Raw genomic sequence first — 68,313 nt, 5'->3', positions numbered from 1 at the left:
GCCTCCATTGTGTCCGGGAAACGTGGCCGTCGGCAGGACGCAGGTCAGAATGAAGCCACGGGGACTTCGGGCCCCCTCTCCCAACTATCTACTGGTAATGTAAGGCCATTGAAAACAAAGTGGAGGACTTAAGGGCAAGACTGCTTTCAAAGGGAGCTGAGGGAATGCTCTGTGTTCTGTTTCACAGAGACATGGCTCACACCCAGCTACCCAGACTCAGCGGCCAGCCTGAAAGGGTTTCTCATCACCGCATGCGTACCCTGGAAATCTGGGAAAAGGGAGAGGAGGGGGCGTCTGCATATGTCAAATCTGCGTGGGTGTTCCGACGTGGCAGGTCCTGTCCAACTGCTCCTCCACACCCGAACATCTGGCGGTGAAGTGCCGTTCACTTTACAGACCAGCGAGAATTCACCTCGTTATCCTGACCGCGGCTCTACCATCCCCCCAGGCAGACGTCGTCTGGCCACTGGAGGAGCTGCCGCGTGGTCAAACACACACCAGACGTCTTACCGAGGCGTACCACCATTGCTGGGGTTAATAAGGGCGAACCTCAAGAAATCACTCCCCAACTTCCACCAACATGTCTGCCAAAACACGTCTCCGGCTGCACCAGAGGACCTAACACCCTCGACCACTGATATACACCACCATCAAGAATGCCTATCGTTCTATCCCTCGCCCTCACTTCGGTAAGTCGACCATACGCGGTGCTGCTTCATCCTGCCTACAAGCAGCAATTAAAGAGAGCACCCCCAGAAGTGAGGACAGCACAGAGCTGGTCGGGGGGGGCAGAAGAACAATCCAGGACTGTTTGGACTCTGTAGACTGGGCAATGTCAAGGACTCGGCAACGGACTTGAACGAATATGCCACAGTCGTTACAGACTTCATAAAGAATGTGTGGAGGACTGCATCCCTACCAAAAACCCTTCCGAGTGTTTCCCAATCAGAAACCTTGGATGAACTTTGAGATCCGCACTCTCCTGAAGTCCAGACACAGGGCATTCACATCCAACGATACAGTGGCCTACATGAAGACCAGATACGACCTTGGTAAGGCCATCAAAAAGGCCAAAAGGGACTTCTGCTCCAAACTGGAGGACGAGACAGATGTTCGGCAGCTGTGGCAGGGTCTGAATGCAATCACCTCCTACAAGGCAAAACCAGGAGGCAGCTCGAATGCCGGTGTAACATCACTCCCTGACGAGCTCAATGCGTTTTACGCACGCTTTGACAGGGAGAATACTGATGTGCCTTCCCGATCCCCCATTCGCTGTGATGGCATTTCAGTCTCAGTCACAGAGGCCGATGTCAGGAAATCCTTCAGAGGGGTGAACCCCCGAAAAGCACCTGGACCTGATGGTATACCCGGCCGTGTTCTAAAAACCTGTGCGGACCAACTGGCGGGAGTTTTTACGGACATTTTCAACCTCTCACTTCTGAGGTCTGAGGTCCCCACCTGCTTTAAAAGGGCATCAATTATACCGGTGCCCAAGAAGAGTAAGGTGACGTGCCTCAATGACTATCGACCAGTGGCACTAACGCCGGTGGTGATGAAGTGCTTTGAGAGGTTGATCATGGAGCAAATCAACTCCTACATCGACAAAAACCTGGACCCACTGCAGTTCGCGTACCGCCACAACAGATCAACGGTGGATGCGATCTCGCTGGCCCTCCACTCCGCACTGGACCACTTGGACAACAAAAACTCATATGTCAGGCTGTTATTCATTGATTACAGCTCGGCATTTAACACAATCATCCCCTCCAAACTGGTTACCAAACTCGCAGAACTGGGTCTCTGCGCATCCCTCTGCAACTGGATCCTCGACTTCCTCGTCCACAGACCACAGTCTGTTCGTATTGGTGGAAATGTGTCAGCCTCAATAACAATCAGCACGGGAGCACCTCAAGGCTGCGTGCTCAGCCCCCTGCTGTACTCACTCTATACCCATGACTGCGTAGCGAACCACAGTGCGAACTCCATCATCAAGTTCGCTGACGACACCACTATTGTGGGGCGTATCACTGATGGGGATGAGTCAGAGTACAGAAGAGAGATCGAGCAACTGTCCATATGGTGCCAGCGCAATAACCTGGCCCTCAACACCAGCAAAACCAAGGAACTGATTGTGGACTTTGGAAGGAGTAGGAGGGGGACCCACAGCCCATTTATATCAACGGGTCGATGGTTGAAAGGGTCAAGAACTTCAAATTCCTGGGGGTGCACATCTCTGAAGATCTTTTCCTGGTCCGAGAACACTAACGCAATTATCAAAAAAGCTCATCAGCGCCTCTACTTCCTGAGAAGATTACGGAGAGTCGGATTGTCAAGGAAGACTCTCTCTAACTTCTACAGGTGCACAGTCGAGAGCATGCTGACCGGTTGCATCGTGGCTTGGTTCGGAAATTGAGCGCCCTGGAGAGGAAAAGACTACAAAAAGTAGTAAACACTGCCCAGTCCATCATCGACTCTGACCTTCCTTCCATCGAGGGGATTTATCGCAGTCGCTGCCTCAAAAAGGCTGGCAGTATCATCAAAGACCCACACATCCTGGCCACACACTCATCTCCCTGCTACCTTCAGGTAGAAGGTACAGGAGCCTGAAGACTGCAACAACCAGGTTCAGGAATAGCTACTTCCCCTCAGCCATCAGGCTATTAAAACCTGGCTCGGACAAAACTCTGATTATTAGCAACCACTTTCTGTTATTGCACTACCAGTTATTTCTTCATGTGTGTATATATTTATATCATGGTATATGGACACATTTATCTGTTTTGTAGTAAATGCCTACTATTTTCTGTGTGCTTTAAGCAAAGCAAGAATTTCATGTCCTCTACAGGGACACATGACAATAAACTCACTTGAACACTTGAGTATTGATGTGGATAGAGAACTGGCTGGCAAACAGGAAGCAAAGAGTAGGAGGTAAACGGGTCCTTTCACAATAGCGGGCAGTGACTAGTGGGGTACCGCAAGGCTCAGTGCTGGGACCCCAGCTATTTACAATATATATTAGTGATCTGGATGAGGGAATTGAAGGCAATATCTCCAAGTTTGCGGATGACACTAAGCTGGGGGGCAGTGTTAGCTGTGAGGAGGATGCTAGGAGACTGCAAGGTGACTTGATAGGCTGGGTGAGTGGGCAAATGCATGGCAGATGCAGTATAATGTGGATAAATGTGAGGTTATCCACTTTGGTTGGCAAAAACAGGAAAGCAGACTATTATCTAAATGGTGACCGAATAGGAAAAGGGGAGATGCAGCGGACCTGGGTGTCATGGTACACCAGTCATTGAAAGTAGGCATGCAGGTGCAGCAGGCAGTGAAGAAAGCGAATGGTATGTAGCCTTTCATAGCAAAATGATTTGAGTATAGGAGCAGGGAGGTTTCTACTGCAGTTGTACAGGGTCTTGGTGAGACCCACACATGGAGTATTGCGTACAGTTTTGGTCTCCAAATCTGAGGAAGGACATTATTGCCATAGAGGGAGTGCAGAGAAGGTTCACCAGACTGATTCCTGGGATGTCAGGACTGTCTTATGAAGAAAGACTGGATAGACTTGGTTTCTACTCCCTAGAAGTTAGGAGATTGAGAGGGGATCTTATAGAAACTTACAAAATTCTTAAGGGGTTGGACAGGCTAGATGCAGGAAGATTGTTCCCGATGTTGGGGAAGTCCAGGACAAGTGGTCACAGCTTAAGGATAAGGGGGAATCCTTTAAAACCGAGATGAGAAAAACTTTTTACACACAGAGAGTGGTGAATCTCTGGAACTCTCTGCCACAGAGGGTAGTTGAGGCCAGTTCATTGGCTTATATTTAAGAGGGAGTTAGATGTGGCCCTTGTGGCTAAAGGGATCAGAGCGTATGGAGAGAAGGCAGGTACGGGATACTGACTTGGATGATCAGCCATGATCATATTGAATGGCGGTGCAGGCTCGAAGGGCCGAATGGCCTACTCCTGCACCTAATTTCTATGTTTCTATAAGAGTGCGGAAGAGGGTCAGAGGGGTAGGGGAGTGGTGGAAGAGGCAGAGATGGGTAGCGGAGGGGTGGGGGGGAGAGAGGGGTGGATGTTGCCGTGGGAGGGGAGTTGGGGAAAGAGGGGGTAGAGTGTGGAGGGAGGGAGAACGGGGGGTGGAGGAGAGAGGGGGGGGGGTAGGAGGAGGAGGGGGAGGAGAGGGAGAGGGGTGAGGAGAGGGAGATGGAGGGGGGAGGAGAGAGGGGTGGGGGGAGGGACTGAGGAGAGAGGAATGGGGAGGGGGGAGGAGAGAGGTGTGGGGGGAGGGGGGGAGGGGAGGAGATTGGGTAGGGGCGGGTGGGAGAGGAGTGGGAGGGAGGGGGAGAGGGGTGGGGGGAGAGAGGGGAAAGAGTTGGGAGGGAGAGTGGGAGGGGGAGGTAGGGAGGGAGAGAAGTGGAAGTGGGAGGGAGGGGGCGAGGGGTAGGGGAGTGGTGAAGAGGGTCAGAGGGTAGGAGGAAGGGGTGGTGGGAGAGTGGGGAGGGAGGGGGGAGTGGGAGGGGTGGGGAGGGAGAGGGCTGGGATAAGGGGGGAGAGAAGTGGAAGTGGGGAGGGAGGGGTAGGGGGAATGGTGCAGGGGGAAAGAGGGAAGGGGGTGGGGGAGAGAGGAATGGGGGTGGGTGGAGGAGGGGGATGAGAGGGAGAGGGGTGAGGAGAGGGAAACATAGAAACATAGGAATTAGGTGCAGGAGTAGGCCATTCGGCCCTTCGAGCCTGCACCGCCAGAGAGAGGGGAGGGGGAGAGAGGTGTGGGGGTGGGGGGAGAGAGGGGAGGAGGGAGATGTGGTAGGGGAGAGGGGGAAGAGTGTGGAAGGAGGGGGAAGAGTGGGGAGGGAGAAGGGGGGTGGGGGAGAGGGATGGGGGTGGGAGGGGGGAGGGGAGGAGAGGGAGATGGAGAGGGGGAGGAGAGACGGGGGGGGGAGGGGAGGAGAGGGATGGGGAGGGGGAGAGAGGTGTGGGGGAGGGATGGGGGGAGGGAGATGGGGTAGGGAGGGAGGGGGAAGATTGTGGAGGGACGGGGGGGTGGGGGGAGAGAGGGGAAAGAGTGGGGAGGGAGTGTGGGAGGGGGAGGGGGGGAGAGAAGTGGTAGAATGGGGAGGGAGGGGTAGGGGGAGTGGTGGAAGAGGGACAGAGGGGTAGGGGGAAGGGTGCGGGGGGAGAGAGGGAAGGGGGTGGGGTAGAGAGGGAAGGGGTGGGGAGGGAGGGATGGGGGTGGGAGGAGGAGGGGAGGAGAGGGAGAGGGTGAGGAGAGGGAGATGGAGAGGGGGAGGAGAGAGAAGGGTGGGGGAGGGAAGGAGAGAGGGATGGGGTAGAGAGGTGTGGGGGAGAGGGGAGGGAGATGGGCGGGGGTAGAGGGGAAGAGTGTGGATGGAGGGGGGTAGAGTGGGGAAGGAGGTGGGGGAGAGAGGGAAGGGGGTGGGGACGGAAGGGCGGTGGGGGGAGGGGGACAGAAGGAAGGGGGTGGGGAGGGAAGGGGGGAGAGGGAAGAGGGGTGGGGGAGAGAGCGGTGGGGGTGGGAGGAGGAGGGGAGGAGAGGGGTGAGGAGAGGGAGATGGAGAGGGGAGGAGAGAGGGGTGGGGGAGGGGGAGGAGAGATGGATGGATGGGGGAGCGGGAGGAGAGAGGGATGGGGGGGAGAGGTGTGGGGGAGGGGGGAGGGAGGCAAGGAGGGAGATGGGGTGGGTGGTAGAGGGGGAAGAATGCGGATGTAGGGGGAAGAGTGGGGAGGGGAAAGGGGTGAGGGAGGAAGGGGGTTGGGGGGGAGAGGGAAGGGGGTGGGGGAGAGAAGGGGGCAGAGGCAAGGGGAGTGGGGGGAGAGAGGGATGGGGGGTGGGAGGAGGAGGGCGAGGAGTTGGAGAGGGGTGAGGAGAGGGAGATGGGGAGGGGAGAGAGGGATGGGGAGGGGGAGAGAGAGATGGGGATGGGGAGAGAGGTGTGGGGGAGGGGGAAGGAGGCGAGGTGATGGGGTAGGTGGTCGAGGGGGAAGAGTGGGGAGGGGAAGGGGTGGGGGAGAGAGGGAAAGGGGTGGGGGAGAGAGGTATGGGGGAGGAGAGCGTGGGATGGGGAGGGGGGAAAGGGATGGGGTAGGGGAGGGAGGGGTAAGAGTGTTTACACTCCCATAAATACCTTTTCCACTACTTTAATTCCTTTTCCCCCCCTTAACCGGGTACTAATAACAGATGCGGCTTCAAATCCTCTCAGTGTTATTTGGAAGTATTTTCAGCCAATATACTACACACAGTTCCCAGTACTGTTTCGAAGCCTTCAAACCTATCCAAAGTTCTTATATTACTCACGCAGGCGGGGACTCCAACACCGCTAGGCTTCTTCCTACAACCAGCTAAGTACCTGGGCTTCAGCACGTCTTCCGCTTCGTGCTGGTTTTCGATGCCGATTTAAAAAATTGCCTTGACCAATCACAAGACAACAATGCAAAGACCATGCAACATAGATACCAGTGCTATTATAACATACCGTTCCCCAACCAATCCTGATCATGCATTTACAGCAAAGCTCAGCACTTTCTGCAAAATCCTCATACATATTTACAATTGAGGGGACATCTGGACATCAGTACTTGGCTTCCTCCCAGGACCCAGACATTCTGGAGCCATAAATCTCATGGTCTTTGCAACCTTTGCAAAAACATGCAGGTTTTGTAAAAGCAGAATTCCTCCATTTTGTCACACACTAAAATGGCCAATATTATCATTGTTCCCACTAGATGTGATACATAATAAAATAACAAAATAACTGTGAGCAGGTTTTGGCAATGTGGCATCTCAAGCTTGCTCTGTCATTCAGTAAATTCATAGCTGACACGCAGATATGCATAACTCATGCAGAATAGCATCTGCTCATGTCCAACATTGTTGTAGCAGTGGAGTTCTTTATATGTAGCACTCTTCTGTTCCTTTGAAGTGTTCATGGATGGTATCTGCGCCCATTGTAAATTGCTATATGTTTACAAATAGTATCTTGCTGTTCGATGAAGGTAGCAATGAGCTCCCTAGTGGTGCTGGTTTCTGACGGGCACAGTGACGGATGCACCACACATCCTTGTCTTCCATGCAGCTGGTAAGCTCCTCTTTTGTCTCTGCACATGCGTCTTCCATCAACATCTTCAGCATTGTCTTGATTGGCCATCCCGGGTCATGTGGGCTGTTCCCACACCACAACCTTGCTTGCTGGCATTTCTTGGGTGGCAGTGACAGTGACCAACGAGCCTCATCCTTCTCGACCTGATCTTCTCGGTCAGAGGTGGGCATTGGTGATGTGGTAGACATCCGAGACATCCATATTATTGAGGGCTTTTCATGCGAGCACTTTCCGGACCTTGATGTCATTCTCCGAGCTCATCATCGTCGCTCCCAGGTACTTGAAGTCCTCCACTTTCTTGAGAGATGCATCGCCACTGGTCTTGAGGGGTTCATGGTTACCAACGTTGAATGCCATGTACTCCATCTTCTTGGCATGTGCCATGTCTTCTTCCCTAGTGACATGTGCTTCTGTGTCACCCATCAATGAACTGAGCCAATCAGTGCTGTGTGACAGGTTCGTCACTGGTCCTTTCAACGTTAAGATCATGCGCCATGCAGCCCTCTCCAGGGGCATGAGAATAAACTCCTCCAAATCCCTTGATATCTTCTGCCTCTTGGACTGACAGACCTGACAAAGAACAAACTATCAGCTTGTTCATGAAAATATCCCAATTGTAGTTATCCAAGTCTCTTCAGGCTGTAGGTTGTTTGTATGCAGATTTTGAATCTTGCAGGAAACATCTTGAGCCATCTCCTCCCAGGATCTTCTAGTGATGACTTTGGTAGTTTCCTGTTCATGGCATTTCCAACAACATATATTTTAAACTGTTCATTGTCGTATTTAATTTTAGTGACTATCTATTAGGGATCTTGAATAATCTACTGCTCAATGAAGTACAATCCCAATGGAAGCCATGGGCACGGTAAATAAGGACCTGAAACGAGCAGTTCAGAAGCCTTCTGAAAATTTGATTCCAAAGAGAAACTGATGGCCATGATGGCATTCTTAAACTGCACTATTTCTATTGTATTCCTTTACCAGTTTTAGCCATTTGGCTCAAAGTCAATGTCAAACCAATAGTAATGTAGCAGAAGAATCGAGTGAGGGGTTTAAAATGAGATGCAAAACAATTAATCATTGCTGTGTTTTCCATGAATAAATACTGCTCATATATTTTTTAATTGTTATAATCAATGTTTAAATTAATTAATTTTATAATTCTCGGGTGAATTATCCAGTACAAAAATAGGTCATCTTGTGTCATAAGATAGTTCTCCAAATAACTTGATGAAAATCAAAAAGCGGATGAAGGGAATTCTGAAAAAGTCTTGAAACAGTTTTGCAGTTCAGGCAGTATAGATGAAAAAATAAACCAAATTAAAATTTCAGATTGTAGATGAAGGGTCTTCAGCTGAAACATGAGCTCTCTTTTTCCACTGATGCTATCAAACCTGTTCTCATATTTTCTGCTTTTATTTCTGAGAAACCATTTTGTCCCATTTGGCTCCTCCAAAATGTCTCAATAAATTTCAACATTCACTCATTACTTTTCATAAACCATTACAACCTTAACATTGTTTAAGCAGGATATTCCATCACTAAATATCCTTCTACATTTAAAAAAATGTAATATTTTCCTTTCAATTATTTCTTAATATGCCTTCTTGATACTGATTCACAGGGCAATACTATTTGACTAGTTACATTATTAAATGCGTCAGATTCACAAAAATCTATAAAACCTCACCCTTGTGGAAACCACCCCAGCATTTCATTTCCCTTAATAACTAGCTTTTTATCTTCATACCAATATTCCCTAAGACTGTACTATAAGTATTCAAAATTGTATAATAGCGTTCAATCCATCAAGTGTGACATTAATATCATTTAAAGATCTATTTTATTTTCAAACTTTAATCCAAAAAATGTCTTACATAGTTCTTTGTTCTGTTTTAAAATTATATGAAACACATCTTGTTCAGTTTCTTCGCTTTTCATGCCATCTGAAAATGAATCAAAGGTTAAAATGTAATTAATTTTATAATCATATTTTGAAATGTTTACACAAATGGACTCCTTGGCGCTTGGTGAGGGGTATTCCAGCACCCTTCTAATTTTTAACAGTTGGATTTTATATAATACTAGACTAAGTGGCACCCGTTAGGTCCCATGTTCACACGGGAGGGCTGGTCCCCCGACGCAATATTCCACCTCTCCACCAATTCCAATATTGGTGGCCAGTGGGGGGGCTTTCTGGAGTGCTGGTATGGGTTCTTGGGGTGGCAGCTCAGTCCCTCAAGCCCGATCTGCTGGCAGCTAACTCACGGCTGGTGGGCTGGCAGTTGACTCATGACTATTCTTTGAAATTCCATTTCAAGCACGGTGCAAGGCCACCAAATTCAAATCCATTTTCCTACCATTTCAAGCAGGGCTCAGAGAGACGTGACCCTTGGCTTCATCCATCTTGTAGAGAGTGAGTGAGGCACACCACTTCCAGCAGGGGCATCAGAGAGAATGGTGATTTTTTTAAACTTCAAGCCAAAACACCCAAGCCACCATTTGCAGTAAATAGTGCCTTTCAACTTTAAACCAAAGCTCCCAAGCCACCATTTGCAGTAAATAGTGCATTTCAACCAAGCCAAAGCACCCAAGCCACCATTTGCAGTAAGTAGTGCCTTTCAACCTCATTCGACCATTTGCAGTAAGTAGTGCCTTTCAACTTCAAGCCAAAGCACCCAAGCCACCATTTGCAGTAAGAAGTGCCGTTCAACTTCAAGCCAAATCACCCACCACCATTTGCAGTAAGTAGTGCCTTTCAACTTCAAGCCAAAGCACCCAAGCCACAATTTGCAGTAAGTAATGCCTTTCAACTTCAAGCCAAAGCACCCAAACAACCATTTGAAGGCACTGCCTTTTTACTTCAAACAAATCATATTTTCATTTTCAAACCACATTAAGGGTACTCACAGTTGTGTAGACGTTTGTTCAGTGTTATTCAGAGCTCAGAGAGACGTGACCCTTGGCTTCATTCATCTTGCAGAGACTGTGGGGCACATCACTTCCTGGATTTATAGTCCCTCCCCCTCCCTCCAGCAGGGGCAGCAGAGAGAATGGTGATTTTTTTAAACTTCAAGCCAAAGCTCCCAAGCCACTATTTGCAGTAAGTAGTGCCTTTTGAACTTTAAACCAAAGCTCCAAAGCCACCATTTGCAGCAAGTAGTGCCTTTCAACCTCAAGCCAAAGCACCCAAGCCACCATTTGCAGTAAGTAGTGCTTTTCAACTTTAAGAAAAGCACCCAAGCCACCATTTGCAGTAATTAGTGACTTCCAACTTAATACCACCATTTGCAGTAAGTAGTGCCTTTCAACCTCAAGCCAAAGCACCCAAGCCACCATTTGCAGTAAGAAATGCCTTTCAACTTCAAGCCAAATCACCCGCCACCATTTGCAGTAAGTAGTGCCTTTCAACTTCAAGCCAAAGCACCCACGCCACCATTTGCAGTAAGTAGTGCCTTTCAACTTCAAGCCAAAGCACCCACGCCACCATTTGCAGTAAGTAGTGCCTTTCAAATTCAAGCAAAGCACCCAAGCCACCATTTGCAGTAAGTAGTACCTTTCAACTTCAAGCCAAAGCACCCAAGCCACCATTTGCAGCAAGTAGTGCCTTTCAAGTTCAAGCCAAAGCACCCAGGCCACCATGTGCAGCAAGTAGTGCCTTTCAACTTCAAGCAAAACACCCAAGCCACCATTTGTAGTAAGTAGTGCCTTTCAACTTCAAGCCAAAGCTCCCAAGCCACCATTTGCAGTAAGTAGTGCATTTCAACCTCATTCGACCATTTGCAGTAAGTAGTGCCTTTCAACTTCAAGCCAAAGCTCCCAAGCCACCATTGGCAGTAAATAGTGCCTTTCAACTTCAAGCCAAAGCACCCAAGCCACCATTTGCAGTAAGAAGTGCCTTTCAACTTCAAGCCAAATCACCCACCACCATTTGCAGTAAGTAGTGCCTTTCAACTTCAAGCCAAAGCACCCAAGCCACAATTTGCAGTAAGTAATGCCTTTCAACTTCAAGCCAAAGCACCCAAACAACCATTTGCAGGCAGTGCCTTTTTACTTCAAACAAATCATATTTTCATTTTCAAACCACATTAAGGGTACTCACAGTTGTGTAGACGTTTGTTCAGTGTTATTCAGAGCTCAGAGAGACGTGACCCTTGGCTTCATTCATCTTGCAGAGACTGTGGGGCACACCACTTCCTGGATTTATAGTCCCTCCCCCTCCCTCCAGCAGGGGCAGCAGAGAGAATGGTGATTTTTTTAAACTTCAAGCCAAAGCTCCCAAGCCACTATTTGCAGTAAGTAGTGCCTTTTGAACTTTAAACCAAAGCTCCAAAGCCACCATTTGCAGTAAATAGTGCATTTCAACTTCAAGCAAAGCACCCAAGGCATCATTTGCAGTAAGTAGTGCTTTTCAACTTCAAGAAAAGCACCCAAGCCACCATTTGCAGCAAGTAGTGACTTTCAACTTAATAGCACCATTTGCAGTAAGTAGTGCCTTTCAACCTCAAGCCAAAGCACCCAAGCCACCATTTACAGTAAGAAGTGCCTTTCAACTTCAAGCCAAATCACCCGCCACCATTTGCAGTAAGTAGTGCCTTTCAACTTCAAGCCAAAGCACCCACGCCACCATTTGCAGTAAGTAGTGCCTTTCAAATTCAAGCAAAACACCCAAGCCACCATTTGTAGTAAGTAGTGCCTTTCAACTTCAAGCCAAAGCTCCCAAGCCACCATTTGCAGTAAGTAGTGCCTTTCAACTTTAAACCAAAGCTCCCAAGGCACCATTTGCAGGCAGTGCCTTTTTACTTCAAACAAACCATATTTTCATTTTCAAACCACATTAAGGGTACTCACAGTTGTGTAGACATTTGTTCATGGTCATTCAGAGCTCAGAGAGACGTGACTCTTGGGTTCATCCATCTTGCAGAGAGTGAGTGAGCCACACCACTTCCTGGTTTAATAGTCCCTCCCCCTCCCTCCAGAAGGTGCAGCAGAGAGAATGGTGATTTTTTTTAAACTTCAAGCCAAAGCTCCCAAGCCACCATTTGCAGTAAGTAGTGCCTTTTGAACTTTAAACCAAAGCTCCCAAGCCACCATTTGCAGTAAGTAGTGCCTTTCAACTTCAAGCCAAAGCTCCCAAGCCACCATTGGCAGTAAATAGTGCCTTTCAACTTCAAGCCAAAGCACCTAAGCCACCATTTGCAGTAAGGAGTGCCTTTCAACTTCAAGCCAAATCACCCAAGCCATCATTTGCAATAAGTAGTGCCTTTCAACTTCAAGCCATAGCTCCCAAGCCACCATTTGCAGTAAGTAGTGACTTTCAACTTCAAACCAAAGCTCCTACGCCACCATTTGCAGTAAGTAGTGCCTTTCAACTTCAAGCCAAATTACCCGCCACCATGTGCAGTAAGTAGTGCCTTTCAACCAGGCAAAACACCCAAGCCACCATTTGCAGTAAGTAGTGCCTTTCAACTTCAAGCCAAAGCTCCCAAGCCACCATTTGCAGTATGTAGTGCCTTTCAACTTCAAGCCAAAGCTCCCAAGCCACCATTTGCAGTAAGTAGTGCATTTCAACTTTAAACCAAAGTTCCCAAGCCACCATTTGCAGGCAGTGCCTTTTTACTTCAAACAAACGATATTTTCATTTTCAGACCACATTAAGGGTACTCACAGTTGTGTAGACATTTGTTCAGTGTCATTCAGAGCTCAGAGAGACGTGACCCTTGGCTTCATCCATCTTGCAGAGAGTGAGTGAGGCACACCACTTCCTGGTTTTATAGTCCCTCCCCCTCCATCCAGCAGGTGCAGCAGAGAGAATGGTGATGTTTAAACTTCAAGCCAAAGCTCCCATGCCACCATTTGTAGTAAGTAGTACCTTTTGAACTTTATACCAAAGCTCCCAAGCCACCATTTGCAGTAAATAGAGCATTTCAACTTCAAGCCAAAGCACCCAATCCACCATTTGCAGTAAGTAGTGCCTTTCAACTTCATGCCACCATTTGCAGTACGTAGTGCCTTTCAACTTCAAGCCAAAGCATCCAAACAACCATTTACAGGCAGTGCCTTTTTACTTCAAACAAACCATATTTTCATTTTCAAACCACATTAAGGGTACTCACAGTTGTTTAGACATTTGTTCAGTGTAAGTAGTGCCTTTCAACCTCAGCCAAAGCACCCAAGCCACTATTTGCAGTAAGAAGTGCCTTTCAACTTCATGCCACCATTTGCAGTACGTAGTGCCTTTCAACTTCAAGCCAAAGCACCCAAGCCACCATTTGCAGTAAGAAGTGCCTTTCAACTTCAAGCCAAATCGCCCAAGCCATCATTTGCAGTAAGTAGTGCCTTTCAACTTCAAGCCAAAACACCCAAGCCACCATTTGCAGTAGGTAGTGCCTTTCAACTTCAAGCCAAAGCACCCAAGCCACCATTTGCAGTAAGTAATGCCTTTCAACTTCATGCCACCATTTGCCGTTAGTGCCTTTCAACTTCAAGCCAAAGGACCCAAGTCACCATTTGCAGTAAGTAGTGCCTTTCAACTTCAAGCCAAAGCACTCAAGCCACCATTTGCAGTAAGTAGTGCCTTTCAACTTCATGCCACCATTTGCAGTACGTAGTGCCTTTCAACTTCAAGCCAAAGCATCCAAACAACCATTTGCAGGCAGCCTTTTTACTTCAAAGAAACCATATTTTCATTTTTAAACCACATTAAGGGTACTCGCAGTTGTGTAGACATTTGTTCAGTGTAAGTAGTGCCTTTCAACCTCAAGCCAAAGCACCCAAGCCACCATTTGCAGTAAGAAGTGCCTTTCAACTTCAAGCCAAAGCACCCAAGCCACCATTTGCAGTAAGTAGTGCCTTTCAATTTCAAGCCAAAGCACCCAAGCCACCATTTGCAGTAAGTAGTGCCTTTCAATTTCAGGCAAAGCACCCAAGCCACCATTTGCAGTAAGTAATGACTTTCAACCTCAAGCCAAAGCACCCAAGCCACCATTGGCAGTAAGTAGTGCCTTTCAACTTCAAGTCAAAGCACCCAAGCCACCATTGGCAGTAAGTAGTGCCTTTCAACTTCAAGTCAAAGCACCCAAGCCAACATTTGCAGTAATGCCTTTCAACTTCAAGCCAAAGCATCCAAGTCACCATTTGCAGTAAGTAATGCCTTTCAACTTCAAGCCAAAGCACCCAAACAACCATTTGCAGACAGTTTACTTCAAACAAACCATATTTTCATTTTCAAACCACATTAAGGGTACTCACAGTTGTGTAGACATTTGTTCAGTGTCATTCAGAGCTCAGAGACGTGACCCTTGGCTTCATCCATCTTGCAGAAAGTGAGTGAGTGAGGCACACCACTTCCTGGTTTTATAATCCCTCCCCCTCCCTCCAGCAGGGGCAGCAGAGAGAATGGTGAATCTTTTAAAAACATTAATATCTCTCTGATTTGTCATCGATGGTAAAAACCCTCCGCACCCGTAAGGCGGAGGGGGGCTCTGAGCGAGGTGGCCAAAAATGACGGCCGTAGGTGGCGGCATTCTGTCGGAAATCGCAGCACAGTGGGCCAAAAGCGGTCAAGATCAGAGATTTAGTAATATACTAGACCAAGTGCAGACCCGTTGGGTCTGTTCCCCCAACGTGCGGTTGTGGGGGGGGGAGGCGGCATGCAGCGTCACACACACTAACTATCTCCCCCCCCCCGCACTCACGCTAATTACCCCCCTTGATATTATATTAATATTATTAATTTGCTCCTTTTACCCCATAACCACCCTATCCACTGACGCATAGCCCCCAACTTGCAGTCACATCTAGGAAGGATGGGGGGGGGCGGGGTTAGAGAGTGAGGGCAGAGAGAGAAGTGGCAGAGACAGAGAGAGAGGCAGAGACACAGAGAGGGGCAAGATGGATGGAGGGTGGAGAGAAGAGGGAGGGTGGGTGAGGGGGGAAAGGTGGGGGAGGAGTGGAGGAGAGAGAGAGGGTGAGGGGGAGAGAGAGGGGCTGCTGAGAGGAGGGTGAGGGGGAGAGGTAGGGAGGGGGAGGGAAGAGGGTAGGGGGTGTGGAGGGGAGGGGGTTTAGGGGAGGGAGGGAGGGTGGGGGAGGGGAGAGAGAGAGAGAGAGAGAGAGAGAGAGGGGGGGGAGAGAGGGAGAGGGTGTGCTGAGAGGGGGGTGAGGTGAGGGGAGGGGGAGAGGTGGGGAGCAGGGGAGGGAGGGTGGATGGAAGGGGGTAGGGGTGTGTGGAGGGGAGGGGGGTTTAGGGGAGGGACGGTGGGGGAGGGGATGGAGGGAGAAAAAGAGGGGAGAGAGAGAGAGGGGGGGAGAGGAGAGGGGGGGAGAGAGAGGGGGGGAGAGGAGGGGGGGGGGGGAGGGGGGGGAGAGGGAGGGAGAGAGAGCGAGAGAGAGGGGGGGGGGGGGGGGGGGAGAGGGAGGGGGAGAGGAGGGGGAGAGGGAGAGAGAGGGGGGGGAGGGGAGGGGGGGGATGGGGAGAGAGAGAAAGGGAGAGAGACGGGGGAGAGAGAAAGAGAGAGGGATAGGGAGAGAGGTGGGGAGAGAGAGGAGGCGAGAGAGGGTGCCTTTTTACTCAACCCAAACCCCCCAAACAACCATTTGCAGGCAGTGCTTTTTTCCCCTCAAACTAACCATATTTACTAGAATGTTGCCTGGGTGTCAACAACTAAGTTACAGAGATAGGTTGAATAAGTTAGGCCTTTATTCTCTGGAGCGCAGAAGGTTAAGGGGGGACTTGATAGAGGTCTTTAAAATGATGAGAGGGATAGACAGAGTTGATGTGATCAAGCTTTTCCCTTTGAGAATAGGGAAGATTTAAACAAGAGGACATGACTTCAGAATTAAGGGACAGAAGTTTAGGGGTAACATGAGGGGGAACTTCTTTACTCAGAGAGTGGTAGCGGTGTGGAATGAGCTTCCAGTGGAAGTGGTGGCGGCAGGTTCGTTGGTATCATTTAAGAATAAATTGGATAGGCATATGGATGAGAAGGGAATGGAGGGTTACGGTATGAGTGCAGGCAGGTGGGACTAAGGGAAAAAAATTGTTCGGCGCGGACTTGTAGGGCCGAGATGGCCTGTTTCCGTGCTGTAATTGTTATATGATTATATGTTATATGGTTATATTTTCATTTTTAGACCACATTATGGGTACTCACAGCTGTGTAGACATTTGTTCATTGTCATTCAGAGCTCTGATTGAGGCACACCACTTGCAGAGACTGATTGAGGCACACCACTTGCAGAGACTGATTGAGGCACACCACTTCCTGGTTTTATAGTCCCTCCCCCTCCCTCCAGCAGGGGCAGCAGAGAGAATGGGGAATTTTGTAAAAACATTAATATCTCTGTCAAATTTAATCGATGGGAAAAATCCTCGGCACACATGCGGCGCAGGGGGGCTGTGAGCGAGGTGGCCAAACATGACTGCCGTAGATGGCGGCGTTCTCTCGGAAATCGCAGCACAGAAGGCCAAAAGCGGTTAAGAACAGAGATTTAGTAATATAGATATAGATTTTAAACTGTGGTTGGCAGGGTTGTATCCCGTTTTGAACTAAAGTGCGACCTCTATCAACTGCCACTGGATCTTGGACTTTCTGACAGAGAGACCGCAATCAGTCCGTGTTGGCAAGAACTTCAGGCTCGATCATGCTGAGCACCGGCTCTCATCAAGGCTGTGTGCTCAGCCAGCTGTTGTTCACACTGCTCACACATGACTGTGCTGCCAGATACAGGGACAATAAGATCATAAAATTCGCGGATGACACAACAGTGGTGGGACTCATCAGCGGAGATGACGAATCAATGTACAGGGAGGAATTAAAACAACTAGTGGACTGGTGCGGCAACAACAATCTAGCATTAAATGTCGACAAAACAAAGGAGATGGTTGTCGACTTCAGGAGAGCGCAGCCAAAACACCCACCCCTCAACATCAGTGGCACCACAGTGAAGAGAGTGGAGAGTATTAAGTTCCTCGGAGTGCAAATTACAGACAGTCTCACCTGGTCCAGGAACAACACTGGGATTGTCAAACGGGCCCATCAGCGACTGCACTTCCTGAGGAAACTCAAACAGGCCTCACTCCCCACCAACATCCTCAGGACTTTCTACAGGAGCACAGTGGAGTCTGTACTCACGTGCTGCATAAACACGTGGTACTCCAACTGCAACTGCTCAGACAGGAAGGCTCTGCAGAGAGTAGTGAGGGGAGCAGAGAGGATCATTGGCGTCTCCCTACCCTCGGTACAAGAACTGTTCCAGAGCCGCTGTCTGAAAAAAGCTCTGAGAATAGCTAAGGACAAACTGCACCCCCTCCACACACATCTGGATCTCCTGCCATCAGGCAAGAGATACCGTAGCATCAAAGCCCGGACCACAAGACTGCTAAACAGCTTCCTGCCACAGGCTGTGAGGCTGCTAAACAGTCACTCTGTACTCACAGTCACCTGATTCTGCGGCCTTGCACTGACATTTTAATAACTCTGGCACTGGCCACTCAAATCAGCTGCCCTGGACATTTTAATGATTGGTTTTACTGTATTTTAATGTTGCTGTTTTACCTGCTTTTAACTATTTATACTGTTTCATCAGGGACTGGATTGTTTTTATTGTTAGTATGTGTGAAATGTTTTAAGTTTCATGTGCGATGCTCCGGTATTCCCTGGGAAACGTCTTCTCATTTTGCACTGTACAACTGCTGCTTTGCAAGATGACAATAAAGGTTGATTAATTGATTGCCATCTCCATATAATTTGCCAAAACCACTGTATCATTATTTGTGGCACAGTGATCAGTTGTGCGAATAATTTTATATTTCATAAAGATAACCTCTACTCAATTGATTGCAACACTCATCTCCTTCCTATTCTCAATAAGATAGGAGTTGTGTTCCCTCCAATGGAATTCCCCAACAGTAGAATTCTGCAACCTGTATCTCCCTACCCAAGGGCACAGTACAAAAAACATAAATTATGTTTAAGTGATTCACATCAGAAATAATATTGTATATGTATATCATGATTTAGCTTCTTTGAAGAAAATGAGTTATGGATGGAGCCTTAACAGGACAATTCTTTCATTAAGTATTTCTATATTAATCCCTTTACAAATGAAGCAAAGAACAAAAAAAAATGGGGTTTCCTGGATTGTTGGTAGGATCTGGAGGGGGTAGCAGTGTACAGGACAGAGCCTGAGAACCATCTGTACTTCTGCACATAAAAATAGTGTTGTGCACTGATCCTAGATGCTGCAGTGAAAAAACAATACAATTTCACAATTTCCAATTCCCATTTCTCTATATCAGGAACCAAACAAAAGAATTATTGAATACATTTTCTAAGATTCATTCCCTCCATTTGGTGCTCTCCACTTACCTGAAAAGTAGCTGTTTCAATTTACAAAGAACCGCACTTCAAACCCAATGCCTATAAACTAATGTGTGGTGTTAAAACCACAAGTGCTACTGAAGTCCTATTATTATTTTTCTTCTGCTTATTGCACAGCACTACACCAAAAATGTAGTGCCGGGAACCAAAGCTGTGTCCAGAGTTGGTGATGAGGTGAGAGCAGAGAGAGTAGGGTGATGGTGTAAACTTCTATAACAGATCTGATCAGGGATTCTGTAGGGAAGGTTCGTCAGCTAGTGATCAGTGAATGGTACCTTAAGGGCCTGTCCTACTTTCACGACATAATTCACGACCTCTGCCAAGTTTTCCCTTGACTCATACTCGCAGCATGGTTGTTACAAGGTTGTAGGAAGTCGTGATGCTAGTCGTAGGTACTCGTGGCATACAGTAGGTCGGGCGTTTTTCTAGCCTGATGAAAAATGTCCATGAGTAAAAAAGGTTGTGAATTAGGTCGTGAAAATGGGACAGGCCCTTTACTGGTAAAAGGATAGTAGTGGAGATCAGAGTCATCAGTGAGGTTGTGCGGGATATCAACGGGCAAAAACAAGTAATAGGACTTCAGTGAAGTCCCAGTCGAAAAGCATTAATCAACAGTGGGTGTTCCAGAGACAAGGTAGACACATTTTCATCCACATCACTCTAAAGAGACGGAAATTGACATGATGGTAATTGAGGCAGGCCCGAGTCTGGAGTCATATCATATTGTATCATATATTTAAGTATGACTCATTCGAGGAAATGTCTGGTTGAATTTCGAAAGAATTATGAAACGATTTTAAAATGGTCATAATCATGTCGCAATGCCCAGAACCCGAGGAAGCCGAAAGAGTTATGGAAGTCTTGTTTTTGGATTTTACGCAGCTTCTTCCAGCCTCTACAAATAACAAAGAGTTAGGTTGTAAAACCCTCAATGTAATACTTTTGTGTAATGATATACAACTGCACATATTAAAATTGTAATTCTAACCAACACATTCATTCATTCTTGGAATAAACACATTACACAACCAAAAATATAAATATGTATTAACTAATGCATAAGGCCCTTATCCAGGCTTTTGTAACATTTGGAATTAATTGTTCTCTGTTGGCTGTCCTACCATTAGTCATTCAATATAAACAAGAGCTTTTTCAAAACTCCAAACTAAAGGCTAAACTAAACTGCAGATGCTGGAAATCAGGAATAAAAAGAGAACACCCAGGAGATGCTCATCAGATCATGCACCTCAGTAGGGCGCCAGAGCAAATGTTTCAGGTTGATAACCGTTCATCAAACTATACTGATAAACCAGTTCTAATTAAAGGTCAATGATCTGAAGTATTGTATCTGTCTCCACAGATATTTCCTGATCTCCTAGGCATTTGTAACATAATTCAAAACTCTAATATCACTCTCATTTGCCTAGCTTGGCCCTTTTCACCAAATCACAGTGTCTTCTGAAAATGTGTCTTGGCTTTAAAAATATGATTTTTCTTTTTGAATTCCTCCACCCCTGCAACTGTCTAATATCCATGCTCACCAATTAAGGTATTTTATTATCTGCACCATATTAGTAGTCAAGTCTTTAGCTTCTTGGCTCTAAACTCTGGAACCCATCCCAAAACACATCAGACTCTTTGGTCTTGCTTTGGATGCTCCTTAAAACTTTATTTGTGCCCAGCCTTTAGGCAACTGCCTTAACATCTCCTAATGTGGTTACGTTTTGGCAATTCATAGTTATGAAATCCATTTACTACATTAAAGGCAAAATACCATTGCAAGATGTTGATAGTAGCCTTTAAACATTTACTTAAGGTTTGAGGTTTTTGCATTATTTTAATTTTAAGGGACAGAGAGATTCAGGCCACATGCAACATTTTGTCCTCAATGCAATCACCTATATTATCCTCCACATTAAACATTTTGTCCACCATGCATTTGTCTGTAATATTTATAACGTCAAAACTTCACAATGATTACCACCTATCTGGCTTTGAGATTAGCTACAGCTGCTAGCACTTGTGTTCGGAGACTGTAACACATTGACCAGACAAATAGAAATAATTCTTCTGAATTATTTATTTAAAAAGTTACAAAACTGTAATCGCTGGGCTTGAATGTGCTAGATTTGGCTGCAGGGGAAAGTGCCGTTGGAGATGCAACACCTAACCCTATAGCTGTTCCTTTACCACCATCCAAGGTCCACAGCAGTTCTTTGAGACAGAGGTTCACATGCACCTTCAACTTCATCCACTGCATCAATTGTTCCCGTTGTGGCCTCAGGCAAATCGGTGGGACCAAGTATAGACTAGGTGATTGCTTTGTCGACCACTTACGTTCGATCCGCCAAGGGCTGTGGGATCGCCTGGTTGCTAACAATTTTAATTCTCCTTCTCATTCCCATATTGATACAGATACAAAACTTTATCATTGTATGCTTTGTAGTCACCTTCCCCTAGCTAACTAGCTGGAAGGAATGGGTGATGTTTCAGGTCGAGACCCTTCTTCACTCTGAAGAAGGGTCTCGACCCAAAACGTCACCCATTCCTCTCTCCAGAGTTGCTGCCTGTCCCACTGAGTTACTCCAGCATTTTGTGTCTATCCTAGCTAACAATAATCTACTCTACATTTTCCTTGAACTTCGTCCCCTTTGATGGCTCATTTTCACACCTTACCCTCCCATATATTTGTGTCTCTCTCACCCCTGACTTTCAGTCTGAAGAAGGGTATCGGCCCGAAACATCACCCATTCCTTCTATCCAGAGATGTTGCCTGTCCCGCTGAGTTACTCCAGCATTTTGTGTCTGTCTCATACTGTCCTTTCTGTTCTGGGGCTCCCCCATTGCCAGAGTGAGGCTATACACAAATTAGAGGAACAGCACCTCCAATTCCACTTGGGTAGCTTACAACCTAATAGTATGAACACTGAAGTTTCCAATTTTAGGTAACCTACAAACACCCATTCACCTCCATGTGACACACCCCTTCCCACTTGCTTTTCCCACCCACTCCCTTCCCCTGGCTGCCCTTGCATTGATTTCTCCCTACCGTCCCACCCCTTCCATCAGTAGTCCTTCATCTAGCTTCACAATTTACAACCATGCATATCTTTTGTCTCGCCTATTTTTATCTCTAGCCTTCACAATCAGCTATCAGGGAACCACCTTTCCTGAGGTCATCTGTTTCCGGCTGTGATTTGTCAGGCCCCTTCTCTCTTCTGGCTTTCTTTCCAAATCTCCCCTACAATCAGTCTGAACAAGGGTCCCTGTCACCTATCCATGTTCTCCACAGATGCTGCTTGACCCACTGAGTTACTCCAGCATTTTGAGTCTTTCATTCTACAGCAAACTCTAATTAAATTAATTAATTTAATTTAAACTTATTTTGTCAACACGTTTCAACTCTGATCTGAGACTGTGATGGATGTTTATGTTAAAATGTATTTTGTGTGTTCTGTTGCTTTTTATTAGTACGGCTGTATGGCAAATCACATTCCTCGTATGTTGCAAAACATACTTGGCTAATAAAGTAAGTATGAGTATGAGAAGATAATCTTCCGCTCACTATGTAAACTAGCACCCCCAATATACAAACCCCACCATCTTACCAAGCTGAGCTTCTGCCAATAAGAATGCTTATTTTGTGGTAACTTTAGAAGGCATAGAACATTCTGCAGAGTATGTGGATTAAGCAGCAACCAGATAAAAATAAACATTCCTAGATTGTAGATGTCAAGTGGCCAATGTCTAATTAATTGTAACTCTCCATCTTCTTTTGCCTTCATTTTTGAATTCATGTAAATATAGTGTTAGTTCTGCTTTCAAATTTGACAGTAGGAATAATTAACACGAGAACCAGACCTTTTAAAGTTGAATTCTTGTAGTCCATCTGCATTAAAAGAAATTTGTGTTAGAAGTGCAAGTAAATACTTTGAACTAAATATTTTAACGTGTTCATCTCTTACCAATGCAGAATGAATGCATCTCAGGGCTAAAGTTAATAGCACTGCAATTGTTAAATCCATCTTCTCCCCTCCGTGCTATTAAGGCAGGATGCCTCAGTTGAATGGAGTGAAAGATGTCGTTTGTTAAATGTTGTAGGCAATAAAGTGTGTAGTAGCTTTATTAAAATAGAAATAATCAGTTAGCATTAGCTCTAGAAAACATATAAAACTGCCAAAGCATGGAACAACAGTTACCAAAGATTAATTATCAGTTGAAGTACACTTTAACTTCACATTCCAAAATGCAATTTCCTTCACACAGAGGAAACGGAATGAATTACACCATCCCACTCCTAAGCAAAATTATTATGAGAAATTATCAAAGCAGCTGTCATCTATACAAAGTTGTCAAAAGCTTAACGATAAAAAATAATTCACACTGCAACATCAAAAAGCAAAATATTAACTCTATAACTGTTTCAGGAGGGAAAAATTGGCACAGGGAAAATAATTATCAAATCAAGATTGAGAGAGGTTATATGCACCTCGCTACAGTCACATTGAGTAAACACAAGAGGGTCCTGACTCAAAACGTCACCTATCCATGTCCTCCAGAGATGCTGCCTGAGCAAGTTCAAGTTTGCATTTATTGTCACTTAACCAATTAAGGTACAGTGAAATTTGATTTATATACAGCCATACTAAGTGAAAAGAACACAATACACACATAAAATAAATTTAACATAAACATCCATCACAGTGGAATCAACATTCCTCACTGTGATGGAAGGCAATAAAGTTCAGTCATCTTCCTCCTTTGCTGAGTTACTCCATCGCTTTGTGTTCTACACTTATCATAAAGCTGATCATGTGTCTTTCGGGTCTTTGGCATATTGCTGGAATTACTTGCATTATGTGGAATGATCCTGAGGTGAAAAGAATTTGGATAATTGTGGCCTTTACTTTCATAAGAATATTCCTGGCTAACGGCTCTGCAGTTGCTGGGATAGCAAGATATGGGATGTCATTGTCACTACCTCTTTGTAGAGCAGTTTCTCAAGATATTGCTCTTCAGTCATACATTCACTGAGTTACTACTCTCTTATGCCTGTTGATGAAGTCTATAGACAAGTCCTACTGGGCAGATACCTCTCCACCTCTTCTTGACTCTTCTGACTGGTCATGATTTCAATTCTCCTGTTCCATATCCCAATAAAGAAAACGGTTATTTTGATTTCCAATTCAATTAGCAACATATTTAAAAGTCATTAGGATTTCTTTAAATGGCATGGGTGGGGGAAAGTGTGTTTGCTGATGAATACGAGGCCTCTTATAATACATTACATTAGTTGGACCCAATTTGCATTATTAACATTGTTGTTGTTATGCTAGAGTTGAAGTCAACAGATGCCTACTCTTCCTAAGTACACACATCCAATATCAATCCACTATCACAATCTAATACTCATAGTCCTTCTCTGATACGTATGGGACAATACCAGCTTTGCACTCATTACATATCTAATCCACTACTTATTATCTTCTTAACTATTCTTGTGATAGCTCTTTCAATCTTCCATTTTCTAAATCACACATGTATGGATTTACATTGTGTGGAACTGCTCGCATGAAGGCACTTTAATTCTATTGTCTTGTTTTGATCTGATTGAGTGTTGGAGAGAAAGATGACAACTGTTACTTTTCAAGAGAAGTAAATTAAAACCTTAAAGAAAAACAAAAAAATAAATATTTTGAAAAGACACCAAAATGTTGGCCCAAATGACGAATGATCAGGCTGTCCATTTGTTGATTCTGGACAACACAGTAGAAATAAATTCAAAAGTTAAACTGACAAATCATCTTCTCAAATCATTTAGTGTTCAAATACCTTCAGCTTTTTATATTGATCCAGAAGACAACGCACACCATCATGTTATAAAATGTGCTTTTCTTGGCAACACCTAATATAGAAACAGGGAACATTTTAACTAGGTTTGGCAAGGCAACAGTGAGTGTAAAATTCTATAACAGATGCTGGACAGAAAACTACTTAGTCATAAATTCAATTATTATAAAGTCAGACTTGTGCCATGAGTTGTCTGACGCCAATGTTCCCGATATTGGGGGAGTCCAGAACCAGGGGTCACAGTTTAAGTATAAGGGGTCGACCATTTAGAATTGGGATGAGGAAAAACATCTTCACCCAGAGAATTCTCTGCCACAGAAGGCAGTGGAGGCCAATTCACTGGATGTTTTCAAGAGAGGGTTAGATTTAGCTTTTAGGGCTAAAGGAATCAAGGGATATGGGGAAAAATCAGGAACGGGGTACTGATTTTAGGTGATCAGCCATGATAATATTGATTGGCGGTGCTGGCTCAAAGGGCCGAATGGCCACCTCCTGCACCTATTTTTCTATGTTTCTATCAGCATCCTTATGCAGCATCAAGCTCATGAATCCCAGAAAACTAAACAGGGAAACTTACCCACTTCTAGAATCATCTGTTAGGTCAGATATGTTACATGCATCACATCAATTTGTTACTTGCAATATTTGGTTCCTTGACACTTGCTAAATTTGTACCAAAGTGATGACTGATTTAGTTATGGCACAAAATGCGTCCACCATATTAATGAGCACATATGTTCACTTTAAACATCTGTTAAAAAAAAATATATTGCCATCAGGGTAATATTAATTACATGCAACAGTTCGGTACAAGAGTTTAACACTTACTAATAAACGCAAAATGCTGGAATAACTCAGCGGGACAGGCAGCATCTCTGGAGAGAAGGAATGGGTGACGTTTCGGGTCGAGACCCTTCTTCAGACAGTCACCCATTCCTTCTCTCCAGAGATGCTGCCTGCCCCACTGAGTTACTCCAGCATTTTGCGTCTATCTTCGATTTAAACCAGCATCTCCAGTTCTTTCTTACACAATCTTACTAACAGTCTATCTTCAAAATGCACAAGTGAATAGAAATCAATGCAAAATCCATCTATTATGCTAGCCATATTACCTTTGAAGTGATGTTATCCACAGTACACTTATGCTGTCTTTCTGGGCGCCTCAATACTATCGGGTATGGAGTTCCAGGATTTACCTTTGTCGACAAGCAGGGAAGATTGATTTGTTTCCAAATAAGGATGGTGCGCATCTTGAAGGAGCAGCTGCAGGTAATAGTGCCATGTGCCTGTGCTTTTCACTCTAAGCCGTGATGGGTACGGGTTTGTCAGTGTAGCCTAAACAAATAGCTGTAATATAAACAGTTGGATGGATAATTTGGATATACCATGGATAGTTTTAAATCAGAGATAGACAGATTCTTGATTTGTATGGGTGCAGGGGTTCTGGGGAGAAGGCAAGAGAATGGGGTTAGGAGGGAGGGATAAATTAGCCATGATTGAATGGTGGATTAGACTTGATGGGCCAAATGGCCTAATTCTGCCCCTATCACTTACAGTATGATCTTAGTTATCATAGGTGTAATGGCTATGCACGGATGCTAAACCAATAGGCTGCTTTAACCTGAATGTTGTTGAGTTTCTCGAGTGTTTTTGGAGTTATGGTTGGTGAATGGATGGGTGTGAATGATGAGAAGGCAGAAGAATGGGGATGAGATGGAAATATAGATCAGCAATGATTAAATGGTGTAGACGACTCGATGGGCTGAATAGCCTAATTCGGTTCCTATGTCTTATGGTCTTATTATGGTGTGAGGATTGATAAATTCACCACAAGGTATTAAAACTCTAACATGCTTTTGTACCAGTTCCCACTTTTGTACCAGTTTCCAGTCAATGATGACCCCCAGAACTCTTATAGGGAGGGGTGGAAGTTGGGAGAATGTTGCTATGACTGAAAATTTAATAGTGTGAACATTACTTGCCAAATAGATAGGTGAAAATAACTGCAGAAGCTGGTTTATACCTACGATATACACAAAGTGACACTGATCACATGCATTTCTCCTTGCAGGAACTAAAAGTGAATTGTATGCAATTTGTAGAATGTTCAAGTCTGCAGTGGACGGTATTGAAAGGGATTATCAATCACTTCCAAGTTAATTAATTGTTCCAGTTCCATCAAACTGTCAGAGCCTTCCCTGCCTCAGTTCATCAACTGGTAAAACCCTTGATCATTCCATTGTATCTTGCAATTTAACGATTACTAGACTAAGTGGGACCCATTGGGTCCCAGCTTCACACGGGAGGGCTGGTCCCCCAACACAATATTCCACCTCTCCACCAATTCCAAGATTGCTGGCCAGTGTGTGTGTGGGGGGGGGGGGGGGGGGGGGGGGGGGGGGGGGGGGGGCGGGGGGAATCAGGTGAGCGACTGTGAGAGAGAAGGGGGAGAGGGTGGACAACCAATTTTAGACATTTTCATCTTTTTTTACAGTTGCAAAAGGCACACAGTTGCAAAAGGCACACAGTTGCAAAAGGCACACATTTCAATAGCCACACAGTTGCAAAAGGCACAGTTTAAAAACACATAAAGGGCACACAGGTCAGTATTCTCATTGTTCTGTAGATTTCCAGCTCAGACTGAGTCGTGACCCTCTCCCTCCCCTATCTTGCAGAGACTGAGCCACGCCCACACTTCTGGGTTTTATAGCTCCTCCCCCTCCCACCGGAAGGGGCATGGTCTTCATGGCGTGATTGACAGGAAAGAGAATCTCAACATTTTTTAAACGTTAATAAGTCTTTTATTTTTCATCGATGGGAAAAATCCTCTGGCTAGTGGGGGACTCTGAGTAAGGTGGCCAAAAATCACAGCCGTAAGTGGTCGCGTTTTATCCAAAATCAATATACAATGCAAACAGGAAGTGGTCAAGTTTAGACTTTTAATTATATAGATAACATATGCATGACTGGCTCCCAAATTTTATTCTCCATAACATGAAATTTGTCCAAAGCTTTACTGCACTATCAGTTTCAACAACCTGGATTCTGATGTGCTAGCATTGAGTTCACCTGTTCTCCCTGTGACTGTGTCAACCTGCGTAGGATGAGCACCAAATGAAATTCCTGAGCTGAAAGGAGGTATGGTTCAGACCCCAGTGAACACACAAAAATATGAACAAGCATAGGCCACTTGGCTCCTCAACCCTGCTCTGTCATTCAATATAATGGCTGATCTATGTTGGCTTCAACTCAGATATAGATAACTGTAGTTATCTATATCCACCATAAGTATATCAAATGCTCTGGCCACCACTACCCTCGGGGGCAGTGAATTCCTGAGATTCACTACCCTGGGAGAAGAAATTTCTACACACCTCAGGTTTAAATGACTGGTCCCTTATGTTGTAGCTATGTCCCCTTGTGGAATCATCTCAACATCTACACTTTTACGCCCATTTAGGATATTATATGGTTGAATAAGATGACCCCCATTCCTCCAAACTCCAAGGAATACAAAGACAAACTGTCTGGCCAATCTTGATAGGCCAACTTTCTTCTCCCAACGTTCTTCTCTCCCCTTTTCGAGCTTTCTTCTGCCTTCCCCCGCCCACAATCAGAAGGCACTCGACCCGAAACTATACAACTTTAACAAAACCTCCCTATTCTTAAACTCCAACGGTCTTCCAATAAAGGCAAACCTGCTTTCTTAACAACTTGTTGGGCCTGCCTGAACCTTTCGATTCATGCACCCACCGAGATCCCATTGGCCTTCATTCATTTTCTGTCTCTCTACATTTAGATAACATATTTAGATAATTTAGATAAGACCCGCCTTTTAAAAAAAATTCCTTTTAGTGAAGTGCATGACTTTGCAATTCCCCACAATAAACTCTATTTGCCAGGTTTTTGCCCAAATGTTCATTCTATCTACATCCTGTTGCAGAACCACATTGCCCTCATCACAATACATCTTTCCACATTTTTTTGTATCATTGGCAAATTGATAGAAGGAATGCATGGTACTCAGACTTGGCAGTCCTATCCAACTCCTGCTCTCCACACCTGGAACACCTGGCTGTGAAGTGCCATCTCTTCTACCTACCGAGCGAATTCACCTCCATCATCCTGAGCATGGTCTACTTCCCACCCCAGGCTGATGTTCATCTGGCACTGGGGGAGCTGCACCCATGGTCAACAAGCACCAGACGGCTTACCCCGAGGCATTTACCACCATAGCCGGGGACTTCAAAGCCAACCTTAAGAAATCACTCCCTAACTTCCATCAACATGTCTCCTGCAGCACCAGAGGATCAAACACCCTCGACCACTGCTACACGCCCATCAAAGACGCCTACCGCTCTATCCCTCGCCCTCACTTTGATAAATCCGACCATTCTACGGTGGTGCTTCTTCCTACCTACAGGCAGCAATTGAAGAGAGCACCCCCAGAGGTGAGGACTGTACAGAGCTGGTTGGGGGTGGGGAGCAGAGGAACAACTCCAGGATTGTTTTGAGTCTGTAGACTGGGCAATGTTCAGGGACTCGGCAATGGACCTGAATGAATACGCCACAGGCGTTACAGACTTCATAAAGAAATGTGTGGAGGAATGCATCCCAAAAAAACCTTCCGAGTGTTTCCTAACCAGAAGCCTTGGATGAATCATGAAATCCACACACTTCTGAAGTCCAGATCCCGGGCATTCAGGTGTGGAGATACAGAAGTTTACAAGAAGTTCAGATACGACCTTGGTAAGGCCATCAAAAAGCCAAAAGGGACTTCTGCTCCAAGCTGGAGGATGAGACGGATGTTCGGCAACTGTGGCAGGGCTTGAATGCCATCACCTCCTACAAGGCGAAATCAGGAGGCAGCTTAATGGTCAGCAAAGCATCACCTGACGAACTCAATGCGTTTTACGCAGGCTTTGATAGGGAGAACACTGATGTGCCTTCCTGAGCCCCCATTCGCCGTGATGGTATTTCAGTCACAGTCACAGAGGCCGACGTCAGAATATCCTTCAGGGGGGTGAACCCTCGGAAAGCGCCTGATGGCATATCCGGTCATGTTCTAAAAACCTGTGCGGACCAACTGGCTGGAGTTTTTACAGATATTTCCGAGGTCTGAGGTTCCCACCTGCTTTAAAAGGGCATCAATAATACCGGTGCCCAAGAAGAGCAAGGTGATGTGCAACATTAATAGCCCATTGTGTTTAAGAAGGAACTGCAGATGCTGGAAAATCAAAGGTACACAAAAATGCTGGAGAAACTCAGCGGGTGCAGCAGCATCTATGGAGCGAAGGAAATAGGCAACGTTTCGGGCCGAAACCCTTCTTCAGACCCACATTAATTAATAGCCCATTATCTGTTTATTTGCACTTTATCAGTTTATTTATTCATGTGTGTATATATTTATACAATGGTATATGGACACACTGATCTGTTCTGTATTCGTGCCTACTATTTTCTGGTGTGCTAAAACAAAAAAGCTAAAGCTAAAGAATCTCATTGTCCTATCAGGGACACATGACAATAAACTCTCTTGAACTTGAACTCAATTACTATCGACCAGCGGCACTAACTTCTGTGGTGATGAAGTGCTTTGAATGGTTGATTATGGTGCATATCAACCCTACCTCGACAAGAACCTCGACCCACTGCAGTCCGCTTACTACCATAACAGATCAAAGGTGGATGCGATCTCACTGCCTCTCCACTCTGCTCAGGACCACTTGGACAACAAAAACTCATATGTCAGGCTGTTATTCATTGACAACAGCTCGGAGTTTAATACGATCATCCCCTCCAAGCTGGTTACCAAGCTCACAGAACTGGGTCTCTGCGCATCCCCTGCAATTGGATCCTCGACTTCCTCATCCACAGACCACAGTCTGTCCGTATTGGTGGAAATGTGTCATCCTCGATAACAATCAGCACGGGAGCACCTCAAGGCTGCGTGCTCAGCCCCCTGCTTTACTCACTCTATACTCATGACTGCGTAGCCGGTCATAGCGCGAACTTCATCATCAAGTTCGTCGACGACACCACTGTAGTAGGACGAATCACTGATGGTGACGAGTCAGAGTATAGAAGTGAGTTCGACCGATTGACCATTTGGTGCCAGCACAATAACCTGGCTTTCAACACCAGCAAAACCAAGGAACTGATTGTGGACTTTGGAAGGGGTAGGATAGGGACCCACAATCCCATTTATATCAACAGGACTATGGTGGAAAGGGTCAAGAACTTTAAATTCCTGGGCGTGCTTATTTCCGAAGATCTTTCCTGGTCCCAGCATACTGATGCAATTATAAAGAAAGCACATCAGCACCTCTACTTTCTGAGAAGACTACGGAGAGTCGGTATGTCAAAGAGGACACACTGAACTGTTCTGTATTTATGCTTACTATATTCTGTTGTGCTGCAGCAAGCAAGAATTTCATTGTCCTATCTGGGAAACATGACAATAAACTCTCTTGACTTGATTTAAATTGGGAACCTTTACATTCTGTTCCCTCTTCCGGGTCATTAATGCAAATAGTAATCAATTGAGAGCCAAGAATAGATGACTGATGCACTCCCTTAGTTACATCCAACCACCCACAAAAAGGCCTATAAATTCCAACTCACTGTGACAGCCAGGTTTTAATCCATGCTAACACACTTCTTCCAATATGCACCAGCTTATTTTGTAGTTTCCTATCAAATGCTTTTTGGAAAATGCACTACATCTACCAGTTTCCCTCTATCAATGTTCTGTTTCACATGCAGTCATACAATCTTGGAAGAATTTGAGCAAATTTGTCAAACATCTATCTATCTTATATATTACTATAAAACTCTGATCTTGACCGCTTTTGGCCCACTGTGCTGCGATTTCCGATAGAACGCCGCCACCTACGGCCGTCATTTTTGGCCACCTCGCTCAGAGCCCCCATCCGCCTTAAAGGAGCCGAGGATTTTTCCCAATGATGACCAATCAGAGAGATATTAATGTTTTTTAAAAAATCACCATTCTCTCTGCTGCCCCTGCTGGAGGGAGGGAGAGAGACTATAAAACCAGGAAGTGGTGTGCCTCACTCAGTCTCTTCAATATGGATGAAGCCAAGGGTCACGTCTCTCTGAGCTCTGAATAACACTGAACAAATGTCTACATAACTGTGAGTCCCCTTAATGTGGTTTGAAAATGAAAATATGGTTTGTTTGAAGTAAAAAGGCACTGCCTGCAAATGGTTGTTTGGGTGCTTTGGCTTGAAGTTAAAAGGCATTACTTACTGCCAATGGTGGCTTGGGTGCTTTGGCTTGAAATTGAAATGCACTAGTTACTGCAAATGGTGGCTTGGGAGCTTTGGCTTGAAGTTGAAAGGCACTTCTTACTGCAAATGGTGGCTTGGGTGTGGCTTGAAATTGAAAGGCACTACTTACTGCAAATGGTGGCATGAAGTTGAAAGGCACTACTTACTGCAAATGGTGGCTTGGGAGCTTTGGCTTGAAGTTGAAAGGCACTATTACTACAAATGGTGGCTTGGATGCTTTGGCTTGAAGTTGAAAGGCACTACTTATTGCAAATGGTGGCTTGGTTGCTTTGGCTTGAAGTTGAAAGGCACTACTTACTGCAAATGGTGGCTTGGGTGCAATGGCTTGAAGTTAAAAGGCATTACTTACTGCAAATGGGGGCGTGGGTGCATTGGCCTGAAGTTGAAAGGCACTACATACTGCAAATTGTGGCTTGAAGTTGAAAGACACCACTTACTGCAAATGGTGGCATGAAGTTGAAAGGCACTACTTCCTGCAAATGATGGCTTGGGTGTGGCTTGAAGTTGAAAGGCACTACTTACTGCAAATGGTGGCTTGGGTGCAATGGCTTGAAGTTAAAAGGCATTACTTACTGCAAATGGGGGCCTGGGTGCATTGGCTTGAAGTTGAAAGGCACTACTTACTGCAAATTGTGGCTTGAAGTTGAAAGGCACTACTTACTGCAAATGGTGGGTTGGGAGCTTTGGTTTGAAGTTGAAAGGCACTACTTACTGCAAATTGTGGCTTGAAGTTGAAAGGCACTACTTACTGCAAATGGTGGCTTGGTTGCTTTGGCTTGAAGTTGAAAGGCACTACTTACTGCAAATGGTGGCACGAAGTTGAAAGGCACTACTTACTGCTATTGGTGGCATGAGATTGACAGGGACTACTTACTGCAAATGGTGGCTTGGGTGCTTTGGCTTAAAGTTGAAAGTCACTGCAAATGGTGGCATTAAGTTGAAAGGCACTACTTACTGCAAGTGGTGGCTTGGGAGCTTTGGTTTGAAGTTGAAAGGCACTACTTACTGCAAATGGTGGCTTGGGAGCATTGGCTTGAAGTAGAAAAGGCACTACTTACTGCAAATGGTGGCTTGGGTGCTTTGGCTTGAAGTTGAAAGGCACTACTTACTGCAAATGGTGGCATGAGGTTGACAGGGACTACTTACTGCAAATGGTGGCTTGGGTGCATTGGCTTGAAGTTGAAAGGCACTATTTACTGCTAATGGTAGCATGAAGTTGAAAGGCACTATTACTGCAAATGGTGACTTGGTTGCTTTGGCTTGAAGTTGAAAGGCACTGCTTACTGCAAATGGTGGCTTGGGAGCTTTGGCTTGAAGTTGAAAGGCACTATTTACTGCAAATGGTGTTTATTCATGCAAATTTATTTATTCATGTGTGTATATATTTATATCATGGTATGTGGACACATTTATCTGTTTTGTAGTAAATGCCTACTATTTTCTGTGTGCTTAAGCAAAGCAAGAATTTCATTGTCCTATACAGGGACACATGACAATAAACTCACTTGAACTTGAAATGGTGGCTTGGTTGCTTTGGCTTGAAGTTGAAAGGCACTACTTACTGCAAATGGTGGCTTGGGAGCTTTGGCTTGAAGTAGAAAAGGCACTACTTACTGCAAATGGTGGCTTGGTGCTTTGGCTTGAAGTTGAAAGGCACCACTTACTGCAAATGGTGGCAAGAAGTTGAAAGGCACTACTTACTGCAAATGGTGGCATGAGGTTGACAGTTACTACTTACTGCAAATGGTGGCCTGGGTGCATTGGCTTGAAGTTGAAAGGCACCACTTACTGCAAATGGTGGCATGAAGTTGAAAGGCACTACTTACTGCAAATGGTGGCTTGGGTGCTTTGGCTTGGGTGCTTTGGCTTGAAATTAAAAGGCACTACTGCAAATGCACTTACTTCCTGTTTGCACAGATAAAACGCTACCACTTACGGCTGTGATTTTTGGCCATCTTCCTCAGTCCCCCTCCGCTGAGCAGGTGCAGAGAATTCTTCCCATCATTGAAAAATAAAAGTGTTATTAGCGTTTAAAAAATGTTGAGAATCTCTCTCCTGTCAATCACTCCATGAAAGCCACAATGGGGGAGGGAGAGGTCACAACTCTGTCTGAGCTGTGAATTAACTGAACACACTGAATGTCTACTGAAGTGTGAGTTTGGTGTTTTGTGTGGTTTTATGGTGGTTTCACCCTGCATGAAATGGTATGAAGCTGCATTTGAATTTGGTGGCCTTGCACCCTGCTTGAAGTGGAATGAAACTGCACTTGAATTTGGCGGCATTGCATCTTGCTTGAAGTGGTATGAAACTGCACTGAATTTGGTGGCCTTGCACCCTGCTGAAAGTGGTATGAAACTGCACTTGAATTTGGTGGCCTTGGATCCAGCTTGAAGTGGTATGAAACTGCACTTGAATTCGGTGGTCTTGCACCCTGCTTGAAGTGGTTGGAAACTGCACTTGAATTCGGTGGCCTTGCACCCTGCTTGAAGTGGTAGGAAACTGCACTTGAATTTGGTGGCCTTGCACCCTGCTTGAAGTGGTATGAAACTGCACTTGAATTTGGTGGCCTTGCACCCTGCTCAAAGTGGTAAGAAATTGCACTTGAATTTGGTGGCCTTGCACCCTGCTTGAAATGGTAGGAATATGGATTTGAATTTGGTGGCCTTGCACCCTGCTTGAAAAGGAATTTCAAGGAATAGTCATGAGTCAACTGCCAGCCCACCAGCCGTGAGTGAGCTGCCAGCAGATCAGGCTTGAGGGACTGAGCTGCCACACCAAGAACCCATACCAGCACTCCAGAAAGCCCCCTTACTGGCCACCAATATTGGAATTGGTGGAGAGGTGGAATATTGCGTCGGGGGACCAGCCCTCCCGTGTGAACATGGGACCGAACAGGTCCCACTTAGTCTAGTGATTTATAAAACCATATACACAAAAAGGTGGAGTAACTCAGCAGTATAGGCAGCATTTTTGGAGAGAAGGGATGGGTTTCTTTTTTTGGTCGAGACCCTCCTTCAGACTGGTTAGGGATAAGGGAAACAAGAGATATAGACAGTGATGTGGAGAGATAAAGAACATTGAATGAAATATATGCAAAAAAGTAACGATGATAAAGGAAACAGGCCAATACAAGCTGTTTGTAGGGTGAAAATGAGACGTTAGAGCGCCTTGGGTGGGGGAGGGATAGAGAGAGCTCCTTGAAGTGAGAGAAATCAATATTCATGCCACTGGGCCATAAGCTTCCCAAGCGAAATATGAGATGCTGTTCCTCCAAGATGTGGACTCGTACATCGGCGAGACCAAACGCAGACTAGGTGATCATTTCGCGGAACACCTTCGCTCAGCCCGCGTGAACCAACCTGCTCTCCCGGTTGCTGGACACTTTAATTCTGCTTCCGATTCCGACACAGACCTTTCTGTCCTAAGTCTCCTCCATTGTCAGAGTGAGGCTAAACGCAAATTGGACTCAGAACTGCTGTAGTTTTGGGAGCAACAGCAGCAGGAGTTAAGCAAGAGATACGACTGATTGGCTCTAGCCCAAGTGGGAGGAGAGAAGTGAAAACAGTTAAAGTAGAGGCCAAGGGCAGGCAGACTTTAGGCTGACCTACCGGACGTGAGCACACAGTTAGCTGCAGACTCCGCCCAGGACAGGAAGGCTCTGCAGGAACGGAAGGGACGTCACGACCGCGGTGCCACAGGTGCTGTCGCCGAGGGAGGACGGACGGAGCCGCGGCTCGAGAGACTCGAGAGACTAACAGAGACTAACAGAGGCAAAGAGGTTTGCCACGCACTGCAAGGGAGCAGTGGACCAGATAGGAAGAGCGGAAGGAATTACCACTAGACAGCCAAACCAGTAGGTAATTTACGGCTGGGGTGAGTACTTTCCCATTTATAGGAGGTAGGATTATATAAATAAGGGGTGTATCAATACAGTAGGGGATTCTTAAATAGGACCAGTTAATTACTTATATAAGATGGGCGGTCAGGAGATGTGCCAATACTGCGAGATGTGGGAATTTTTCGACACCATTGATGTAGAAGATCCCTACAGCTGCAGTAAGTGTTTGAGGCTAGAGGAACTCCAGCTCCGCATTGATGAGCTGGAGACCCAACTTCATACGCTGCGGTACATCAGGGAGGGGGAGTATTACCTGGATGTTTTGTGCCAGGGGATGGTCACACCGACCAGTTTAACTAATTCAGTAGGCAGTGAGCAAGGAAAGGAAGGTGTGGCCATAAGCGAGGCAGGTAGGGGGAACCAGGAGGAGATGCGGCAGGAGCCACAGCCCTTGTCCCTGACGAGCATGACCGAGGCTCTTACTCAATGTAAGGACGGGATCAGGGGCTGTGGGAGGGATGAGCAACCTGGCTGCAGCACCGTGGATCAGGAGGCCATTCAAGAGGGGGGAGTTAGAAGAAATGCCGTAGTGATAGGGGATAGTATTATTCGGGGGGTAGATAAGGTTCTCTGCGGCCAGCAGAACATGTCCCGAAGGCTGTGTTGCCTACCCGGTGCTAGGGTTAAGGATATCTCTGCGATGCTGGAGAGAAATTTGCAGTGGGAGGGGGAGGATCCAGTGGTCGTGGTCCATGTGGGGACCAATGACATAGGAAGGACGAGGAAGGAGGATCTGCTGAAGGAGTTTGAGCAGTTAGGGAATAAATTAAAAAGCAGAACCTCGAGGGTACTGATCTCCGGATTGCTACCTGAGCCACGGGCCAAATCGGCGAGGGTACGTAAAATTAAAAAGCTAAATGCGTGGCTCAAAGACTGGTGTGGGAATAATGGGTTTGGTTTCTTGGGCCACTGGCACCAGTACTGGGACAGGGGGGATCTGTTCTGTAAGGACGGACTTCACCTGAACGGTGCTGGGACTGGGGTCCTGGCAAATCATATAACTAGGGCAGTAGAGAGGTCTTTAAACTAAGTAGCGGGGGGGAGGTATCAAGGGGGGTAATAACGGCAGGGGTAGAGGAAATAGAGCAGGGTATCAGTGGGGAAGCGGTAAGTCAAAATGAGACAGGAGACAGAATGTGTGAAGATAAAGCTCTAGATGTAAAAGGGGCAAAAACGGAAAGGAAGGGTAGTAAAAATCATCTGAAAGTGCTTTATCTAAATGCACGGAGTATTCGTAATAAGATAAATGAATTAACGGTGCAATTAAGTATATATAGTTATGATATCGTGGCCATTACGGAGACATGGCTGCAAGGGGATCAGGACTGGGAGTTAAATATAGAGGGGTACTCGACAATTAGGAAAGATAGACAGGAAAGAAAGGGAGGAGGGGTGGCCCTTTTAATAAGGGAGGGAATAACGGCAATAGAGAGGAAGGATATTGCGTTGAAGGATCAGGATAGTGAAACAGCTTGGGTACAGATAGAGAATAATAAGGGGAAAAAAACACTAGTGGGTGTAATTTATAGACCTCCAAATAGCTGTGACGCTGTTAGTCAGAACATAAATCTGCAAATAGTTGACGCATGTAAAAAGGGAACTGCTGTAATCATGGGGGACTTCAATTTTCATATTAATTGGGCAAACCAAACTGGGCAGGGTAGACTAGAGGAAGAGTTTATAGAATGTATTAGAGACGGGTTCCTAGAACAGTACGTCACAGAACCGACAAGGGGGGAGGCAATCTTGGATCTGGTCCTGTGTAATGAAGCAGGATTAATTAAAAATGTCATAGTTAGGGACTCGTTGGGAACAAGTGACCACAATATGGTCGAATTCCATATTCAAATAGAAGGGGAGCAGGTTGAAACTCAGGCTAGGGTGCTTAGTCTAAATAAGGGGGATTATGAAGGTATGAGGACTGAGCTGATCAAAGTTGACTGGGATAGCAGACTCAAGAATAAGACGGTACATGAGCAGTGGTGTACGTTTAAGGGTATACTGTATAACCTTCAAGAAAAATTTATTCCTATGAAGAAAAAAAGGGGTAAGGGTAAGAACAGTCAGCCATGGCTCAGTAAAACTATAAAGGATAGTATTCGGCTGAAGGCAAGGGCATATAAGGTAGCCAGAGATAGTGGGAGGGTAGAGGATTGGGAAGCATTTAAAGGTCAGCAAAAAATAACTAAGAGATTAATTAAGACGGGGAAAATAGACTATGCAAGGAATTTAGCGAACAACATAAAAACTAATAGTAAGAGTTTTTATAGCTATATAAAAAGAAAAAGGGTGGCTAAGGTGAACGTTGGTCCATTGGAGGGTGAGACTGGAGAGTTGTTGGTGGGGAACATGGAAATGGCAAAGGCATTAAACGAGTATTTTGTATCAGTCTTCACCATAGAAGACACAAAAAATATTCCAACGCTGGATAAACAGGGGGCGGTAGGAATGGAGGAGCTAAATACTATTAAGATCACCAAGGAGGTGGTATTAGGGAAATTAATGAGACTGAAGGAGGATAAATCCCCTGGGCCTGATGGATTACATCCAAGGGTCTTGAGGGAGATAGCGGTGGGGATTGTGGATGCATTGGTGATAATTTTCCAAAACTCCCTGGAGGCAGGAACGGTCCCAGTGGATTGGAAAATGGCCAATGTAACACCTATATTTAAAAAAGGAAGTAAACAGAAGGCGGGTAACTATAGACCGGTTAGTCTAACATCGGTGGTGGGTAAAATGTTAGAGACAATTATTAAAGAAACACTAACGGGGCACTTGGATAAACATGACTTCATCGGACAGAACCAGCATGGTTTTGTGAAGGGGAAGTCCTGTTTAACGAATCTGCTCGAATTCTTTGAGGAAGTAACAACCCGGGTGGATAAAGGGGAACCGGTGGATGTGGTATACTTGGACTTCCAAAAGGCTTTTGACAAGGTGCCACATAAGAGACTATTGCTAAAAATAAAAAATTATGGGATTGGGGGTAATATATTAGCATGGGTAGAGGATTGGCTAACAAATAGGAAGCAGAGAGTGGGGATAAATGGTTCATACTCGGGATGGCAACCGGTAACTAGCGGGGTTCCGCAAGGGTCGGTGCTGGGACCCCAGTTGTTCACAATTTATATAAATGATTTGGAGGAGGGAACCAAGTGTAATATATCAAAATTTGCGGACGATACAAAAATGGGAGGAAAAGTAGGGGATGAGGAGGATAGGAAGAGTCTGCAAAAGGATATAGATAAGCTAGGTGAGTGGGCAACAACTTGGCAGATGAAATTTAATACTAATAAATGTGAAGTCATTCACTTTGGGAAAAAAAATGATAGGGCAAGTTATTTTCTAAATGAGGAGGAGCTGCGTTGTAATGCAACGCAAAGGGATCTAGGGGTATTAGTACATGAATCACTAAAAGTTAGTATGCAGGTGCAGCAAGCAATCAGGAAGGCCAATGGAGTTTTGGCCTTTATTGCTAGGGGGATTGAGTATAAAAACACGGAGGTCTTGCTGCAGCTGTACACAGTATTAGTGAGACCACATTTGGAATACTGTGTACAGTTCTGGGGTCCATACTTAAGAAAGGATGTACTAGCCCTGGAGGCAGTGCAGCGAAGGTTTACAAGATTAATTCCTGCAATGAGGGGATTGACATATGAGGAAAGGTTAAGTAGGCTGGAACTCTACTCTTTGGAGTTTAGAAGAATGAGAGGCGATCTCATTGAAACATATAAGATCGTGAGGGGCCTTGATCGGGTGGATGCACCGAGGATGTTCCCAATGATCGGGGAAACTAGAACTAGAGGACATAGTTGCAGAATAAGGGGGGGCTCTTTTAAAACTGAGATGAGGAAGAACTTCTTCACCCAGAGGGTGGTTAATTTATGGAATTCACTGCCCCAGGGAGCAGTGGAAGCAGAAACTTTAAATATATTTAAGACTAAAATAGATGGTTTTTTAGCTGCCAAGGGGATAAGGGGCTACGGGGAGAGGGCAGGGATATGGACCTAGGTATGGTTAGTATAGTAAGACCTGAGTGATCTCCTGGACAAGTGTCGATCGCCTGGATTGGGGTCGGAGAGGAATTTCCCGGATTTTTTTCCCGAATTGGACCTGGGTTTTTATCCGTTTTTTTGCCTCCCCCAGGAGATCACGAGGTTCTTGGGGTGGAGAGGGGTGATAGCGGTATAAAGGGGAGGGTAGTGTCTTGTGTTCTGTGTCTTGTGTCTACTGTTTGTGGGTAAGTGTGTCTGTTTAGTGTTCAGCCATGAGCGAATGGCGGTGCGGGCTCGACGGACCTGGTGGTCTACTCTCGCGCCTACTTTCTATGTTTCTATGGAGGAACAGGTTCTCATATTTTGCTTGGGCAGCTTAAAGCCTAGTGGCTGTAATTCTCTCACTTCAGGTAGTCCCAGCATTCCCTCTCTCTCTATCCCTCCCCCACCCAAGTCGCACTAGCTTCTCATTTTCACCCTACAAACAGCTTATAATGGCCTGTTTCCTTTATCATCGTTACTTTTTTGCAAAGGTCTCGACCCAAAACGTCACCCATTCCTTCTCTCCAGAGATGCTGCCTGTCCCGCTGAGTTACTCCAGCTTTTTGTGGCTACTTTTGGTTTACACCAGCATCTGAATGTTCCTTAGAAACATAGAAAATAGGTGCAGGAGGCCATTCGGCCCTTCGAGCCAGTACCGCCATTCATTGTGATCATGGCTGATCGTTCCCAATCGATAACCCGTGCCTGCCATCTCCCCATATCCCTTGATTCTCCTAGCCCTAGAGCTCTATCTAACTCTCTTTTAAATCCATCCAGTGATTTGGCCTCCACTGCCCACTGTGGCAGGGAATTTCACAAATTCACAACTCTCTGGGTGAAAAAGTGTTTTCTCACCTCAGTCTTAAATGGCCTCCCCTTTATTCTAAGACTTCTTACACACCTTCTTACACATAATCAACCATGTTGATTAGGTTTGCTTCCATGGGTCCTCCCCAGTTAATGAATGCATGTTTATATATTGCCCATACATTTGGGAGACCGGTGGGATGAAATTGCCATGTGGAACTGACATCTCCTATTTGCCAACTGTTTGGGGTCCGTACAGTTCACAGGCACCAAATCCCTGTCATAATTTGAGGAGGGCCTGTATTCAGCTTTCCAAACTGATTATTTCCTCACTGATTACTGATTATAATTGTTTTAATATTTTTATTTCACTATTTTTTTTGTATTAACTGATTACTGATTATAACGAGGTTGCACGACCTGTGAGCCGCACTGTTGCCACGCAAACCCTCTGGAGCATAAGCGGCAAGCGTCAGGTAAGCAATTACTATGGCTGCCAGTGCAGCGGGTCCAGCATCCAGACTCCACGCTGACTGGTTCCACATTCGCGGATCCCGGGTCAGGGGGGAGGGGAGGGGAGGGGGGGCGGTGTGGTTGGGGTGGTGTTCGGGGGGTCAGGGTGCCGGTGCAGTGACTCTGGGTGGGCGGAAGGACCAGACTGTCCCCAACTCTGCTACAGCTGACGGGCATGTTGCCAGGTGGTCGGGGTGCTGGTGCAGTCAATGACTCTGGGTGGGCGGAGAGACCAGACTGTCCCCAACTCCGCTGTAGCTGACGGGGACGTTGCTGGGTTTTCGTCCCCGTACGGCCCTGCTCCACCCGGCCCCTTGTGTGGGCGCTGCCGACCCACAGCCAGTGACAGAGCAACCGTACGGGGGAGATGGGGCGGGGTGCGACCGTGGCCGGACAGCGCTGACCCCAGGGGGGAGAGTGGGGGCTGTCCCGAGGGTCCCTTCGGCCGCTTACACCTTGGTGTTTGGGATCAGAGCAAAAATACTAGAACATTTGGTTCAGCGCGCTCAGTCACCCTCCAGCCCCGGGCTATCGTGGGCCGGGACTTGCCTTCAATCGGCACGTTGCTCTTTTTCGCAAGTCAGTTTGCAGCAGTGATTTTGGTGGTTTTCACTATTACCCCTATTTCCACAATTAGGTTACCCCTATTTCCACAATTTTTTTACAGCGCAAAACTTTACAATTTTGACGGTTATTAACAGGTAAGAACGTATGTGTTGCGTGAGTTACTAGTGTATGCCGGAGGCTGCCTTGTACTCCAGAATTGCGCTACTCCATGCATCACGCCATTTGACTGATGACCTTACGTGCAACCCCTCTCTAACACCTTGCCAGCAATAGATATTTAACTAAATGGTCCAATACTTCCCTGCCTTCCTCTCTTTTTGAATATGGGAGTAACACATAGCTTCTACTTCTAGTTGGCAAATTCTGAAAGATTAGGTGACTGGATCTGGTTCAAATTCCAGAACCTAAGGACGGGGAATGGTAAGAGTGTTCATGCGGCCTATTTATTTGGTCTTGGACGTGGAAAGTAGTTGATCAATGCCCTTGCGCCAGCTCCATTATTTCCAAAGGTCATGGGCGACCCGCACCTACAGACAGATCCCACGTCCCTTTCTACCAAAGATACTCCAGGAGCATCTTTAGTATCTTTGCTCTCTACATAAAAATATATCGATCAACTCCGAGGGTGGAGGTGGAGGACGAGGCATCGACGTCGTCGAGTGCCCTTTCCATTCATCCCCACCCCACGCCCAATCCCGTCATCTGCAGCAGCGGTGAAAAACGCCCACATCCGAGAGGCGGGTCGGCACTGAAGCCGCACCTGAGTGCGGAGAGGTCCACGGCACCACCTGAACAAACCGAGGGGCCGGGCCGAGGGGCCAGGCTGGGGAAACGTACCTGCCGCGGCCCGAAGGAGATCGCCCGGTAGCCGCCTACACTCGTCACCCGGCCGCGCGCGAGGCCGCTGGGAGGCGCCGGTCCGCAGCCTCGCGCCCCCCCCGCCCCCGCCGCCCCGCCCCCGCCTGCATCGTTGCCTCGCAGCGGCCTCCAACCCCCACGCGCCCCTCGTTGCCCTGGGCATTAGAAAGCACAGTTTTCTAGCAATGTTCTTGCGGTTGCATCCTCATCGCCAATGGAAGCTGCTGTCGGTGAAATGTAGGTCTGGATGAGAAAATGGGATAACATAGGACTAGCGTGAATGGGTAATCAGTGGCCAGAGTGGACTCGGTGGGACCAAAAGCCTGTTTCCACTCTGATTTTGCCATTTTTTAAATTATATGTATGACTGCAGGGAAACAAAATTTCGTTCAGACCGAAAGGTCTGAATGACAATAAAACGAATCTAATCTAATCTAAAATTGCTAAACTAATCCATGTTTTGCGTAAGATCTTAGCAAAAGATCTAAATACACCACATCCACTGGTTTCATCGAATCTATCAATCACATATTCAAAGAACTCTAGTAGATTTGTCAAGCATGAGTTTTCTGTCATAATTTTTTGCTGCCTCTACACAGTGCCTTCAATGCAGGGGGCTTCTCTTCTAAATAACTATAACATGGATGAGACTGTGTATTTTGGAAGAGGATGCCCTCATGCACATTCATCAGGAAGAATTAAAAAAAATGCTTCAGCTTCAAGACATTCAAGGATAACCTTGACCAAAAATGTTTAAACCTTTCATTGTCTAATCTAAAAATAATAAGACTAGTCAAAAGATCTGGTGATCTAATTTAAAAAAAAGCTGAGTGACATTGAGGTTCTTCCAAAATTATATAATTTAATTTTTCTGTCTCTTTGAACAATATTTTGACGGCAGGAACCTGGAAAACAGATCCTCACACATCATCAACATCTTGTTTAAGAACGAACTGCAGATGCTGAAAAATCGAAGGTAAACAAAAATGCTGGAGAAACTCAGCGGGTGAGGCAGCATCTATGGAGCAAAGGAAATAGGCAACTTTTCGGGCCGAAACAAAATGTCTGAAGAAGGGTTTCGGCCCAGAACGTTGCCTATTTCCTTCGCTGCCTCACCCGCTAAGTTTCCACATCATCAACATCTCTGGGTATCCAGTTAACATGGGTGACAATGTGTGAGCATAGAAGTTGGGAGGTCATGTTGCAGTTGTATAAGACGTTGGTGAGGCCGCATTTAGAGTATTGTGTTCAGTTCTGGTCACCATGTTATAGGAAAGATGTCAAGCTGGAAAGGGTTCAGTGGAGATTTACGATGTTGACTTTATTGTGCTCAATCCTGAAGATGAAACTTGAGACGTATTGGAGTGTAACCTTGCAGCATTGCAATCTAACTACAAGGGCACAGGCATGAACAGGTGTTCAACCAAAGATCTATTATGAAGGGAGGATATTGGGTAATACATTTGGCTGGGGTTAGAGTCCCCATTTTAACAAAAATGCACTGTGCTGAGTTCCTTATGATGCAAATAGCTTCTGCTGCAACAATATGTAATTGGAGCAACAGGAGAGGAAGTCACCAAGGAAAGCAGGATATCTGTCAATATTCAGCAAACCTCAAGTTTATTTTAACCACAACCTTCAGCCTCACTTGGCCTAGCAATCTGCTGCTGCCAATACCAATAGTGGGATCCAAAGCTGTGATGGTAATAGTCTGAGCTTGCATGGTTTATGTCAGAACTTCAGTGCAGCATAGATGTTCAGAGACTTCTGTGTATACTAGAATGAAGGTTGTGGCATCTGCCATTAGGTATTGCACTGTGGGCATTTCCTGAGTTTATTTATTTATTTATTTATTTATTTATTAGAAGTAGACATATTATACAATGTAGTTACATATTATAGTAAAAAAAAAACTTTTCATATACATCAGTCATACATTATTAAAATTTTCCATTATCAATTACTTCTGCTTCTAGTATTTTTATTTTTTATAGAAAGCGAGAAAAAGAGAAGGTAGAAAGTTACAAATAAAAAAGAAAGCAAAAAAAACACAACAGAAAAACAAGGGAGGTGGAGGTGGCATTTCCTGAGTTTTGACGTAGCTGGCTACCAATTCTGTGCTGGAAAGTTAGGGCTACATGATCCAAATGAGATTGTGTGCAAGGTTACAGTTGGATTTGCCTTTAAACATCCTACAGAAACTTAGGCTGAACAACTCCCTAAGTATGTCAACATGCATGTCCTTTTAGTCTTTGGTACGTTGTTCCAATGTAGTCTTTAGTGAGACCTCCTGAATTGTAATGGTCCTTGCCTTCAGCCTTCAGTCCTACCTACTTAGGTTTGGCCCATATACCTCTAAACCTATTCTATGCATGTACCTGCCCAAATGTTTTTTAAATGTTGTGATAGTACTTGCCTCAACTACTTCCTCTGGCAGCGCATTCCATATACCTATCAAAAAAATAAGTTGCCCCCTCAGGTTCCTATTAAATCTCCCCCCCCCCCCCCCACCCTAACCTTAAACCGATTTCCTCTGGTTCATGATTCACAATCCTGGAATCTAGTGAGGCCTTAGAAACCACAAATATAGAAAAGTATGCATGGTTTACTTGCAGTGATCCCTACCTGTGCAAGTGATTTGGAGACGGGCTACCTACAACAACCTACAGCAGGGGTTATTTCAGCAATGCTGTCTCCACAAAATCCTTCAAATCCACTGGCAGAGTAATGAACTGACAGCAGCTTTCTGGTCAGGAAATCATCACCAGAACTGTGGTTCTATTTATACTAGGGCTCCACTGGGCAGTTTCCATTACCTAACACCAGACTCCTACAATAGGCATTCTGTTCCAAGCACTGAAACCAAAACAGTTTACTGGATGGGTAGAGGAAAAATAGCAAGAATGATTTTAAAGCCTTCTTTGAAAAATGCTGTATCCCTACTTAATTCCTGTCATGTGTCCATGCATCAGTTCATAAAAGCATATGCAATGGAAACAGCATCACCGCTTTATACACCACACACCTGTCCACCCCCTCCATTGCTATTTGCCCCTTCTGTGGTAGAGGCTGATAATTGCTCGTTTCTAAGTTTCCCCCCAGTCTAGTTTCAGTAAAAACACTGAATTAACAAAATTTTATTTTACCAAAAGCGCTTCACAGATCACACACTGTACTTATCCCACCGTGGGTTTGATCCTTGCGTCTATCTGTTCAAGCCCTTTCGGCCTCGCTCAGACAGAGGAACTCCAGAAGGGTACGTGGTCCTGAGCACTCTTCCAGAAGATCGACCCTGAGCCTCGTGACCATGGACTTTTATATGTTCCGGGAACTTGGGAGGCCGAACCACACGGAGGTTGTCTCTTAATCACCCAATTACAGATATCGATTAACCCCATACATAACAGACATTTCCCTAACCCAGTGATACAACAGTTCAATACATTGTATTCACAACGGACTTAGAGATGAAGTAAACTTGGAAACATTCAACCTGATTAACAGAAATCTCAGACAAGGCTCAACACCCCCCATCCAATCAACACTTAGCAGAGTCAGACTCTGCAACATTATTTACAAACTATTTACAAGGTGTATGTCTGGTTTGCAGCCATCCAATCCATTCTATGCAATTAGCACCAGATTGACAGAGTTTGCAAGGCTTCCCATTCTTTGCTTGCAAATTGTATATAAGTTCCAGGCTGCCTGGCACCTCTCGCAGCCTGTCCCAGCTCTGCAGAGAGCAATTCCAATTTGACCAAATTTCCGAGCAACCCTGAAACTTAACCCCATTTTGAAGTCCAAGCTGGTACAATTTAGCCAGGATTAACAAAGCTACTGGTCCCACATTAGCATAAGCCATTCATAACAGCAGTGGAGACAAGCTATCTTCAAACCTGAAAAACTGTCCAAGAAGAAAGGCGCTATTTCCTCTTGCAGGACAATTTTGTAACCTTTGAAGCGAGACCAGGCAGGTTGAGTGAAATCGTTTTTTATTTGCAAAAAACAAACAGAAACTTGTAAAACCGTGTGCCTAGTAGAGCTTAAGAACACAGCTCCTGTTGCTGGGAGGAGCACTGATAAAAGCCCCCGAATAAACCCCTGCGGTCACGTGACCGTGCCAACCAATGACGAGGGTTCTGACTTCCCAGCCCCACCACTAGGTACCGCTACAGGACCCCCCCCCCCCCCAGAACCAGATGAAAGGAAACAAGCAGGAGTCCGAATCAGTTGGCCAGACCGAGTGAAGACAGGAGGGACAGGTGCAACAGGCGGAACAGTTACAACAGGCAGAACAGTCACAGCAGGCAAAACAGGTGCAACCGGCGAAAGCGGGATGGCCATCGGATAACCTTTAAGATGAGGTTGGGCCACCAACAGCAGGCTGTCGACATCCAGATGGGCGGGCCACCGAAACGATCTCTTGGACCCCAACACCCACAACAAAAGTCGCGACGCCGGGCCGCAACACCCAGAAGGAACCCTCATAAAGCCGTTGCAACGGAGTCCGGTGCGAGTCCCTGTGGAGGAAAACAGAGTGTAGTCGGAACATAGGAAGGAGCAACACCGTGGCGAGCGGTCGGAACAGGGACCAGTCCACCTACTCTCTCGTGTAGGTGCGCCAGCACAGACGAAGAGGGTTCCTGCTGCCCCCAAGCCGCAGGAAGGAAATCACCAGGCATCTTCAAAGGGGAGCCGCAAACCAGTTCAGCAGATGACGTGTCAAAATCCGCCTATGGGGCCATGCGGATCCCCAGCAACACCCGTGGCAATGCATCCACCCAATCGGGGTCCGGGAGTCGTGCTTTCAACGAGGACTTCAGGTGCCGGTGAAACCACTCAACCAAACCGGTGTCCTGAGCCGTACAGCTGTGCCATGGCCAACCACAGGGCAGAGGTGAACTGAGCACCACGGTCTGAAGAGATGTCGGCGGGAACATCAAAACGTGCGGCCCGAGCACAAGTCGCGGCGGAGTTGTCTGGGAGTGGAATGGCCTCGGGCCACCGCGTGAAACGGTCCACAATCGTGAGTAGGTGGGTGACACCTCGAGATAGCGGCAGAGGACCCACCAGGTCAACGTGAATATGCTCGAACCGGTGTTGAGAGTCAACAAGATCCTGGAGCAGCGCACGTACATGCCGCTGGATCTTGGACGTCTGGCAAGGAATGCAGACCCCAACCTGCTTGCGGAGGCCATGCCAGACGAACTTGGCCGCCACCAACGCAGTAGTCGTACGGATGGAAAGGTGGGCCAGACTGTGGATGGTGTCGAAAACCGCAGGGACGATGGGCCGCGGCTGCCCGGTGGAGACATCACAAAGGACCGTCACACCCGAGGGTCCAAGAGGAACATCCTCCAACACCAACCCCGAAACAGCAGTGTGATTGGAAAGCATCTCGTCTCCATCTCGTTGCGCAGCAGCCAATCCAGAATAATCAATGCCCGGGGCCACGGACAGCACGGCATGAACCGCAGGGCAAGATAAGGTGTCGGCAACCTGGTTAAGCTTATCCGCCATGTGCTGGAAATTGGTAGTAAACTCGGAGACGAACGCCAGGTGCCGCTGTTGGCAGGCGGACTACGTTAATGACGTGACTGTAGTCCCGGAGGCACTGGAACAGCACCCGGAGGTGCACACAGTGCTCCTGGAATGTCATTCAGGCAAATGAATACAAAGTTCAACCCCCGGCCAACCATGTCCATAAGGCACTGAAAAGCTTGCGCGGCATTCTTGAGGCCAAACGGCATCCACAACCACTCAAACAGGCCAAACGGGGTAATGATGTTGTGCACATCATCGGGGTGGACGGGGATCTGGTGGTATCCGCGCACCAGATCAACCTTGGAGAATATTTTAGCCCCTCCAAATGGGCCGTGAAGTCCTGGATGTGCAGGACACGGTAGCGGTCATGACGGTTTTAAAGCGGCGGTAGTCCCCACAAAGTCTCCACCTGCCGGACAACATGAGAACCAAATGGAGTGGGGAAGCCCATGGGCTGTCGGATCGCCGCACAATACTCATATCCTCCATCCGCTGAAACTCCTCCTTAGCCAAACGCAGCTTGTCGGGCGGCAGCATGCATGCCCGTGTGTGAAGTGGAGGGCTGGTGGTGAGGATGTGATGGACGACACCATGCTTAGGGGCGGCCGAGTGAAACTGAGGGGCAGGATCTCCAGGAATTCAGCCAGAATCAGAACATATACGCCGACTGCATCAGACATCAATCCAACATGCGGGTCAGAAGAAACCGTGGGCTGCGGTGACGCATGCTGGAGGGACTCGGGATGAACGAGGCGCTGGCCCTGGACGTCAACCAGGAGGGAAAAGGCCCGTAAAATAATTGGCGCCTAGCAGTGGCTGCGAGACATCCGTGATAGTAAACGGCCACGAGTAATGGCGAAAGTTGAGAACGGGGGGGGGAATGGTGCGAGTACCATACGTGCGGATGGGGCTGCCTTTGACGGTGGTCAGGGTGGGGCCTCGCAACCAGAACGGGTATCAACCTCAGACGGAGGTAAGATGCTGAGCTCAGCCCCAGTGTCCACAAGAAATCGGAGCCCGGAATGGCGGTCCCAGACGTAGAGGCGATGTTTCTGGCCGACCACGATAGCCTCTACTGGCGATCGGCCGAGGCATTTCCAGGATGCGAGCAGGGATCGTGGCATGTGGAGCCACGGACACCCGGCTGTTGGAAACACCTTCCTGCTGCTTGGCGAGCCACAACTCGTCCGCCCGTTCGGCAAGCTGCAGGGGATCGGCGAAGTCGCAACCAGTGGGGAGCAGGCGGATGCTGTCGGGCATCTGCTCCAGGAAAGCCTGCTCGAACAGGAGACAAGGCTTGGTGGCATCCATGAGCGACAGCATCTCGCTCATTAACATTAACGGATTACGATCGCCGAGGCCGTCCATGTGTAAGAGCCGGGCCTTGCAATTGCGGTGGCTGAGCCCGAAGGTGCGCAGCAGCAGCGCCTTGAGACCCTCGTATTTATTGACGGCGGGCGGATTATGCAGGTAAGGGAGCAAACAGGTGGCGGTATCCTGGCTGAGCCCGCCAACCACGTAGAAATACCGAGTGGAATCCACGATAATCTGGCGGACCTCGAACTTGGCATGGATGTGTTCAAACCACACATGAGGCAGAACAGCCAACTATCTCGAAACAAAATCAAGAACATTCGGAGAATAACAATGCTAGACCACTTCAAGAAATGCAGTTTACTGATACCAAAAATATGAAACTCTCAGGCCAGTTTACTTGCAGGATACGAACTCATAAACATTTGATAGGTCCGAAAAACTATGATGTACATGTGAAATTCCCTTATGCTGGAGCAATGGCACTCCTTGATTGGTGGCTCTGAAAGAAATTGGAAACTATTTTGAAATGCAGAACTCTTGCGGTACTACAAACTGTCAATGCTATCCAAACAAAAGGTGCAATAATCTGAACTGCAGCTACAAATCTCACAAATTGAATCTCCTCAATCATATATCCCGAAAGCTATGCCGGATGCTGGCACAGTACAAGATAATGCCCTTTCATGGTGCCTGTCTTGACTAACTATTGAAACATTTTCTGGGAGTGGGTGGGGGAGAGTTGTATGATGTACCATGGCATTGATCAGTGTGAGACCATGATCAGGGCTGGTATTAACATCCTTCCAAAGAGTTCATGTATGTGTTCCTCTGGCAGCAAATAAAGAAGTCTGAACAAACTTGTTCCCTGGATGTTATGCAATTACTTTATTTCACTTTAAACATGAACTGATTTATATGTAAATAAGAACTGACACCTAGCAAATGTCAGGTATGTCATGAACTAAGTAGAAATTGAAACAATCTATGTAAAGTTATAAAAATCAGAGAAAGTAAATGAAAGATTGGCTTTTATGTAAAGAGCCGGAATACAAAGAGGATGATATTCTTTGGAACATTTTTACAGCTGAAATCTTGAGGGTCTGTAATCAGATAGGAACCAGGTCAGCAGACAATGGAAGTAAGCATTAGTGCAACAGAGTTTGGATCAGTTCAAGTTGATAATAGGAACTGTAAATCCTGGCCAAAAAGGAGTAGGAATAGAACCAACATTTGGTAAAGGATTCATGCATTGCTCGGCTATTTTAGTCAAGTCTTTGTTTCAGTATGTAAAAAGACAAGCTGCTGAATGGTGCCAGTAAGTCTTGGTCCCAATCAATGTTGCAGATAAGAAATGTATGAGTATTTCTTCAATTGACAGAATGAATGTGATTTCTGCAGAGGACCTCCAAAGAATTATAAATGCATGAAGTTGATTGGATTACTGCAACCGAATTGTAAATCATGTAAATAATGTTGCGAGACAGGTACCCAGTTATTTCTTGATTGGTCAGAAGTGTTAAGCCCTGGAAGGTCGGTTTGAATTCCAGAGTAAATGTTGCATTATTCAGTTAAGCTAACTTCCTTCTAGAAGCTTCTCCTAGAAACAATGCATGGGAGACTCTGTTATTGGGTTGGGGAACTGTCAATAATGTATTAATGTAATTAATATGTTTGATTGGATTTTAAAGAGACCACCCCTATGTAGTTCAGCCCCTCAAGGTTCGTGGACCTATAAAAGGTGGCGCCATCTTAGATCGGTGTCAGTCTTCTGGAGGAGCGATTGGGCTGCGTGACCTTTTGGAGTGTTTCCGCTTGCACGAGGCTGAAGGGCTTGGCCAGGCAGATAAAAGGATTGAACCCATGGTGGTTTAGGTATCGTATTGGGGAAATTGCTGTTCAATCTAAAAATAAAGTTTAGTTGTTCCAGTGCTTGACTCAGTGGTTCTTGACTGAACTAGACTGGGGGGGGGGGGGGGAGTTTTAGATGAGCGTATATTCAGAACAAAGTGAGAAATTAATCACAAAATTGCATTAGATGAATGTGTAAAAGAGACATGGAAATGGATGAGCAGCTGAAATGCTGTGGCAGTGAAGGTGTAAAGGTAATTGAGATGAAAATTATTAATATTAGTGATACATACAAATATGGGAACATATTAGTAAGCAGCAGGCAACAACTCCTCAAACTTGTTCATTGAATGCAATTTTTGCCAATCCGTCTGTAACAACATCTCTGATTTCCCACCTATCCTAGTAAACTTTCACCCCTTGGTAATTAAGAATCTATATCTGTTTGTACAAATATTCAGAGACTGTTTCTATTGACTTTTGGGAAAGTCTGGACTGGAGACTTCAATGTAATCAAACTCTTGTAATCCTTGATTGCAAGCTAGGTTCAATTGTCTTAAAAGCCACCCAGACCTGCTTGGCATCACGAACAGTGAAATCCAACCTTGAAATCGAGCAGAGCAGAATCAGGATGATATATGGAGATGTTTGGGTCATTACTTGTTGAAACCTAGATTGTACAAGGAAGAAACAAGCTCAAGCTCACATTTTGCCTGAATGGGAATTTGTCGACAACCAACAAGGAAAAAGCCCTGGGAGGGAGATTAACCATGTGCTGTCTGTGGCAATAAATTTCAGGATTAAATTGCAATTAAAGGAAACATTAATATGATTTGAAATATTAAACATTTGTGAATGGCTACAGTTTGTTCTCCACAGGAATTGGAGGCTGGAATCTGAATATGACTCAGAGAATATCAAATTAATAATTGCGTGTGTTGGTCCTCTGTAATATTTACCAGTTATGTGATTTCCATGCATAAAATTGATGACACACAAATGGGAATACTTTCATTTGGATGCATACATTTGTTAGGTATATACACAGGTGCAGTCAGAGTGTGTGCCTTAGATGCCGTTGCAAGTAAGATTTTTATTGTATCTGTAGGAGCAATTTATGCTTAAGTTAGTTACTGTTAGTATATTATACTATTTGTCTAGATATTTCTAGCTGTGTCATTTTGAACGCTTGGGGGTGGGATTTACGTAGATGAGCATGACTTACATTGAACTAAACGATATGACAGGATGTGGTCAGGTCTGACGAGAGCTGGCTCTCAAAGAGAAGACACAGGTTTTACCAGTTCATATTAAGAGCGGACAGTTCGGATAGTAAGAATGGACAGTTCGGATAATAAGAATGGACAGTCGAGATAGTAAGAATGGAGAGTCGAGATAGTAAGAACATAAAGCTACAATTTGCATGAGATACTTCTTTGTATTTACAACAACTTCAATAAAGAATCAATTAAACTGGAAATAATGACTGGAAGATTTGTTTTTGTTATTGTACTGCATAAATTCGATCCTCTCCTCCCTGCCAGCATAGTAATGACAATGGAAAGTTTGAAATTGCTATTACATTAATGTAAAAACTGTCCTCTACGAGTGGAACAAGGAAAAAACTTTTCTCGAAGTGTGAAACTGGAACTGAAGTCTAAACTCGACACGATTGGAACCTGTGCTATCTGAAGAACCATTGAAAACTTCGAAAGCCAGTACAGGGAAATCGTGAGTTAGAATGGCTATATTGTCGTATTTGGAAAGGCTTAGAACTTTTAAAGTTAAAAGCTGCAGAAGCAAAATTGAAAACAGTAGAGGAAAGCTGTTTATGGAAAGGCTTATGGAATAAGCTGCAAACGACATATTGAAGTGACCTTCAACATCTCAAGCTCTAGCTGAAGTTTTTGAATTCTAGCTGATGTTTTGAATTCCCGAGGATTGTTTTGAAATACCAGCCAAGCATTGCGTTTGGAAAGAAGCCAGAAGCTAAGAAACAAGTTATGTAAATGAGCTAACAAGTTAATTGAGAAGCTGAAGGAGCTCATGGAGTCAGATGAAAATGCGAATGAAGTACAATCTAACTTGGTTCAATTAATCAATTAATCAAGTCAGAGAAGACCACAAATCATTGGTGAAATTACCACTGCCTGAAAAGGAGCTAGAAAGGCAAGATTAGTGGTTTCAAGAAATGAAGGAATCTTATGATGATTTTATAGAAGATGTGGAGAGGTGGTTGTCTGAAATTGGACAATATACTATGCACTCTACAGTTGGAAATGCGAGACAACAAGGTGTTGTAGCCACAGAAGAAATTAAACCTGAAGACAGTATTTCAAATGTCTCAACACGAAGATCAAGACATAAACCCAGTTCTGTAGCCAGTGCATCTTCAAGGGCCTCTGCTCACATAAAAGCTCAGCTAGAAGTGGATGCTCTCTTGGAATGGGCTGCCACCAAGAACAAAAGGCTTGAAATTGAGGCCCAAGAAGAACAATTGAAAAGACAAAAGGACCAATTGAAAAGCGAGCTTGAGGCACAAGAGGAACATATCAAAAGAAAGGCAGCAATCTATGCCAAGCGTGAACTGGAGGCACAAGAGCAACAGTTGAAAAGAGACATGGAATGGCTGGAACTACAGACGGAGATTGCAGCAGTCAAAGCATGGATCAGTATACATGAGATCAAGAAAAAAATGGTCACACATTAGGACAGTGTCCACAGATTGGGGCCAAGGGGCTTAAAGAAAAGGTGGACTATTTAAAGGAGAAGGGAGTCTGCTTTGGATGTTTGAAGAAAGGTCACATGGTCAAAGGTTACCCGGACGTGGCATCGAATGATGAGAAGCCAAAGCGAAGAAGTGGAAGCCAAATAACCGAATGGAAACAATGCCGAAAAGCCAAATAACCGAAAGCGTACAATGCCGAAAAGTCAAATAAGCGAAAGGGCGCAACGCCGAAGAGCCAACTAACCGAACGGACAAAAGTCCGAATAGCCAAATAACCGAACGGATGCAACGCCGAAAAGCCAAATAACCGAAAGGGCTGGACGCCTAAAATACAAATAACCGATAGGGCACTTCGCTGAAAAGCCAAATAACCGAAAGGGCGCAACATCGAAAAGCCAACTAACCGAATGGACGCAAAGCCGAAAAGCCAAATAACGGACATGACTCTGCCGGGTAGGGGAACTTGTCAGCGATTGGTCCAGACACCGGCGTCCATCACATCACTGGCCGGGGGAGACGGGAGGGTGGGGGTCATTTTCCCACACAAGACTGACCGGGGCAGGAGGGTGATTGGCCCCTCTGAACCCGACCAGCAAGGCGCAAGTGGCCGAAAGGGCAGCCCCCACTCTCTCCCTGGGGTCAGCGCTGTCCAGCCACGACCGCCCTCCGCCGCGTCTCCCCCGTGCAGCCACACTGTGACTGGCTGTGGGTCGGCAGCGCACACAGACACGGGGCCGGGTAGAGCGGGGCCTCCAGACACATGGGGATGAAAACCCGGCAACGTCCCCGTCAGCTGCAGCAGAGTTGGGGACAGTCTGGTCCATCCGCCCACCCAGAGTCACTGACCGCGATGCACCGCCACCTGCACCCAACCCCGACACCAGAGTGATTCACCCCCCCGGCCCCCGGACCCCCGGACCCCGACCCACACACGGGGAGATTCACCCCTGACACCCACAGATTCAGCCCCACCGGCCACGGGGACATATGGCCCGGGGCACTGGCAGCCATAGTAAAGCACTTTTAATACATGGGGACACACACAAATTCCCTGGCAAGTGTGCATGATAATGAACAATTTTATCTCATCCCACTCCCCCCCCCCCACCCTCCCCTTGACAACAAGAAGCACATTTAATTTATTGTTTAAAAACAGTAATACCATTTTGTTGCCTGCGTAATGCACACAAGCTCCCACGCACTAAACACCAGATAATCTGCTTTTTTCAGTTTATTTGCAGTTTTATTTAACTTTGAGCATTTAACAGTGCGATTTTAACAGCGGTGTCGAATAAGTCGTACTCCCCCCCCCCTCCCCCCCCCGCAGACGATACATTACTCTCAAATCACATACCTTACCTCTATTACCCCTCTACATAAAAACAAAGTGTCAATGCCTCTTCAAGGTCGACTAATCCACCCATAGCTTCAGTTGCAGGCACAGCTGAAGGGATTTGGCGCTCGGAACAATGACCGCATTAGAAGATCATCTGAAATCGATCAGCCCACATCGCGCAGAGTGGAAAAGAATGAAATGGAAATTGCAAAATTATTCAACTGCAACTTTCCCCCTTCCCCGACACAAAGGCGGCAATAACATATTTGCCACATGTTTAATCTTTTTCCCGAATATGCATCTTCTTCTGACCATGTCTTATGCAATAGTCAGCAAGCCAACCTGGACAATTAGTTTGGTGTGACTGTTGTGCTGAAGGAACTACAGATGCTGGTTTTAACTGAAGATGGATACAAAAAGCTGGAGTAACTCAACGGAACAGGCAGAATCTCTGGAGAGAAGGAATGGGTGACGTTTCGGGTCGAGACCCTTCAGACTCAGTCTTCAGGCAAAAAAACAAATGAACTGCAAATAAACAGAATAAATACAGATTATCTGGTGTTTTGTGCGTGGGAGCTTGCTGTATGCGTTACGCAGGCAACCTAACAGTATTAATAAATAAAATGTGCTTGTTGTCGTGGGGGGGGGGGGGGGGAGGGGAGTGGAAGGAGATAAAATTGTTCATTGTCATGCACACTTGTCATCAGCCCTCCAGGGAATTTGTGTGTGTAGCCATGTTTTAAAAGTGATTTACTATGGCTGCCAGTGCCCTGGGCCATCTGTCCCCGCAGCTGGGGGGGGGGGGGGGTGAATCACCTGGTGTGGGTTTTGGGGGATGAATCTCCCCGTGTGTGGGTCAGGGTCCGGGGGTGGGGGGGTGAATCACCCTTGTGTGAGAGTCGGGTGCTGGTGGCGGTGCATTGTGGTCAGTGACTCTGGGTGGGTGGAGGGACCAGACTGTCCCCAACTCTGCTGCAGCTGACTGGGACATTGCGGGGTTTTTGTCCCCGTGTGTCCGCTGCCCGGAGCCGTACAAATGCATTTTGTACAGAAAGCTTGATGGAAAGACTGAACATTACAGGACAAAAGATTCTCTTGCATACCATAAATGAAGAGAAGTCTATATCTAGTAATTCCATCTCAGATTTAGAAATATCTAGTCTGGAGAAAGATGATTTTATACAACTATCTGATGTGTTTACACATAAAACCATGCCTGTTTCTCACCTGAACATTCCCAAGCAGGAAGGCCTGAAACAATGGCCTTACAAGAAGGATATCAAGATTCCTAGAACAGACTCTGGTATCAACCTACTCATCGGAACAAATGCTTCGATGGTATTGGAACCTAGGGAGTTGATCAACAGCCAAGGGAACCAACCTTTTGCCGCGAAGACCCTACTTGGATGGGTCATCTATGGTCCCCTGCGTAGAGACAATAGACAATAGGTGCAGGAGTAGGCCATTCGGCCCTTCGAGCCAGGACCGTCATTCAATGTGATCATGGCTGATCATCCACAATCAGTACCCCGTTCCTGCCTTCTCACCATATCCCCTGACTCTTTAAGAATCCTATCAAACTCTCTCACAAAAGTATCCAGAGAACCAGCCTCCACTGCCCTCTGAGGGAGAGAATTTCACAGACTCAGAACTCTCTGTGTGAAAAAGTATTTCCTCATCTCCGTTCTAAATGCCTTACCCCTTATTCTTAAACTGTGGCCCCTGGTTCTGGACTCCCCCAAAATCGGGAACATGTTTCCTGCCTCTAGCGTGTCGAAACCCTTAATAACCTTAAATGTTTCAATAAGATCCCCTCTCATTCTTCTAAATTCCAGAGTATACAAGCCCAGCCACTCCATGCTCTCAGCATATGACTGTCCTGCCATCTGGGAATTAAACTTGTGAACCTATGCTGCACTCCCTCAATAGCAAGAATGTCCTCCCTCAAATTAGGGGACCAAAACTGCACACAATAGTCCAGGTGTGGTCTCACTAGGGCCTAGTACAACTGCAGAAGGACCTCTTTGCTCCTATACTCAACTCCTCTTATTATGAAGGCCATCATGCCATTTGCTTACTTCACTGCCTGCTGTACCTGCATTGACTGATGAACAAGGACCTCCAGATCCCATTGTACTTCTCCTTTTCCCAACTTGATACCATTTAGATAATAAGCTGCCTTCCTGTTTTTGCTACCAAAGTGGATAACCTCACATTTATCCACATTAAACTGCATCTGTCATGCATCTGCCCACTCACCCAACCTGTACAAGTCACCCTGCATTCTCATAGCATCCTCCTCACAGTTCACACTGCCACCCAGCTTTGTGTCATCTTCAAATTTACTAATGTTACTTTGAATCCCCTCATCTAAATCATTGATGTATATTGTAAATAGTTTATACTGAAATGGTACCAGTGAACCAGTTTAATCAAAGTGATGGAGACCTCTGGTATATCCCACGCCATTGGGTGTATGGCTCTGTGGAAAGGAACTTTGAGGGTTGTTCTTTGACTGTGGGGCAGTCTTCAAAGGAACATCACTTAACTGCCACTGCCAGACCTTACCAACTCGCTCATTGGAGTTCTCATCAGATTCAGAAAAGAACCGGTTGCTTAGATGGCTGATATTAAAGCAATGTTTCAGCAAGTCAAAGTATCAGAAAAGCATATTGACTATTTGCGATTCCTGTAGTGGCCTGAGGGTGATGCACAGCAAGTTCTTGTTAAATTCCGGATGAAGGTACATCTCGTTGGAGCAGTGTTATCACCAAGTTGTGCAAACTTTGCATTAAAAAGGAATGCTGTGGACAACAAAACTTATTTCCCAGCAGAGGTAACAAACACAGTAAAGGGCCTGTCCCACTGTACGAGGTGATTCAAGAGTTCTCCCGTGTTTCCCCGATTCACACTCGGAGAATTACGGTAATAGCCGCACGTAGGTACTCTGGACTCTCGTCAACATTTTTCAACATGTTGAAAAAACTTCACGAGCTTACCGCGTTTCCCGAGCACCTGCCATTAGCGTTACGAGCCGCTAAGAGATGTCCCAAGCTCCGACGTACCCGCTACGTACATTCTACGTACTTACCACGAGTCTGATTTTTTTTTTTTAACTCGGGAGGGCTCTTGGGTAAACTCGTATAGTGGGACAGGCCCTTAAAGAACAACTTCTATGTCGATGATTGTTAAAGTTCATGTCTTCGGAACAGGAAGCAATTCAAATGGCAACACACCTGACTTCCCGCTGCCAAAAGGGAGGATTCATGCTGTCAAAGTGGATCAGCAACTGCCGTGCCGTATTGGCTACCATTCCACAAGGAGACCAGCAAGTTGGATTTGGACAAAGACAATCTGCCTATGGGAAGAGCACTGGGATTGCACTGGTGTATTGAAACAGATGTGTTCAAGTTCAGAATTGTGGTACAAGAACGACCATATACCCGACGGGGCATCTTATTTGTGGTTGGCTCTATATACGATCCTTTGGGATTTCTAGCCTGCCAAGCTGATTTACTCTGTCTGCCAAGCTGATTATGCAGGAGCTCTGCAAGGAAAAACTCGAATGGGATGAGAGCATAACGCAAACCTCTCAGCAATGGGCAGGATAGTTAGCAGTCTCAACAGCAGTTTTTAGAACTCAAAGTGGTGCGGTGCATGAAGACTGCAAACTGGTCAAATTAGATTGACACACTTACACCACTTTCCAGATGCAAGTGAAAATGGTTACGGTACTGTTTCATATCTGAGACTGGTAGACGATAACAACCAAGCACAGGGCTGCCAACATTGGGTGAGAGTTGGGAGTGAGAAATTGCGAGAGACCAAGCCCGAGGGAGCATAGCGACCGTGGGGGTGGGGGAGGGGGTCCCCTCCCATTGGCGCGTTATTGAAAGGGGCTGTGTGATCACTGATCACTGGCCTTGGGGGTTCCCGTTGAGGGAGTGGAGCAACTGAGTGGGGAGAGGGTGTGGAAGAAGGGTGTCCCCCCTCCCAGGGTAGGAACTTTTTGAAATTTGATGTATGAGAATCATGTTTTAGTGCACTGTAGAAGTATGATTTCAATGTTTTTTGTATGAAGTATTTTTAAGAGGTAACTTTTTCAGGGGTAACTTTATCCACACAAAGGGGGATGGGTGTATGGAACAAGCTGCCAGAGGAGGTAGTTGAGGCAGGGACCATCCCAACATTTAAGAAAAAGTTAGACTGATACATGGATAGGACAGGTTTGGAGGTATGGACCAAAAGCAGGTAGCGTAGTGGGACATGTCGGTGGGTGTGGGCAAGTTGCGCCGAAGGGCCTGTCTTCACACTGTATCACTCTATGACTACATTATACCTCCAGCATGCATGAATGCTTCAAAATTAAGTGATCGAGTTTTATTGTCATATACTCAAGCATAGAAACAAAGAAAATAGGTGCAGGAATTGGCCATCGGCCCTTCGAGCCAGCACTGCCATTCAATATGATCATGGCTATTCATCTAAAATCAGTACCTCTTTCCTCTTATCCCTTGATGTCGTTAGCCCCAAGAACTAAATGTAACTCTCTTGTAAACATCCAGTGAATTGGCCTGCACTGCCTTCTGTGGCAGAGAATTCCACAGATTCACAACTCTCAGCGCGAAGAAAGTTTGTCTTCATCTCAGCCCTAACTGCCCCCCCCCCCTTTATTCTTAAACTGTGACCCATGGTTCTGAACGCCCCCAACATCGGAAACATTTTTCCTACAGTTACAGTAAGTGAAAATCTAGCAGGCAAGCAGGATGCTTTCACCAACCACCCCCATTTGAAGTCCACTATCTTCCACCGTTTCTACCCAGTGCTTGGTACTTCCAGCAGCCACTGGTTGTCCTCCAGGATGCACTGAGCCGCAGCCTGATCCATGCCGGTCACCTGGGCGAATTCGGCACAGAGGCTCTCACGGCAGTGGCGCAACGCTTTGACGCCTCCGATGGCCCGGGACTAGCACTGAGGCTCCACTGGCCGGAGCTGCAGTGAGCGACTCGCCAGCCCAGCAAACATTCGCCAGCCCCGTCCACGTCTCCTCTCTCCCTCTGTCTCTCCTCTCACACCCTCTCTTTCCCCTGTCTCCCCCTCTCACTCTCCCCTTCCCTCTCTATTCTCTCTCCCCCCTCTCTCTCTCCCCCCTCTCTTCCCCTCTCCTCCTCTCCTCTCTCTCTCTCCCCCCTCTCCCTCTTTCCCCTAACTCTCTCCCCTCTTCCCCTCTCTCTCCCCCCCTCTCTCTCCTCTCTCTCTCTCGCTTCCCTCCCTCTCTCTTTCTCCCTCCCTCTCTATCTCCCCCTCTCACTCCACACACTCTCCCCTCTATCTGTCTCTCTCACCTCTCTCTCTTCCCCCTCTCTCTCCTCTCTCGCCCCCATTTTCCCCTCCCACCTCACTCTCCCCCTTGCTCTCTCTTCCCTCTCTCTTTCTCCTCTATCTCCTCTTTCTCTTTGCACCCCCATCTCTCCCTCTTACCCCCGTTTCTCTTCCCCCCTCTCTTTCTCTCTCCCCCATCTCTCTTCCCCCTCTCTCGCCCATTCTCTCCACCCCTCTCTCTTCCCTCTCTCTTCCCTCTCCCCCTCTCTCTCCCCTCTTCTCCCTCTTCTCTCTCTCCATTCACGCCCCCTCTGTCTCTCCCCTCTCTCTCTCACCCCCCTCTCTCTCCCCTCTGTCTCGCTGTCTCCTTCCCCTCTCTCTCCACCTCCCTTTGAGAGTCTGTCCCTTCGGCACAGAGACTCTCGCGGCAGCGCCGCAACGCTTCTGACGCCTCCGATGGCCCGGGACTCTCGCACAGCTCCATGGCCGGAGCTGCAGCGAGCGACTCCACAGCTCCGCAAACACTCGCCAGTCCCGGCTTCCCGCATCTGTTCCCGCCGCTGGTTCTGCTTCCATCCCCGCCTCAGCCCCGGCTATCCAACACCCGCGGACCATGCAGTTTATCCGAGTTTTTAAATTTTCATTGATCACAGAATTTCTCACCACAGAGCGTGAGAAATTTCTGATCAGCGTGAGGGCGTGAGAGTTTGCTTGAGGGCGTGATTCTCACGCTCAAAGCGTGAGAGTTGGCAGCCCTGCAGGCATATGTTGCATTCATAATGGGAAAAGCCGGAGTGGCACCATTGAAGCAAATGACGATTCCCAGAATGGAACTTACGGCTGCAGTCCTAGCTCTCAGAGTGGACACAATGTTGTGAAAGGAATTACAGCTTCAGCTGGAGAAATCCATCCTTTGGACTGATAGCCTCCAAATACAAGGCGTAGCTATGGGCACGCGCATGGGCCCCAGCTATGCCTGCCTCTTTGTCGGGTACGTCGAACAATCCTTGTTCGATGCGTGCCATGGCCCCATCTCCGATGGGGAATAAAGATATGGCAGAGGAATTGCATACGTTTTTTGCATCAGTGTTCACAGTGGAAGACACCAGCAACGTGCCAGAAATTCAAGATAGTCAAGGGGTGAACATTAGTGGACTGATTATCACTAAAGAGAAAGTGCTTGGGAAGTTGAAAGGTGGATAAGTCACCTAGACTGGATGGAATGCACTTCAATGTTCTGAAAGAGGTGTCTTTAGAGATTGTGGAGGCACTAGTTGTGATCTTTCATGAATCACTAGAGGCAGGCGTGCTTCCAGATGATTGGTAAATTGCAAATATTACTCCATTATTCAGGAAGAGAGCGGGATAGAAGATGGAAAAGAGTGGACCGGTTAGCCTGACTTCAGTGGTTGGTAAGATTTTAGAGTCCATTATAAAAGACGAGGATTCTGAATACTTAGAAGTAAATTATGAAATAGGCCAGTCAATATGGTTTTGTGCAAGGGAGATCTTGCATGACGAACCTGTTGGAATTCTTTGAGGAAGTAAATAGCAGGATAGACAAAGGAGAGTCAGTGGATGTAGTTTGCCTGGATTTTCGGAAGGCCTTTGATAGTGTGCCACATGTGAGGCCGCTAAAGATGAGAGCCCATGGTATCAATGGGAAGATACGGACATGAATAGAAGGTTGGCTGGATGGTAGAAGGCAGAGCACGGCAATAGAGAGGGTTTTTTTCTGGTTGGCTGCCCGTGACGAGCGGTGCTCCACAGGGGTCGGTGCTGGGGCCGCTAATCTTCATTGTGCTTTTTAATGATTTGAATGAGGGAATTGAAGGCTCTGTGGCCAGATTTGCAGGTGATGTGAAGATAGGTGGAGGGGCAGGTAGTGTCGAGAAAGCAGGGACTCTGCAGGAGTTGGACTGAGTGAGATTGTGCTGAGAAGTGGCAGATGGAATACAGCACAGCAAAGTATTGAGTCATGCATGTTGGTATTAGGAATAAAGGCGTAGACTGTTTTTTAAATGGGGAGAAAATTCAAAAATCGGAGGTGCAAAAGGACTTGGGTGTACTGGTGCAGGATTCCCTTGCAAAGATTAATTTGCAAGTTGAATCGGGAGTAAGGAAGGCAAATGCAATGATCAGTCTGAAGAAGGGTCTCGACACGAAACGTCACCTATTCCTTTTCTCCAGAGATGCTGCCTGCCCGTTGAGTTACTCCAGCATTTTCTGTCTGAATGCGATATTCGCATTTATTTTGAGAGGGCTTCAATACAAAAACAGGGATGTAATGCTGAGGATTTATAAGGCACTGGTCAAACAGCATTTAGAGTATTGTGTGCAGTTTTGGACCCCATATCTAAGGAAGGTATGGAGGGTCCAGAGGAGGTTTATGAGAATGATCCCAGGGATGATTTGGTTAATAGAAGATGACCGTTTGAAGGCAATGGGCCTGTAGTAGCTGGAATTTAGGATGAGGGGGTACCTCATTTAAACTTTTCGAATAGTGAAAGGCCTGGTTAGAGTGAATGTGGAGGTGTTTCCACTCGTGGGTGAGTTTAGGACCAGAAGCCATAGCCTCAGAATAAAAGGATGTACCTTTAGTGGTACCCATTGGGACCCTGTCACAGAGGAGGCCTGGTCCCCCAAAGCAACCCGTTCCCCAATGCAATATTCCACCACTCACCCATTCCCCCAACGCAACCCTTCCCCCCAACGCAATATTGCAGCACTCACGCAAAGCCCCCAACTGCGCAGGCTCATTTCCCCATATCCCCAGCACTCCCTCCCCCTTCTTCACCCTCCCTCTTCTTTCCCCTCTCCTCCTTCCATCACCTCTCCCGCCCTCCTTTTTCCTACCTGTCATGACCTCCCTCGCTCCATAATTCCTCTCCCTTCTCTAACCCCTCCCATCCCTATATCCCCCCATTCCTCACATCTCCCTATCACCCCTACTATCCCTCCTCACCTCCCCCACTGCTCTCCTCTATTCCCCACTCCCTACATCCCTCTCTATCCCCCCTCTTCCCCGGCTCCCACCTCATCTCCCCCACTTTCCCGCTTCTCCCTCCCTACCCCCTCCTCTCCTTCAACCCCCTCACTCTCCCTCCTAACCTCCCAGGATCTTTCCCCATCCCTCCTCCCCTCCCCCAATCCCGCCCTCACCTCACCTCTCCTTCTTTCCCCTACCCTCAGTCAATCCCTCCCTCCCTAACTCCTCTCCCCTCCCTATCCCTCACCTCCCCCCATCCTCCCACTGTCCCTCCTCACCTCCCCTACTACCCTCTATCCTCCACCCCCTACCTACAACACTCCCCCTTCCTCTATTCCCCTTCCTCCCCCACCAGACATGACAGGAAAAAACAGAAAAAAGATGAACATAGATTTCTCCACGGATTTTGAAATTCGTCAAGGCTCCACTGCCGCCGCGAAGCCCCCCCCCCCCCCCCCCCCCATTGCCCCACCGCCGCCACAGCTCCATTGCCGCGAGACCCCACTGCCGCTGCGGCCCCATCGTCGCGTGGTCTCACTGCTGCGGTGTTGATACCTCCTGGATCACCGGGTTGAACCCCAGCCGGGGCCACGTGGCTAGAAGCCCAGGTCGGACAAAGTGGCTGACGGCGCCCTCAGCTGGGCACCAACTCACCCGCCCGCCCGCTCAACACCACGGAGGCACCTGCAGACGCAGCTTCAGCCGGCGGAGCGTTAGTGATTCTCACTACGCTCCTTCAGCTTTATATTCTCGCTGGGCGCCACCCATGACTGGCAGCGGACCCTGCCAATCAGTGTGGCAATGTTGCAGGAAGGGACGCACCGTCCCGATGACTGACAGGAGAGGAGACCAATCTGCATGGCAGCGACGTATAGGAGAGTAGACCAATCTGCGCATTTGCAGTTTATAAGACTTCTAAAACTTAATAACTTTTAAAATATACCATCGATCAGATCAAAACTTGTTGCTCTTGTAGCACAGGGGAATGGTGAATAAGGTGACGAAAAATCGTGGCGCTATCATGTACTGTTTTTGTGCAAATTGCAACAAATGCAAAACCGGAAGAGCACAAGAGTTTCAGTTATGTATAGAGATAGATTGGTTTACTTTCCTTCCTCTCCTCTCACATGAAATCTTCAAATAAACATTAATGAGAAGATTTTAGAATTACAAGGGTTTAATTCATCCTTTTCGTCTTCCTCATTATTGTAAAAGCAATGAGGAGCAAGCGGCGGCCACAATCTTTCTCTCCAGTTTGATTTCTTACAGTATTAATCATAGTTACATCATCGGAATGGTCATCATGGGAAGCTGCAAATTGAGACTGAGTTCAAATGGTGACATCCTTTGTGCAATCCACTTTCTCACGCATTCATATTTTCTGCAGCAATGGATTAGGTGAGAAGGTGTAGGGCCATATTTTCCCTCACAAGTTATCACTTTTCACTCCAATAATCTGCACTGGTGTGGGCCAATTAAAGCACTGTTTTTACTGCAAACAATTCATCATACCTAACCGATTGTATGCTTTGAAATTGTCAACAGTTGCACTGGTTTAAAATTAATTTCAATTGCAGTTTCATGGGAGATTTCTTCTTGATAAATATGCACATTTCACTCTATTGAAATGTTAGTCCCACAATGCTCTCCCACTCAATGAATCTGAATCAAGGATTATGCAATTATGTGCTTTTCTCTCAGCCATATTAGCTAAAATGCTGCAGTGGTACCATCATTATTGAATAAAAGATCCAAGCGGTCAAAATCTTAATCACAATGTTAGTACCTGCCGAATGGAGCAGATCTGAGAAATATATATTTTAATGTGGCGCTCACTCATCAACAAACACAAACGTAATAATTGAAATAAGCTGTAGATGTTTTTTTGCATGGATTTGAGTAAGGCATTGGACAAGGTTCCACATGGTAGGCTGCTCTGGAAGGTTTGATCGCATGGGATCCAAGAAGAGATCGCTGAATGGATTGCAAATTGGCTCCATGGAAGGAAGCAGAGGGTGATGGTGGAAGGTAGCTTCTCGGTCTGGAGGCCCTGTGCCTCAGGGTTCGGTGCTGGTCCGTTACTGTTTGTCATCTACATCAATGATTTGGATGAGAACATACAGGGCAAGATCAGCAAGTTTGCTGATGAGACAAAAGTGGGTGGTTTTGCAGATAGTGAAGATGGTTGTGAGCGATTGCCGCAGGAACTGGATCGATTGGCCAGGTGGACTGAGGAATGGTTGATGGAATTTAATACAGAGAAGTGTGAGGTGTTGCATTTTGGGATGTCTAACAAGGGCAGGACCTACACAGTGAATGGTAGGCCTCTGGGGAGCGTTGTAGAGGAGAGGGATCTAGGTGTGCAGGTACATGGTTCCTTGAAGGTCGAGTCGCAGGTAGATATGGTGATCTAAAAGGCTTTTGGCACATTGGCCTTCATCAGTCAGTGTAGAGTATAGAAGTTAGGGAGGTCATTTTGCAGTTGTATAATACCGCATTTAGAATATTGTGTTCAGTTCTGGGCACCATGTTGTAGGATAGATATTATTGTCAAGCTTGAAAGGGTTCAGAGAAGATTTACGAGGATGCTGCCAAGTCTAGAGGATGTGAGCTATACGGGGAGGTATTCCTTGGAGCGCAGGAGGATGGGAGGTCATCTTATAGAGGTGTTCAAAATCATGAGAGGAATAGATCAGGTAGATGCACAGAATCTTCAAAAGGGAACTGCAGATGCTGGAATATCGAAGGTACACAAAATTGCTGGGGAAACTCAGCGGGTGCAGCAGCATCTATGGAGCGAAGGAAATAGTCTCTTGCCCATAGGGGAATTGGGCAAGTTAGGCTGAATGGTCTGTTTCCACACTATGACTATGGCCAATCAGGCAGGAAACTATTCAATTATCTTTTTATGTTCAGTGCAGATGTGCTTGCCCAGCAGAGTGCGAGGAAATCTGGTGTCCCACAGGTGGTATATTGTTGTTAAGGATTATTGTGTGAAAAAGATTATTGGATATTATCAGGGAATCACGATAATATTCACTGCCACTGGGAAGAAGGTACAGGAACCTGAGAAGTGTAACCTCTAGGTTCCGGAACAGCTTCTGCCCTACACCCTATTAAACACTACAACCTCATAAGCTATGAACTACAATAGAATATTATTATTATTGCAGTTATTGTTTGTTCTTTTTTTCCTTTCTGAGTTGGTGTTATATTATTCATTATGATTGCATATTCTGTTGTGCTGCGGCAATAATTTCATTGTTCTATCTGGGACATATGGCAATAAAAATCTCTTGACTCTTGAGTATGATTTATCAACTCATTTGTCAAATCAAATCACCATCCCTTCTTCGTTCTGCTGAGGTTGATAGGGTTTGGCTCATCCATCTTCCTTCTGGCATTTCTTGTCCTCCTGCTCCCATTCTTCAGCTACTGCACCTCATGTCACTCAGTCTCTGGGTGTATGTATTACTTTTCCTTAAGCACCTGCAGTTGGCATGCAACGATGAAGTCTACATATGTAGTTCGCATATATCGGATTGATTTAGGCACCAGGATCTTATCTTGAGGATATGGCATTTTCTCTACAATTCAGGTAGTTATGGGGTTCTGAAACAACAAAACACTGGAAGAACGCTTTGGATGAAGCCGGATCTGTGGAAGCAGAAGTTGCAAGTCGACATTTCAGGTTGCATCAGAACTGAGAAGAGGAAAGATTGCCAACATATGGTTATACAAAGTGGGCTGGGATGGAGGCTGGTAGTCTCACAATGTCTCCTGCACACCAAAATAGGAGGAAGTTGAGAAACATCATCAAGGGTATTCATCCAGTCAGGAGTGTCAACATTCTTAAAAATAATATAAAAATGGCCCATACCTGCTATTTTCCCCAAAATATCTCTGCCTTAATAAATAACATCTTGAGCAATTACACAAGCAATGCTCATCAAGTTCCCAGGTCTCAAAGATCATCTCCTTATGTAAACATACAGATTCTTCCTCCAGCAGAGAACCTCAGTGTTTAACGGGTTGCATTTATTTAATCTTTGCTTGTATTCCTTTGCATTTTCCAAAGTAATATGTAAGGGACCATGTCATATTTAAGGTAACATTTTATTAGCAAATAATTTCAAACTAAAATATCCAAACGTTTATTTGTAGGGAAACAAATGAATAGAGCAATGCTGCTTAATCAGAACATGAAGTCAGTTTCTCCTCAACTTGCAGTTATTGTTCGCTCCTGCAACGAGAATTTCTGATTCAATGTCAACTGCAGAATTCTTGGAACCCATTGCTCATTCAGTTTGATGCAAGAAAAATGCAATGAAAATAAGAGGTTCTATAATTTTTCCTTCCGCCTCTTGCGTGAAACACAAAGGAAAAAAGGTACAACATCAAAAAATGAATTACAAAATGTATCTGGTGTGTTTAACGACTGTAATTAATGAAAAGATGAGTAATTGAAAATGCCAAAACAACAATGAAGCCTTTTAGCTCTCCTTCAGGTATGTCTGACTCAATTCCTTGTTAGTAATTATTATCTGGCAACTGAGGATTTGTGGTAGATTTCCCACCAGTAAACGGTTGTTAAAATACTTTAGAAAAAAATATCATATGCAATGTCAGGCACTATGAAAGTGATCAATGCAATGCAAATGCAAGAAGGATGTTCTCAATCAAGGTCAGCTCATTCCGTGTTGGCAAATTAAGCATCTACTTGTCTATGAAAGTATATGGATTGTACATTTTTAAATTGGAGTAGAAACCTTCAATGTCTATAACCTATAGACTTATTGATAACATATCAAAATATTTCTGAATTTTGAAAAAATAATTTTCTTTAAAAATACCATTTATCAAGTCAGACCTTTTTTGCATTGGGCTT

The 68,313-nt window shown here is 46.1% G+C and overlaps 1 long non-coding RNA gene across 1 annotated transcript; it reads right to left on the bottom strand.

The window, feature by feature from the left end:
• Window positions 1-8,958: 8,958 nt before the first annotated feature.
• LOC116984846 lies at window positions 8,959-42,371 on the bottom strand. The gene is made up of 5 exons (XR_004415130.1): window positions 42,321-42,371; window positions 24,334-24,406; window positions 22,467-22,621; window positions 22,363-22,390; window positions 8,959-9,066 (listed from the first exon to the last, which is right to left on the bottom strand). It is a non-coding gene; the product is annotated as an uncharacterized LOC116984846 (long non-coding RNA).
• Window positions 42,372-68,313: the final 25,942 nt, after the last annotated feature.

Source organism: Amblyraja radiata, chromosome 20 (genome assembly GCF_010909765.2).
Source record: "Amblyraja radiata isolate CabotCenter1 chromosome 20, sAmbRad1.1.pri, whole genome shotgun sequence".
NCBI lineage: Eukaryota > Metazoa > Chordata > Chondrichthyes > Rajiformes > Rajidae > Amblyraja > Amblyraja radiata.
This window is presented reverse-complemented; position numbering and strand designations above follow the sequence as displayed.